General features: G+C 40.1%; 3 protein-coding genes and 1 long non-coding RNA gene across 4 annotated transcripts; 3 read left to right on the top strand and 1 right to left on the bottom strand.

Annotated features, from left to right (window-relative positions):
* The first annotated feature begins 21,497 nt into the window (after positions 1–21,497).
* LOC131232522 (autophagy-related protein 13a) lies at positions 21,498–31,785 on the top strand. The gene is made up of 4 exons (XM_058228814.1): positions 21,498–21,708; positions 21,853–23,355; positions 23,454–23,635; positions 31,265–31,785. Exons 2-4 carry the CDS (start codon positions 22,021–22,023, stop codon positions 31,554–31,556), a joined length of 1,809 nt encoding a protein of 602 aa, XP_058084797.1. The 5' UTR covers positions 21,498–21,708; positions 21,853–22,020; the 3' UTR covers positions 31,557–31,785.
* On the top strand, positions 28,119–29,021 carry LOC131232523 (uncharacterized). The gene is made up of 2 exons (XR_009164878.1): positions 28,119–28,864; positions 28,905–29,021. It is a non-coding gene; the product is annotated as an uncharacterized LOC131232523 (long non-coding RNA).
* Positions 31,786–45,744: 13,959 nt separating the features above from the next.
* On the top strand, positions 45,745–46,637 carry LOC131233023 (vacuolar iron transporter homolog 2-like). Its single transcript, XM_058229587.1, has one exon. It carries the CDS (start codon positions 45,847–45,849, stop codon positions 46,528–46,530), a length of 684 nt encoding a protein of 227 aa, XP_058085570.1. The 5' UTR covers positions 45,745–45,846; the 3' UTR covers positions 46,531–46,637.
* A 13,642-nt stretch (positions 46,638–60,279) lies between these two features.
* Positions 60,280–69,029, bottom strand: LOC131233530 (actin-101). The gene is made up of 5 exons (XM_058230285.1): positions 68,876–69,029; positions 64,275–64,349; positions 63,787–64,180; positions 62,376–62,989; positions 60,280–60,591 (listed from the first exon to the last, which is right to left on the bottom strand). The coding sequence occupies exons 2-5, from the start codon at positions 64,332–64,334 to the stop codon at positions 60,526–60,528; spliced, it is 1,134 nt and encodes a 377-aa protein (XP_058086268.1). The 5' UTR covers positions 64,335–64,349; positions 68,876–69,029; the 3' UTR covers positions 60,280–60,525.
* Positions 69,030–72,089: the final 3,060 nt, after the last annotated feature.

Genomic DNA, 72,089 nt, shown 5'->3' with positions numbered 1-72,089 from the left:
GTGGTTCTTTCCGCTAAAGACTTAAACTCTTCAATGGCGGCAGCAATCATCGAGGCGACTGAAGCCTCGGATTCAGCATGTTGAGCCGCCTTCGCCTTCTCGACCGCGAGGCTCAACTCTTCCACGGCATCAACTTTGACCTGCTTTAGCTCAGTAATTAGCCGAACATTATCCTCATCAACCGAACTAAGACAAGCTTTGGCCTCTGCAAGTTCAGGCTCGACATCATTACAACGAGCTTGGAGCTTGATTATGTCCCCCTGATACAGCAGTTCTCGCACCTTCTCCTCGAATAGTAGACCCTGAATCTCCTCCCGCTCCTCTCGGAGTGCTCTGACTTCGCCTTGGAGAGCTTCTATCTCCATGTCTTTTCTAGTTATCTCCCTCAACCTCTCTCGAGTGGATAGGAACATTAGCATTGCTTGAATCGAGACGAGAGTGTAAGCTAGGAGCAATTCAAAAGCAAATGAGGAGAGAATCTTCATGTGAGAGTTACCTTGTATAAATGGAGGCAATGTCGTTTATAAAAGACTCGTGTCGCTTGGTGAGGAGGTCGGCGATTTCTTCTTCGGGGGCATGTTTCGCTGCCCAATTGACCAGACCAGTCATATGATAGCTCGGAGGAAATCTCGATCTTCTAGGCTTAGGAAGAGAAGCAGACCCTGCCGCCTCCCCAGTACCACTAGTAGCCGAGACCTGAGCCTCGGCCATTGTGGCGCCTCCATCCCCAGGAGGGGAGAGCATTCCGTCAGCAGCTCGGATGGCCTGCTCGTGCTCGGAAGAAGATGGGATTGCGATACAGGGCTATTGGGAGGTTGGTGGGGGCATTTCAAAGGCTTGAGGGGGGGCGATGATAGGTCGGAGGGTCGAGGTTTGAGCGATCTCAACCCTAGACATGGCTGCAGAGCCGACTCTTGTGACGTCGGCTGAAGCTGTAACAACAGAAATTGGAGCTGCAACAATAGAAATTGGAACTACAGTAGCAAAAGCCTTGGGGAGTTTCCAGCCTCTTCTGAGGAGTTATTTTGAGGGGCGGGGGCTTCCTCTTGTTAGATTCAAAAGCTTTCTTAGATCTAGAAGTTTCGACCATACCTGTACAAACAGCAAGAGATTAGAAAATTTCTAAATTCAAGGGACTGCGGTATGATGAGGAAGTACTGACTTAGAGTAGAGGGGAGCGGCTTAAGTCTGCAGAGTCCTGACTGATGTAGATTGTCCGGAGTGTTCATGTAATGTTAAACATGTTGCTCTTCCGTGTGTAGCCTCACTATGACAATCTGATTCTTGTGAAGAGAAGAAAGTTGGGGAGCTCCCTTTTGGTATTCTACTAAAAAGGGGGTTAAGTTCAGTCAGAAAGGGTCGGGTCGGAAAATCATGAAGGAAATTAATACAACTCGGGGTTCGACTTTCACGCTCATAAATCAGCAAGGCAAGGGAAAGACCCCAAGGGACCGAGATCGAAGAATTTACATGCCAAATATCCAAGAAAATCACATGATCAATGATGAAGAGGCCTGAAAATCGTCCAGAATGCAAGATCACAGGGTTCTCACCATCCGTTTGGCTCGAAACATCATATATGGCCTGAGGACCATAAATTAACCATACATATAAAATTTTAGCTATTGGATCCTTGTGGAAGTGGTCCAATGGATAGATCAGCCCCTAAAATCCTGATTTGGGGCCCGCCTGATATCTGGATATGCTTCAATTTTAGTCTCAACCCTTAAATGAGGTGTTAAAATGAATGAACGGAGTGAATTCTCATAAAGATCATTGCAGACCCCACCCCGAGGGTATGCGTGCGCATAGCACATGTGCACAAGACGTGTACCGGTCCGGCAGCCCGGTCAAAGTCGGGCTGACCCGATCTCTTTCTCTTCCTCGTGCATGAAATGTCCAACGGACACGCCTACCCATCTGGGTTTGAGTAGTGGGGCCCACCCATCATCCAAATATGTAATCTGGACCGTCAATTGAGTCCTTATGGTAGGGAAGACCCTAAACATGGTTGCCTTCTGACACCATGCAAGTGATTGCAAGATCCTAGCCGTTAAACGCAGGATGGACGGTGGAATGAAAGAGCCTGTGGTCCACACCGAAAGCAGTCAAGAACCATCCATTCTCAATGGTTTTTTGATCTGAATCCGGTGAACTGCGTAGATCTCTCAAACGTCAATGTGGGGCCCACCGAACACGTCAGCGTAATGAAATTCGAACCATACGCACATCCAATTTTTCTGGACGTTGCGGGGAGTTGTGGGCCACTGTTTGTAGTCAAATGAGTGATCCAAACTGTTCAGAACCTTCAGAGGGGGTTTTTACCCCAACCATGGAGCCAAAACAGGTTTCTTGGCCGTGTACCGTCCAGAAACTCGATTCAAACGCAGGTCTATTGTGTTCTTGTGACTACCAGCTGCGAAAATAGATTCTACCACCTTCTAGCCCTCTAAACCGCCCCTAGGGCCTATAAAAGAGAGGGATAAGAATGTGGGAGGGATATCTTGGGACATGAGCAGCCGTGGAGGCGTGGAATGGGCCAACAACGAGAGTTTTCCTTCTTCCTTTTCTTTTTCTTTTTTCTTTATTTATTCCTTTCCTTTAATTCTTTCCCTCAGATTTTAGCTGATCATGCCTATGCTCGGCTAAACTTCTTAGCTAAGGCTAAGAGGTGAAGCTTGTAGTAAGATGAGAGCCTTTTCTTTATGCTTTGATTTAAGAAAGATAAACTGATTTTGATTCTAGTTTGATTAAAGGGAATGCCTTTAGTTTTTAATGGTTTGTTGTGACTCAAATTACAATGGATCTGCGATATCTTCTGGTATTTTCCATGCATGTATGGAGGTTATGATCGTAGGGATCCTGTTGTTCACCATCGTCCCATGGGCATGGATGGATGATGGAATCCTTCCCTATGTTCATAACTCTTTCAGATTGGATATGGATTAGTTAAATTCTGTTGTTTACTTTGTCTCCTGGGCATGGTCTTGTGATTGAATTAAGTCTAATTCTCATACCTCTCATCTCTGGAAAACTAGATCAAAGGAAGTTTATAGTTGATTTTTAATGTTATACCTTCCATCTGGATGAAGATAGGACTCTGAGTCCAGTTGTGTTCTTGAGTAAAGCATAGGTCTCCCTGATCTCTACAAGTGGATCCTTTGAAACCCTAGTTTCCCACCTTTAAATATTACAAGTTTTATTTAAATAGTTCACCATTATTCTCCTTAATTTTACCAAGATTTAGATTACATCTTCATTTAGTTATAGTTCGAGTTACTTTCATATTGCGTACTAGGTACAGTCCTTGTGGATTCGACCTCGGTCTTACCGAGATTATTACTACATCGCAACCCTATACCTGGGGTGTGAACAAGTTTTTGGCGCCGTTGCCGGAGACTGACGGTTACGTTTTTCTGAGAATAGCTAGTTTTGGAATTAGTCGAAGATTAGGGTTTTTCTAGTTTTCTAATTTTAGGTCTAGGTTTTTTTGTTTGATTTTTAGAAACTAACCTAACTTTCCTGTTTTGTAGGATCTTGACATAGACTTTCTAAATTGGTAATCTCTTTCTAATTTTCTAATTTTTTTAATCTTCTGTTTTTAAATTGGATTTTATTTTCTATTTTTAGAAACTTTCTAATTCTAGGATTTCTTTTATTTTTAGAAACTAACTTACTTTCTAATTTAAGTTTAGAACTTTCCTAATCTGTTTTAGAAACTTTCTATTGTTAGAAGTTTTTTCCTTTTTAGAAACTAGCTTACTTTCTATTTTTAGGTTGTAAGAGCTTTCTAACTTTAGGATTTCTAGTTTTAGAAACTAATTTCTTTTGTTTTCTTTTGCAGGATCTTAACATAGGAACTTCTAATTTGGTAACTTCCTTCTAACTCTTCTCTTCTTACTTTCCATACTGCTGTAGGATCTTTTCTTTTATTTTTCTTAGGATTTGATTCAAAGTTAGGGTTTCACCATGAAAGAGTGGGTACGTCAATATGCTGAGATGGATAAGAGATATTGGAGAGGGATGTATAATAATTACGATGTAATTCAACCTATATCTCAAGATTTTTCTGAAATCAACATCGAGAACCGACTAGAATATTATGCTCCATCGGTTAATAAGTCCTTACGCGATCATAATTATGGGAATGAAGACTATTATCAACCATTATATTCTCCCACATATGATCAATATGACTATAACCAGTGAAAACATCAAAATTGGGAAGATGAACCAACAACATGTTATAATGATTATTCTCTTGGATACCTTACCTTTGAGATCCAACAAGAAACGATTTAAGAGGATTCATTTTAGCATAACATGGACTGTCTTGCAAAAATTAGAAAAACGTTGGAAACGCTTAATTCGTGCCTTAATAAGATAGAAGAAGCTCATTCATCCTAACCACAACCTAATCCAGAAATACAATGCGAGGAAAGTGATCCTAACTCGCTTTTGAAGAACTCTGAAATTTGGAATGAAGAGTTGGGTTATGTTAATGAGCATATGGTTCAATTTTTCGAAGAGTCGATCTTGATGATGGTCCAAATGAATGATCAAGAGACGTGGGTTTCTTTCAAATATGATGATAGTGACATACTTCACTCATATGACACACATGATTTCAATGATGAGGGAGAGGTTAGTTTATTCGAACCTCAACATAATTTAGGAATAGAACGTGAGGAAAGCGATCCCATCCCAAGTGTGCACTACACGGAATTAGACGATGATGCGTATTGGGAGGACAATCATGAATGTTCAACTAAAATTTCACTAGAATCAATCTCCAGTATGGTCCAGGACAGCGATCAAGAAGTACACGAAGTGATCGATCATAAGGATCTACTCCACTCATCTGATATGCCTGATTTAAATGTGGAGGATGAGCCCCTTACAACCGACAATTCTAAGTCTTGCAAGACATGTTTAGACCACTCTCCTGAATTGAATGATGATATAATTTGGGAGAGGGATGAGTTGCTCGATACGACTCTGGAATTTGAAACCACCCAGTTGAAGTCATTATTTGAACTGTACACGTTTGACGATTCAATGCCTCGATTGAGTAATTTTAATGAACAAAGCGTTCACATCAATGCTTCCCCTAATGATTTTCAATCTGTCTATGCAGGGCAAGAGCAAGAGAGCATGTATCCATCCACTTTCAAAGACGATGGAATCCTTGGGCAGATCATCACGGGCTTCAATTGGACAATAAGTCACTCTCAGCTGAATTTCTCACCTATTTGGATGATTGGTTGACACACTTTGCAGATTCAAATGATCCCATAATAAAAGATATAGTAAATGCCTTGCAAGACAATATCTCGATAGTTGTCATGGACTGAGAAAATTCTTATTCTGAAGCCCCTCCCTCTTCAGATTCTAAATGTTTACCATTAAAGGAGGAGGAGCTGACAATAGAACCGAAGTCTAGAACTTCGGAATGTGTTGAGACTACCACTTCCTAAGAATTTTTCTGAATTTTATCTACCTGTAGTCTCGGATTCACCATGGAGTACTAAAATTGAAACGTTTTTAGTCATTGGTGAATCCTATATAGTTTGGATACCTCAAGCGATTCAACGACAATTTTGTGCTGAGGTCTATAAAATTCTTTGGAAATTCATGCTCCAGGGCATCTAAGCCTATTGCAAAAAGGGCTTTTGGATGATCTTGTTGAGAAACCTACTAAAAATTTTATCCAGATATTAGCCGGAAGAGGAACCTTGCGGCATGACTGAGTAGCTTTTCTCCTGCTTTCAGAAGACTAGGGTAGTTTGCTTTGTGCCATTCTAGGATAGTCGACTTTATGCCGTTAGGTTAGTTTGCTTTCTAAATTGTTTTAAGATAGGTTGCTTTCATTGGTTTCACTCTAGTGCTGACCCGCTTTCACGCTGATATCTCTTTGGAAAGGCCGTTCAATTTCCTCGTCAGGTACTATCTTTCCATCACTTCTCTTTTACTTTCGTTGTCCCATGTGCATTGCATGCTTATTTCCTTTACATTGAGGATAGTGTAGATTTCAGATTGGGGATGAGAGATTAGGTTACCTAATTAGTGTTTTCTTAGTCTTGAGTAAAAATTGTGAATTTCTTTTGAATTTTTTTTTTTGGAAATTCTTGTGAATTCGAAGTGATTTTGAAGGCCATCCTTAATTTTAAAAGTATAAGATGCGTAATGTTGGTAATTTATGACTCTTGGATTCAGTTATCTGTTAGATTTCACAGTTAAGTCAAATTGTTAATCCATGATTAGAAGTTTTAAACATTAATTGAGTCATGATTTCACTTGTCACATCTAGCTTACACATTAAGGTTTCAGTTCGATATTGAATTGTTAACCTGGTAGTCACTAGACATGGAAGGAGTCAACCTGGGGAATTTTTCCATCATGTTTAAAGAAAAAAATAATACCTAGCTTAAAAAAAATAGTTGTCTTTGGAAAGGGTTGAGCGAATAGTCTTCACCATGGGCTTGCTCCCTACAGGTGAGGGCTCGTTTCCCCTCCTTGGCTTTACCTTTAAAGTTTGACATAACGTGAAAGCCATCAATGTAAAAATCAAAAGTTGAAAGAATAAAAGTTGAACTGTAAAGCAAGTTTTGGTTTAGGTTATGGTTGTCCTGAATGCTCTTGTGATTATCAATGTTATCATGAAAATAAAGAATTGAACCTTTAATTATGATGAGTTTATGTTTCACTATACACCCATGGAACTCAATGTTTAGAATTTTTCTAATCAATGGACTAATACTTTGAACTTGACTATGAAGTTTACCATGTGCTTGAGTCTAGGAGAAAGTAATGCCCAACATTCATGAATCTTAAAATTTTATTAACTCGATTGTTGATAAAAAAATCACTCGAGTTTATAGAAATTATCCTGTAATTCTCAACTTATTTTTCGCATACTTTGTTCGAGACTATCAAAATGCTAGTCGGGGATTGTGTTGAGGGTCAAATATTTCATATTAGACCCCAATTATTACCTGATCTTACGAACATGATACTGTTTAACGGCATATTTTAATAATATTTTTGGTTGCAAGGTGAATTTAGGAGCTTGGACTTAAAAGAGTGCTAAAAGCCTCCATTTAACACTCATAAATTATCAAGGTAAGGGATGGACCCCAGGGGACCGAAATCGAAAAATTTACACGCCAAAGATCTGAGAAAATCATATGATCAACGATGAAGAGGCCTGAAAATCGTCCAGAATGTAAGATCACAGGGTTTCCACCATCTGTTCAGCTCGAAACTTCATATATGGCTTGAGGACCATAAATTAATTGTACACGTCAAATTTCAGCCATTGGATCCTTGTAGAAGTGGCCCAACGAATAGATCAGCCCCTAAAATCCTAATTTTAGGCCCTCCTGATATCTGGATATACTTCAATTTTAGTCTCAACCCCTTAAATGAGGTGCTAAAATGGATGAACGGAGCGGATTCTCATAAAGATCACTATGGACCCCACCCCGAGGGTATGCATGTGTATAACACACGTGCACAAGACGTGTACCAAAACACCGAAAGTTAGTCAGCGTACGCTGACTGACTTATTTCTTCAAAAGCTCAAGAATTGCCAACATCGGATGTGGTTCGTCCGAGTTTGAGTAGTGGGGCCCACCCATCATCCAAATGGATGATCCAGACCATCCATTGCATCCCTGGAGTAGCCAAGACCATGGTCATACTTTCCTTTTAGTCCCTTTCACACGTACACACCTGAATCGCCAAAAAATGCAAGATGAACGACAAGTGGATTGGATAGAGTGGACCGCACTAAGAGTTGACCAAAACCACTCCTTTCTGACTGAAATTTCGTCAAGAATCCAATGAACGAGGTGAATTTCTCTAAAAACATCACTTTAGGGCCCACCGAGACGGATTCGCACCTTACACACATCCAGTTTTTTCAGACGTTGCGGGGCGTTGTATGGCCTAGATAATGTTCGAATATTTGATCTGAACCATCTAATAGCTCAGAGGGGGGTTTTTACCCCAACCATGGAGCCAAAACAGGTTTCTTGGCCATGTACCGTCCAGAAACTCGATCCAAAAGCAGGTCTATCACATTCTTGCGACTACCAGCTATGAAAATAGATTCCACCGCCTTCTAACCCTCTAAACTGCCCCTGGGGCCTATAAAAGAGAGGGAGAAGAACGTGGGAGGGACATCTTGGGATGTGAGCAGTCGTGGAGGCGTGGAACGGGCCGGCAATGAGAGTTTTCCTTCTTTTTCTTTTTCTTTTTTCTTTGTTTATTCCTTTCCTTTAATTCTTTCCCTCAAATTTTAGTTGATCATGCCTATGCTCTGCTAAACCTCTTAGCCAAGGCTAAGAGGTGAAGCTTGTAGTAAGATGGGAGCCTTTTCTTTATGCTTTGATTTAAGTAAGATAAACTGATTTTGATTCTAGTTTGATTAAAGGGAATGCCTTTAGTTTTTAATGGTTTGTTGTGACTCAAATTATAATGGATCTGAGATATCTTCTAGTATTTTCCATATATGTATGGAGGTTATGATCGTAGGGATCCTGTTGTTCACCATCGTCCCTTGGGCATGGATAGATGATGGAATCCTTCCCTATGTTCATAACTCTCTCAGATTGGATGTGGATTGGTTAAATTCTGTTGTTTACTTTGTCTCCTGGGCATGGTCTTGTGATGGAATCAAGTCTAATTCTCATACCTCTCATCTCCGGAAAACTGGATCAAAGGAAGTTCATAGTTGATTTTTAATGTTATATCTTCCATCTGGATGAAGATAGGACCCTGAGTCCAGTTGTGTTATTGAATAAAGCATAGGTCGCCCTGATCTCTACAAGTGGATCCTCTGAAACCCTAGTTTCCCACCTTTAAATATTACAAGTTTTATTTAAATAGTTCACCATTATTCTCCTTAATTTTACCAAGATTTAGATTACATCTTCGTTTAGTTCTAGTTCGAGTTACTTTCAAATTACGTACTAGGTACAGTCTCCGTGGATTCGACCTTGGTCTTATCGAGATTATTACTCCATCGCAACCTTATACTTGGGGTGTGAACACTGATTCTTGAGAAGAGTAGAGATTTGGGGAGCACCCTTTGGGTATTCTACAAAAAGGAGTAAAGATTGATCAGAATAAGTCAGGATAAAACGGTATCGCAGAAGAAATAAGCATCACTCGGGATCCGACATGGAGTGGCAAATCGGGTGGGAACTCAGATTCGCAGATTCCTGAGCTCGATCGCGAGGGCTTCCCATTCACCTAAGGCCCAAAACCATTTGTTCTTCGAATCTTTGTTGGAAGAAGGAAGTCGGAGGACGAGGCCTGAACCTTGATGAGCCCGGGCTGCAAAGTAGTACCTGCACGGTTCGTTACGATCGTGCTTGGCTTGATAAAGAGTTAGGAACTCATTGGGCGTCAGCTCCTGGTTCATAGCTTGGTGTCATATCATGTATGACGACATCAAAATTCTCCAAGCATTGGGGATGAGCTGGCCCGGGGCTAAACTTAGGCGTGCAGTCAAGGCACGGATAAAGGGATACAACGGAAGCTGAAGCCCGCATTGTAGAGTGCAAATGTAGATGACGATGTCACCCTCAGCAGGGTCCCCAGGGGCGTCATGGGGAGCAGGTGCGCGTATCTGGACGGAGTTGGGGATTTGGAATTCCTCTCGAACCCAGTCCATTTGGGACTCAATGAGCACTGAGCCCCTAATTCCTCTCGCCCACTTGAAGGTCCAGCGGCAGCCCTCCCCATCGGATCTTTGGGTATTCTTTTTGTGCCCTCTGGACAAGCACGAGACTTAGATTTTCTACCCCTTTTGAGCAGAGGATAGAGAGGTACCGCTTCTAAGGGGCCCTCAGAAGCCTCCTGCCTGGAATCCGAGCTCACTCACCCGGAGTCGCCCTCATATGTGTATCCTTCTCGGATCTCGTCCAAGCCGTTTGACATTGCTTAGGATTGGAAATGAAATGAAGAAAATCGAAAGAAGGCCGGGAGGAGGAGAAACTCACCGGAAATCGCCTACTCATGTGAACTTCTGCAGCAAGTGCCTTTGCAGAAAATGTAAAGTTTGCCCTAGGGAAGGGTATGAGGACTTATATAGCCTGAAGATGTCATTGGTAATCATGACGAACTAACACGTCCGCAACTGAACCGTCACGAGCCGACCTTGCAAGACACGTGGCGACAAACTATCAGCCGAGGAATGTCGAGCCGCGCGCTATGGGCATGAGTAACTGTAGCGACGCCGTTCCATCCTCGTAGGCCACACGGCAGCTCCGCAGTTATTCCGACATTTCGAATCGACAATCGTCACCACGTGTTTGTCCCATATAGGCTCACAGCTGAAGAGTCTCACGATACGCCTTCTCGACAATAGGGAGCCATAATTGCAACCGTACACCTTAAATGAACCGACTTGTCATAGCCCAAGGGGTTGTGTATGCGAATGGTTTTCCCCATGTGTTAACTCTCTGAGTCTGTATCCGCACTCGGAGAGTTGGGGCTTTTGTTATGGGAAAATCCGGAGTATGTTTTGACTTGGGGATGACCTCCCAAGTAGCGAGACTTGGAGCGACCTTTGAGTAGCGAGACTTGGAGTGGCCTCCGAGTAGTGAGCTCTGAGCGGTTTCCGAGTATCGAGGCCTGAGAGAAATGTCCAAGAAATGAAGTCTGATGAGGTTATACTTTGCTCGGCGTTAATTCCAAGGTGTGACGTCGTCGGCGGCCCTCGGGTTTAGCTGGAAGGGTAGAGGCGACTAATATCACTTCCCAATATCACACGATCTGTGGGATAACTACATAACTGCCAACATTTACACGTTCATCAGACGTGGTTAGTAGTTAAGATTGTGCCGAGAAATGTGGACACGTCTATCCTGGTTAAAAGGTATAAATAGTCCTCTAATGCAGAGGGATAGGTATGCAATATCTGATACCCTAACCCCCAGCTACAATACTTAGACTTAGATTCCTAGCCTGACTTTGACATCGAAGGGTCCACTGCTCTAGTCAAGGTCTCATTTGTTCATCTCCTGTGCAACCTTACAGGGCTCGGTGGGAGTGCTCGGAGCTCGGACAGGGTGGACCAGATTTTTGCATCAACAGAGTGCATACTCTATAAAACAACTTTCAAGCGTGTTTTGCCCAGCCCCATCATTCATAGTGGCACGTGGCCCCACAAATCCCACATGGCGGGGTCACCAAATAATCTACGTCTAATTCAAATTCCAGGTGGACCACATCACTAGAAACAACAGGGGACAATGATGCCAACTGCTGAAACCTTCCTCATGCTCACCATGGTATTTATTTGCCATTCAAAACCATTGACAAGGTCACGCCAATTTGGAGGGAGGGAAAATACAAATATCAGTTTGATCTGAAACTCTTTGTGGCCCCCGAGAAGTTTACAACAGTGGGCGTTCAATCACCACGGTTTCCTGCGGCATGGTCCGCTTGAGCTTTGGATATTTTATTTTTTGGCTCATGCCTTCAAATGAACTAGTGAGATGGATGGACATGGTACGGATAAAACATATACATGGCAATGGGACCGGTAGAGCTTGGGTCACATCATGGCAGGAGTTGCTGGCAATCTACTTCCTACATCCCTGTTAAGGCTATCAATGGATGCCTGGACCGTGAGAACCCGGATCCAACCATGTCATAATGGTCCGTGGTCTATTCCACACCCAGTCCTGGAAAACAGTCCGAGTCCATTACAGGACAATCGACCTTTCAAAACACGTGTATCTCGTTGGATTTCAACCACCCCACGGTTCATTTATTAGATGGGAGTAAACAGAGACAAGTGGCCTCTGGATTCGTTTGGATGCATAGGGTGAAATTGCTTTTTCGGCTTTCTTAAAGAGACGTGCCAATAAACAAAAGTGTTATTATACACACCACGTTTAATGCAGCCGTGCTGTAATGTTAGTAATGATGTGGACCAATCAAGAAAACAGGAATTTCCTATTCGTGGTGAAACCGGATTGCGTACTGAGTTACTCAGTACGCTCTCATCGTGCTGAGTAAACTCTGTTGGGCCCACACTGTATGTATGTGGTTTATCCACACCGTTCATCCCTTTTTCAGCTCATTTTAGGAGTTGAGCCCAAAATCGAAGCTTATCCAAAGTTCAAGTGGACCATACCACAGGAAACCATGGAAATAATGATTTCCACCGTTGAAACCTTGCTAGGCCCCACAGTGATGTTTATTTGTCATCCAACCTTCTCATAAGATCACACAAACAGGGATGAATGGAAAATACAAATATAAGCTTGATCTAAAACTTCTATGACCCCCATGATACTTTTAATGGTAGACATTCAATTCACACTGTTTCCTGTGGTGCAGTACATTTTAACTTTTTATATGCTTCATTTTATTTGCGACAAGTATAACAAAAGTTAGCACCACGTCATTTTGTGGACTTCTTTGAGTACTTGAAAAAAGAGTTTTCCCTTGGAAAAGGTAAGGCTCGTTTGGATTTACATATACTATTGTGTTGCATTATGTCCATCTATTGTTGAAGCTATAGTTCGTATCCATCCATTTTATCATTGACAAACAAACTATTTGGTTTATAGTAGATTTGGATATGTTTACAGCAGGGATTTCTAAGTCGATGTTTAGAAAATGATGAGACTCGACTGTTGTAGATCGCCTATAACCGTAACATGACAAACCCGACTGTGTAGTGAATGTTCACACACACTCATTTTCATTCGTATCCATACAAAATCATTCCTGAGATGTGATTAAAAAGAAACACGATTAATATTTGGGTTAATATTTATGAGAAGGAATTAGATGCGTGTGAGGGTGGGTAGATGAGTTTCTCGCTATCACCTAGATATTCTTGACCGCCAACCCCCATTTCGCAACGGCCAATTCAGGTTCTTTCATTTTCTTTTATAACTATTCTCGAAATGGTTCTGACACTCAATATAGATCATTACTCCCACTCTGGATGACATGCACAGGTCATGTCCCAAGTGTCATGAGGTGAATCCATCTCTCGGATAAATTGCAGATACGCAATGTATTCATTAAAATACACCCGCAAAGAAAATCCTTTTTTGGTGTAGATCGTAGAATCCCCTCTTTGTAGGGTGTAGCAGAAAGCTGATATCTACTCCCCTACGGTATACATCCAGTGAGCAATTAGGATCCTAGAGTATTCAGGCGTAAAGAGAAGGAACACGGAAGGGATAATATCCGCCCCTGAGGGATGAATACTCTCTACATGAATCCAGCAATCACGTTTTATATCCAAACTATAAACGAAATTATATACGCTACTTGGCTTCACTGAGTATGTCTGAACAAGTTCTTCAGGCGTAAGGAAGATGATAATCTGCAAGCTACACATAGAGACTAATGATATGTCATCTTCCTCTTAGCCGAGGACGAAGATGTGACCACGCCGGTGACTGACTCGAATTTGATGGTATGAGGATGATCTTCTTTTTCCCAATTTGTGAGGACGAAAAGATAAGTTGAACGAGGGAGTAACTGTGGAAGACTTTTTTTTTTTTTTTTTCCTTTCCTGCGGTGCAGTGCAATGAAAGCATTGCAGTGCTCAATGCATTGTATACTGACATCTGAGATGCGTGTAATTATTAAAGTGGTTCCGCGACGTACTCGAGGAAAACGTGGACAGCGGATTTGAATTCCAATTCAAACGCGCCCAAATGTATTATTTATTATAAAATACAATCATATACGATCTGGGCTATTAGTCCAAACACACCCTTAGCATACTGAGTTAGTATGCAATCCGCCTCCATTCGTGGTAAGCAGAGGACTCGGATTCTATATTTTAATGAATGTGCATCCAAAATTCATGTATTTGTGTTGCATGGTATTCTTCTTTAATGTAGGGCTCGACTGATGTTATTGTCCATCAACTTAATTAATTTCATTTAACTAGTGATGAATACAAATCAAATGTACTCTCACACTTAAGCTGGTACTACACCTATTATGCACTAAAAAAGAAAAAGGCTTAGAAAAGTGAGAGCCTCACTCTGGGTGGGAGGCGTCCACAAATACATGTACTTCCATCTTCTCTTGCAACCTACATGTGCAGAGTGCTCATGCGGGGCCCCCGTGTGCAAAGCGCTCAACATGTGCTATCATCCAACTTTAGCTGCTCCATATATATGTGTTAATGTGCCAATGTGCTAGCCCACACGAGTGTTGCCATCCACCTTCGGGTGTCCATGTGTCAAATGTGACAATGTATTCCTTATGCACATGTGCCACCGTACACCTTTAAGCACCTTGCATGCGCCATAAATGTCACAATTCATCTTCAAGTGCCCCACACATGCCGCGTATGCCACGTGTCCTAATGTCCATCTTCAAGCATGGCACGTACTAGTCACTATTGATTTTTCTAAAAAAAAATTGCCTGGTTAAACAAATAGATAAGTAAATTTGGATATAGATCTTAAATTTTAAAAAATGTCACATTTAAAAATAACAGTGAAAACAATAATTCTTTTCCATAATAGTTTGGAAAGAGGGCTTTTACCTTAAAATTATTTAGAGTTTGCGATATTCCAAAATGGCCTTTTACTTATCATATTTACCAAAACTTTCTTGAACTGTACATATAGTTCAGCTAAAGTCTAATACATCCCTATATCGATATACATATGACCAAAACCTCACCCATTAAGGGAATCAGTGCTATAAAAATGGGGACGCTATATAGGTCCCAACTTAATGTGTTTCCTAAATGCAATTCAATTGAGAGTTGCTAAACCCAATTTAGGTGCAGGTTTCAAAAATAGTCCCATCCTTGATTCGGGTGGACCATATGATTGAAAATAATGTATATGGCAATGCCTATCCTCCAAATTGTTTCCCTTGATGTGGCCCACCTTAATCATAGATTGCCCTGACTTTTGGCCACCGGGTCTAAATGTTTTTTTTTCTTTTGCACCTAATGGTTTGACTGGATTTCATATAATCATCATGGTGGTCTCCATAAAAAATCAACGGTGGATGTCTCTTTCACAATTGTTTCCTTTGGTGTGGCCCATTTGAACCACTAGTTAATTTGAATTTATGACTATGGGGCTAAAGTAGGATTACACATATAATAGTATGAGTGGATTTCACATACAGATCACAGTGGCCCCATAAAAATCTACAGTGTCCCTCTGGACAAGATTTCCTAAAGCAAATTCAACACCTGCCAAGGGATACCATGTGGCATGATGGGTATGATCTCAGGGGCCATTGTGATGTGTGTGTTTTAACCAGTCGTCCCTCCATTTTGCCAGCTCATTTTAGCACATGAGCCCAAAAATAATACAGATGCAAGAATCGAGTTGATCACACCACATAAAAATGGTGGGGATTGAACACTGGCTGTTGAAACCATCATAGGCCCATCATGATGCTGTATTTGCCATCTAACATGTTCATAATATCCCAAAGGACAAAGGCAAAACACAAATATAAGCTTGTTCCAAACCTTTTGTGGCCTCTAAGAAGTTTTCAAAGGTGGACGTTCAATCTCCATTGTTTTTTTGGTGTGGTCTGCGAGAGATTTAGATATGCATTAAGTTAGCAAAGCAAATGGATAATGTAGATAAAACACATATATCATGGTGGGCCTCATAGAGCTTGGGCCGCATTGTGACATAGGGATATCCTATGGCGGGGGTGTTGCAGGTAATTTGCTTATGAGATTTTCGTTCTACGCTTATTTATTTATTTATTATTATTATGAGATGCACATTGGGCCCATATTTGATGTATATGCAAAATCCACTTAGACCATTAAATGTGTAATCTCATCTTAGGCTTGTATCAAATGAGGCTGACCCATGATTTAGATGAGCTACACCAGGGGAAATGGTTGGGAGAGAGACACCCAATGTTGATTTTTTATTGAGCCCATTGTGATGATCACGTGAAATCCTCTCGAAACATTAGATGCCACAAAAACATTTAGTCATAGGGCCTAAAAATCAAGACAATAAGTAATTCAAGTAGGATACAACAAGGGAAATAGTTTGTGATTTTACGTAGTGGGATAAAGCCTACCACGACGCGTGTAGAAGCTTGGTGGAGCTATAAAATTATGGTTATGTCCTAAATGAGGGGTTATTATGACTAATTAAAATTCTATATATAAAAATGCAATTACCTACTTAAACTAAGAAGATAATTAACACTAAGGCTTCTAAGTCAAAGTGAGCCCAATCACATAAACTACAAATAATATATTAATCAATCAACTAATCTATAAGAGATAGAGCTTGTGTGTGCTTGCAAGTTTAATTGCCTAACATCAAATATAATTCAAGCATCCATATAGTTTAACAAAACAATTACATAGGCATAAATTAGAATTATGCTCAAATACAATCACAAACACAAGCATATATAGTGGTTTGGTTTCCCTACTCTATTACCGACGGACACGCTCTCCTCGAGTGTACGGGCATTCACCACTGAAAGTTTTAAATCAGGTTCACCTCTAACCTTAACAAACATGTATAAAGACCTAAACACACGTATCCCCCCGTGTTTGAAGAACATATTTTCACCCGCGTTGGTAGCTTCCGCAAGATACTTAAGTTGGTTTTTCATCGGCTAACTAACAACCATTAGCGGTCATAATCCAATGACTTATATGCACTCTCGTCAAAGGCTCCCACAGAGACTAACATCTATGCACTCATGTCCAATGGACCACGTACACACCCATGTCGGTGAATTTGGCCCTACACAGGAGCCTAGGTCACACATGAAAACATATCGAGTTTGGGCCACAAATTCATACACTCAACCCTACATAAGTAATGAGTGTATGTAGACTTTAACAAATGATGACTTATCGAATTAAACCCCTTTTGTAGCGCTTTACTTGGGTTGCTTGATCGATGCTTTCCTGTGCTTCAATCAACTCACCTTGTGATCCCTCAATCGATGACGCCGGTGCTTTAGCTCATACGATTATTTGCCTTGCATATGATATGTCAATGAGGTGACCAAGGTAAGGGTGGTGGTGCAATCTCTTCAAACTAATGGATATTTATATTTCCCAGGGGATTCACCTATATGGGTTTCCTAGAGGACTTAAACAAGGATATATTAATAAGTTTAATGTATAATCTCTAGAGAATGATAAAGATTAAAAGTATATTCATCATTAGAGTAAAATTTCGAGGAAGATGACTTAATCTCATATTATTAGAGTCATGGGATGAGGGATATGAGTGAGAAATCACTTAAGCTATAAATGCACTAAAACTCCATCAATTTGCCCAAGAACCGAATGTCTTTTTTATAATAAACCATGTTCTAGCAGTTATAAAATGACTAGTTAACAGCTCGATTAATAGAATTGAGAGGCCATTCGATGGGATCGAAAGTCTTTCGATAAGCTTAAGCACATTATCAATCCCATCGAGAAAATCTAAAAATATTTTGTTCAGTTATTGGATTATTTATTCGATCGGATCGAGTGGTCCTTAGATGCCATCAAGACCCATTGACAGTCTGTCGATGGGATTGAGTACTACTCGAACATTGGTGTCTTGGGCAGGTATGATTACAGTAACTTTGCACCTCTTTTAGTCTTACTTATTATGTTCCAATTTAGCTCATAAGGCTAATGAATGATTAATCAAGGTTTACCTATTAATGTTAAGATTATCTAGATGTTAAGGTTGTTTTGGATCTAAGGGTTAGGATCACCAATGCACCTTATCTACCTGTTTTTCACTCATTGATGCTTTATGTCCACTTGTGTCTTCAGTCTTCAGCTTTCAAGAGCTCAACTGACTACATGACATATGGACTTATGTAATTGACAAAGAAGATACATAAATTAGTGCACTAATAATTTGGAGGGTAGGTTTTATCTTATCACTGTTTTCAATTGTATGGCCAAGCTGAATCACATATGGGAATGAGTTTTGAGCTCTATGCCCAAAAATGAGTCACGCACCATTTGATTGGATTTGAAAAAAAAGACCCACCCATAGCTGGCATGATTTGGTCACAACTGGACTCCACTTGAGAGGAAGATATAGATGAAAATGGAGGGGTAAAAACATCATTTTACGCTAACTTGTAAAGTATGAAACATGATTTGGCAATTTTAAAATTTAATAATATTTTATGATAAAATTAATATTTTAACATTAATTTCCTCCTAAAAATCCATTAAAAATAAGGTTTTCACATAAATACTATATCTTCGTACTTTCCATGAATTTAAATAGGCCTGAAGTGCACTCCTCTCTCTCACCATATGTGTGGTTATCCCTACAATGAGGACCACCGATTAAGGGTGCAACATATTTATACAGTTTATTTTAAGATCTTTATTTGTAGTTTATCATATGCAAGTGTACAAATTTACTTACACCAACAGGTCAACCACCATACTCTGCTAAAGCATTAAAGATCTCTTAGTGTAAAGGAAAAGGAAGCACCTAACAAGCACTTGACCATTATGCTTTTTTGCCGAATTATTTTAACCTAAAACCCATCTCATACCATTTACCAATACATAGTTCTAACCACATGAAAAATTAAGTGAATGGAAAGAATGTTGCACTTGATCGCTCAAGGTTGTATATATACTCTGCATCAGGAGGAAGAACCCTGCTAGGGCTCTCAATGGGCCAGGCTGGGGTTGGCTTTGACTCGGATTTTGAATCGTTCGACCTGACTTATTCAATATTTTAATTTTACCACCTGAGCCTGGCAGCACTAAACCTGACCGTCCTTCTCTCACATTTCCTCCATGAATAGCAAGCAGGTGTTAACTCTTTCATTGTTTTAGTAACATATGCTGAGTGCTGACCTTTTAACCATGGGCCATGCACGGTAGGGTCCACTAGGTTTAAGATCCTTAGCCATGGTGGCTGGTTCTTTCTTCTCATCCCACTTCTACCTGACCTTTGTATGAACAGAAGGATTTATCTCACATGGTCTAACATCATAAGGCCTTCTGAAGATCATGAACGGATTGGAGTGGACCCATGCTGAAAGATGGCCCAAATGGGTGGACCTACAAGATCCGACAGTCTACATAATCTTAAGACCTTCACAAAGTCATAGTGAACATTTAAGGCCTGTTAGGATATTAAGTTACTTATGCCGCAAGTAACATGTCTTAGTTTCTATTTATTAAGAAGATACATGTTTCCGTAGGCAACTAATTCATCTACTTCTCCTGTCTTAAGTCTCTCCAATGCCTCTTTTCAACTACTTATGAAAAAAAGAAAGGGTAAAAAATATAACTAAAGTAATTAAATACTTTTAAGTAAAAAAAGTTACTCATAACTAATCATAAACCAAACTTGCCTATTTTTTTTCGTGGTATATATCCAATCCAGTTCCTTAATGATCTAACTAATTACCGTGGGAGCAAAGCAAAAAAGTCTTATCCCTTCTTTAATTCTATAATTAAGATGGCCATGAGCCAGATGTACAACGGATATATAAAACTCTATTCCTCCTTACTCTTAATAAAAAAAAAAAAGAGAAAAAAAAGGTATATTCGTATTATTGGATATAGGGAAAAGTTTCCATGCTGTCGAGCTCATGGGAACTTCCTGTGAGGTTGAGTTGTGTGGGCCCACCGTGATGCGTGTCGAACATCTACCCAATCATTCAGATGCACCATTCCATGGTGTGCCTAGGTATTAAAAATCAAGTCAATTCGTGACTTGTGTGGGCCACACCACATACAAAATTTGAGAGGGGTTACCCTCCATTAAAACATTCATAATCATTTGTTGGGCCACCGAGATGTGGTTCACAAATCCAGCCCATCCATTATGTGTGTCCCACTTGGATGAGGGATCAGACGAAGTTTCAGACGCATCTAAATTTCAGGTGGGCCCCATAAAGTGATTTTATATGTTTTAGGCATGTCTTCACATGATTTTAGATGGTATGGCCCACCTGAGTTTTGTATATGGCTGTTTTTTGGCATATACCATAATTTAAAGGGGACCCATCAAATGCACGGTGTTGATGTTCGGCATACAACATAGTAGGGCCCACACAGCTCGACTTCATGGGAAGTTCCCATGAGCTCCACAGCATAGAACCTTTTCCCTTTGATATATTATTCTCGTCTAGACCAAGTTAAAATTGAATTTAAATATTAAATTTAATTTTGATTTTCTTAATTTAAAAATAATGTGGAAGATGAAATGGAAGGAAATTCGTGTAAGACTCACCTACTTTGTTGTCGTCCACAAGTTACACCTCGCTCATATCCATCACACGTGGTTAACCAAAGCGGCGGGTAAGCTAGAAATCCGACTTGCATTCGCCCCATCCCTCAAACAGGCCATGCCGGTGCTACCAGACCCCCTCACCGAACCGTTGTGCTTTGTAGATTAAATGCATCCGAGCCCAGCCAAACGTGATCTTCAGGTGGGACACACGTCTACAAAATCACCATCCGTTAGGTTCTCTAAACTTATTGTTTACTTATTCTGTACAAAAAATGGCACACACCGTCATCATGTGAGTCTTTTTCTTTCATCTATATGGTTGGGATCGCTCGATGAAATATATATGGACGTATTGCTATTTTTTAGCCGTTGGATCTTTACAATGATCCTGACCGTTGATGGGTGATCCCCCAGAAAAACCTCATGACTGAAGGATCTCATCAACGGCCCACCAAACATCTGTTAAAGGAGACGGTTCATATTTGAAAGAAAAGTGGAGAAATATCAGATTATTGAAATATCCCATCAGTAGATAATTATTCCGGGTATTCCCATCGACGGCGGGGCCCATCATTTAAAAGGCTTGGATCACTGCAACATGCCACCGGATCCAACGGCTACTGTCCCGGCTTTAAAATCCCAATAAGTCGGGATGGCTGATTCCGTAAGTCCAGAGGTATTAGCAATTACCACACGTTGGGGATCTGTGGGCCCACTACGAAGTGCGAGTGTCATCCAACACGTCCATTTAGATGAAGACCCATTGTTAGTCTGGGATCAGAAAATTTAGCATGATCGATAAACCAGACGTGCCACACCAAAGGGCACAACAGTGGGCATTGGGGAGGAGGACATCCACCGTAGGAACTTCCAGATGGAATATAGGACCCACCATGTGCTGTTTACGTATCATCTAACTCATTAATCAGATGGGACTAACCAGGATGAAGGTAAAAAACAAAAATAAACCCATTAAAAAAATTATGTACGCCACAACAAGTGGATATATAGGTTTTGGCCGTGATAGTACGTTTAATTATTTTGTGTCCTAAATGAGTAATATATATATAAATTTATAATTATTTACGGTTAAAATAACAATTAAAAATCGATTCACGGTTTGGATAATAAGTAAATATCAGTGATAGGCCTAAATCAGCTAAAACGTACGGTAATTACCATACATTCGCACGCATCTGATCATTCCGCAGCAAACCTCCCTCAGCAACAGTTGCTTAGAAAGGGAGCGAGACGAGAGAGAAAGCAAGAGCTGCATTTTTCCCTTTTTCGCCGCTCAAATGGGCCGAAAATCCCACCTCGATTCCACTCATTCCAATCCATCAACTCATATAAAATAATAATAATATTATTTATTTTTATAATATAATATCTAAATATCATCATCTCTAACATCATATAATGATCTCTCTACGTCTCTTCGACTCCTCCTCTCTCTCGTTCTCTCCATTTCAATGTAAGTCTTCTTCTCCATCGTAATCTCATAATCTCATTCTTTTTAGGTATTTTGATCCTGACCGTTGATTCATAAACCCTCTGTAAATTCTACATCCAATCCTCGCCATGACTAGATCTACGGCTTTTGTAATCTCTCTTCCAGGGTTAGAATCTTTACAGATAAAGATCCAATCGTCGAAGACAACCTCTGGCAGCGATTGGTTTCACGACGAGTGCAGTCGCGGCCTTGCCGTTGACGGCGATAAATCATCGACTAGATAGGAATAGGAATAGGAGTTGGGAATACCAGGCTTGAATTTTGTTTAGAAGCATGGCTCTGAATTCCGAATCGGGACGATCTGAGCAGATCATCTCTCAATTCTTCTTGAAGAGCCTACACATTATTTTAGATTCACGGATTCCTTCCCTTCATTGTCGTCCACATGATCACAATAGTGACCTGCTGTCGGTCTCCCGTGCGAAGAAGAGCGACCGATGGTTTAATTTGGCGCTCGGAGACCGGCCTGCTGTGTTGGAGAATCTGAACTTTTGGCATCGGAGTCTCTTGGATCCGATGATCATTGATGTTATTCTCATCCACCAGGGCCCGCCGGATACGGCCGCGGCTGCGGGTGATCCGTATAATTCACCACGGGCGATGGTGGAGACGGTGATAGAGAGGTGGGTCGTCCAATACGAGTCCTCGAGGACGAGTTCTCAAGTTGGTGAGGGGCCCACGTCGTACAAGAAAACGTACAAGAAATCGATCATACTGTTACGTTCTTTATATTCAATTTTAAGGCTATTGCCAGCATTTCGGGTTTTTAGACAGCTGACGACGTCTACCCAGTCCTATAGTTTCAATCTCAGTTACAAGGTTTCTTCATTTAGTGAACTGTTCTCACGGGAGGAGGAGGGGGAGATGAAAAGTCACAAATTCGCCCCTGTCGATACCCAGTCTGGTCGGCTTTGTGTAGATGTGATGTACCGTCCGGCTTTGTCGGATTTCAACCTTGAGGCGTTGATGGCGTTTCCACCACAGATAATCACAGACTACGTAGGAAGCCCCGCTGCTGACCCTTTGAGGACATTTCCATCATCCTCGGATAGTGCTATCCGTTCAACGACGTTTCCATTGAGAGGGTTCCGCTCACCTTCTTCGACTCCACTTCAACGTCCGCATAGCTGGACTAGTGGCATTCATAGAGCCTCTCCGACAACAACCCATCCTTTCAGTGTATCACCTCCAACTACTTATCCCATTGCTCCCATATATTCAGATTACCGCAATTCACCTCCTGATATATATGGCCAGAAGACTGCAAACTATAGGCCATCATCAGCTCATAGAAAGGGCACGAGTTTCGACGAATGCCGGCTTTCACCTCCATTCTCACCATCCCTGTCCCCGTCCCCGCCGACATATTTTTCAAGCACTAACCCTCTGCATGCCCGATTGCGTTCTGAAAGTTCCCCTGTAAGTATCCCGCTTCCTGCAACGGGCAGAAGTCCCAGATATCTGAATCCTAATTCGTCCGACCCAAATCGACATTTTCTACCCCCTCCGTCCCCACGAAGTGTAAGGGCTGATCATTCATCCCAGGACTCTCCATCCGAAAGCAGATCTTTCAGGAGAGAGTTCTACTCTGGAATTGTCGGCCAGAAGGTACGCTTGATCTGTGGACCTGTTATTGTAGGTTTTATATGATATGAGGTTCGGTGTTCAGTCCTTTTACTTACTGATGCCGGGGACTTTATTTTTAGGTGTTTAAGGATGCTAGAGATGATTCGGGGCGCTTCTCGGGAGTGGTGTCTTCCAGCGGTTCTCCCCGGATTGGATTTTCAAGGAGTTCAAGCAGACTGTCTTTCCAGGATGACTTGGATGATTGTGATTTCTCATGTCCTTTTGCTGTTGATGACGTCGATTCATCGGATTCTCAAGCAAGGTAGTTATTTCTTACCCGTATTATTTCATGGTTGTGATAACATGTTTTGATGTAGTTAAAATCATTTACCGTCAGTCTGTCACTATATATAGCTATCTCCGGCTTTATGCGTAGTTTGGATGTGACTGAAAATAACATCTAGTGCTATTAGTGGGCCATCGAATGGTGCATTAAAAAATGCACATTTGGGGAAGTTCCATGTCAAACTTGCTGGAAAAGGTTGCACACCTGCATTTCATTAAATTCTCCATTCGTGTGCCAGCAGATACGGAAGCTTCCAGATGAAGCCTTATAGATACTATGAATGATAGAAAATGACCCAAGCATGTTGGTTGGCTTTGTATGACACCCAAATCTTGACGCCCTCCAGTAAGTACCGCATCTGCATTCACTCCCAATGTTGGTGACGGCTCAGGATCTGCCTCCAGAATTTTCAGGCATTGAGATCATCTCCTCATTTTGGTGCTTCATATTTACCTTGTGCAGGAATGCTCAATATGTTAGTCGTCCTTATCTTACAAAGTTGACAACCTACAGAACTGATGCCGTTTATTTCATTTATGCTTTTAGTGAGTTTGTTTTGTTTTGCAGAGATCATATTGTTTGCAATGCACAGGATCTCCTGTGAATTCTTCCCCTAGTGGTTGGTTCCTTTCTTGTGTCTTCATCAGGTCATTTGTTCCTCTACTTGGCTTACTTCATTCTCATTACAGTTAGGGTAGGTTTCACCAGACAAATAATGTTTCTGACTGGTTGGTCATGCTTCTTTCGAATCCTGTATAATGTCCTGAAAGGTACTGTAGCATCTCCATCTCAACAGTGTGATAAAAAATCACACCCAACACACTAAACATTTTTTGCCAGACTTATGTGCATGCACTAAGGTCATGTTTAGCAAGGTCTTTTTACTTGCCAACATAAGCATAAGCATATTCTTTCCCATGTTTATACATACCCTTGTTTACCATATTCATGTGGTCTATATACAGTTAGCTACTTCATGCTTTACTACTGATTTCGGGCCAGCAATCTAAAGAAGAGGGATTGGCAGAAGACTGGAAAGAAGATATGTTTAGCAGTTTGTACTAGATCTTGGATGGGTTTCTTAACGAAGAGGAGTGGTTTAGTGACTAGGGTGGAAAAGGGTTGTCTGTTGGATTATGGGAAGTACTGCTGGCAAAGCGGTAGACTGGAGTGGTTTCATACCAAGGAGAGATACCAATATGGACATGGATTTAGAGAGTAGAGATACGAGTCTGCATTTTTTTAAATTTTGGCATGTATAAACAGATATGGGTATCGCATCCAATAGTACCATGAGAAAAATAGCTAGGAGTTGAAGAAATAACTTTTCTTTGAAGCGGAAAATTCTATTGAAAAGAAGAAAAAAAATTAATGGAGTAGAGAAGACAACTGAGAGGCTGTTTGAGAAACCCCTTCTCTAGCAAGGGAGTCCGCCAACTAGTTCACCTCTCTACGAACATGCATAAAAGATGCATCAAGGAAAGATGCTGATGGTTTAATCTTAGAAATGATGGAAGACAGTCTCCAAGGCTTCAATGACAATCTGGAACCACACACAATCTTGTTCATAGAATCTCCTGCAACCATTAACAGCCTGAAAAATAACTCATTGAATAGTTCCAATCTCATGTTAATAGCTCGAATTTCCATATTTTAGGAGTTAGCTTCCCCTGTCAGATGTAGTATAGAAGCTTGATATATCCCTTCTCATCTCTGAGAACTCTCCGATGCCTGAAGTTCCCAAATTGTGGATCAGTTGCCCTCAACATTCATGTTCGAAATGATCATGCAAAAATGTGGCCCACACTGCCATAGGGGAACCCTTGATGCAATTAAGGTCAATTGCTGCTTTCCAATCAACACTGAGATCTGACATTGAAACCCCAAACAACTACTTAGTTGATAAACCCATATCATCAACATGAGTTTGACTTTCATGATTATTATTATTTGAAAATTTGACTGTCATTTCTATCCTCAAAATTCTTTTACACCATTCTTTCCAGTGTCCCCAAATTGATGCAAAAGGAAGCAATCTGCAAAACTTGTCCCCTTTAACCACAAGGACCAAACTCTGCACAGCTTATCCTCTATAACCAAAAAGGATCTGCAGGCCAACCACTGATTAAAACAGAATGAATTCGGTTGGGCCCAAGTAAATTCAAATAGTTTTGAGAAAAATGTTCTAACTTCCCTTGCAAACTTTTAATGGACAAAAAGGTGGCCCACTGATTCCTTGTCTTCCCAACACAGGATAGAGATATTCAGAGAGAAGTTCTATCCAAATGCGGTCCAAAGTGAATATCTTGTTGGCAACCACTGGCCGATTAAAGGTTTTGACCCTCGGAGGGAGCTGAATCCCTCAAAACTTTTTTGTGCATGGAGGTAGCAAACCATTTTACAGAAGCATGGCCTTGAAGGAAAAATTTAACTGAGACAACATGGCCTTTGAGGAAAAAATTAACTGAGAAAATGCTGTTCATGGAGCAAGTCAGTGTTCTTTTTTCTTCCTTTTTGGGGGTCAAATGATCCTCATTTTACCCTCTCAATTACTCCTTAATTAAAGGGATTTCATTATTACAATAGTTCCTTGGAAAAGATGAGTTCCACCAGCGACATTGCCTATAATGCTATTTTTGATAAGAACTTCCTTGAATCATAGAGCCTAGGAAATGGACAGGCCAGCAGGGTGTTACTGAATTGCACTCCTTTTGAAAGTGAATCCTTCCAACTTTGAATCCAATACCTTTTTATAGGTTTCCCCTGCCTCATTTTTTAGTGTCTCCAAGCTGGCTAATTTGTTTCCAAATAGCCAATTTGGTCTCCAAACTTGAGGTACCCCGGAAACACCTCCTTCTTCCATAGTAGTTTGCAATAATATTTCTTGACAAACAATTCAGTTTGCTTCCAAAGGTGCACTGCCATTTGGAAAGCGAGGTCCTTTTTTTGATTGCACTCTTCCTACCCCAAGCCCAACTGCCTTTGGAGACTTCTGAATATGCCCCCTCGTAATGAGGTAGAATTTTTGCCACTGCTTCAGACTTGTACTCTAGCTCCTGCTCCCGCTCTTGCTTCGCCATCCCCTGCTTCCTGGCTACTTATACTTGCTAACATCTTAAAGTAAACACTTCCTACCTTCACATCTGAATCTATTGTTGTTCTGCTTCACACCTCATGCAACTAAAAGAAAATCTCATTGGAGTTTTTCCAACCCTTGGCCACCACCGTGGGAAATTCAAAAGGAATAGTTAATAGGGGGGGATTTAAAAGAGTAGCCTTAAATTTAATAAAGGTGATGCAACTACTGAAGAATAAATGATTTCTCTTCTAAGTTCTAAGTAGCGATATTCTTTCTTTGAAATGTTCTACCACCAGGTCCCACAGATTTTGACTTTGGTTGGCTCCACGTGGGAGGATCAAACATTCCGGCAGAAGACTTTACTGTTTTGCTTCCATAAGAAGTGCTAGCGGCAACACCCTCATATACTCGCATCAACATTAAACATGACACTTTTTGCTTAATTTCACTCTTAACCCGGAAAAAAAAAAAAATGGCGTTGAATTTTGGAGAACGCCCTTTAGGACCTGTTTCGATTCGTTGAAATTGAAAAGTGGAAATCTCTTTTTCTATCGGAATAAAATTTCCACCCTTTATTTTTTCTGTATTTTAAGACTTCCTTGGAAAATCAATTTCCATTTCCCGGAAATCAGCCCTTTTCATTTTCCATTTTAAAAGCTAAAAATGCAATTTCATCACTTGAGAGGAAATTCATTTTCCTTATTCTCCTTTCCCATCTCAACCTTACTTTGTCTCTTTAATGCGGGGGCATTTTCACCCCGGGCTCGAGTGGGGTGGCTTGTGAGATACAGGGGCACACTCGGGGTGGGCGGCTTGTGTGAGGCAGGTGGCTCGTGAGATGCGGGCCCCACCCGTGTGACTCGGGTGGCTCGTGTGAGGCGGTACCCATGTGTTTTGGGGCCCACGAGGAGGGTTCGACCGAGGGCCTAACCCATGAGACGTGGGGCTTGGGTAATGAGATAAAGGGATCAATTCTCCATACTTTAACAGTTCGAGCTTTTAGAGCAAGTGGTTAATTGTCCTACATCAAATTGGTATCAGAGCAGGAGGTCTCGTCTTCGAGACTCCTCACCGGGGGTAATTAATGCGGGGGCATTTTCACACCGGGCTCAAGTGGGGTGGCCTGTGAGATGCAGGGGCACACTCGGGGTGGGCGGCCTGTGTGAGGCAGGTGGCCTGTGAGATGCGGACCCCACCCGTGTGACTCGGGTGGCTCATGTGAGGTGGTACCCATGTGATTTGGGGCCCACGAGGAGGGTTCGACCGAGGGCCTAACCCATGAGACGTGGGGCTTGGGCAATGAGATAAAGGGATCAATTCTCCATACTTTAACAGTTCGAGCTTTTAGAGTAAGTGGTTAATTGTCCTACATCACTCTTTCACCATTTAGATGATCTTAACCATGCGGGCCCATACTTAGTCAATGCTGATCATCAATATTTCAACATGGAGCCTACTGTGAGATGATCTTAACTAGGTGGGGCCAATCGTGAGTCAACCTAAACACTTGTATTTCCACATGGGCCCATAGTTAGCGATCTTAACCATATGTGGCCCATGCCCATGTTTATTTCCCATTTTGGGCCCATCATTGGATGATCTTAGCCATATGTAACCCATAGTTAGTCGATCATAACCATGTGTATTTCCATGTTTGGCCCATCATTAGATGATCCTAACAATGTGGGGCACATCGTTAGTCGATCCTAACCTTGTGTATTTCCACATGGGCCCATCGTTAGTTGACCTAGGCATGTGTATTTCTGCATGGGCCCATTGTTATACCATCTTAACCATGTGGGGCCAATGCAAGTCTATTTGAACTACGTCTATTTCCATGTAGGGCCATCATTTGATCCCAACCATGCACATTTCCATGGTGGCCCATCATTGGATGATCTTTGCTATGTGGTGGTCCACCATTAGTCAATCCTAACAAGTAAGCACATGTGTGATGGTAAAAGATGGGTCATTGATCGAGATATTTATTGATGTGTATACCAACTACCAAGAATTTTCTGTGGAAATATAAGGCGGCTTCCAAACAAAAAAAGGAAAAAAATGAAAGGAAAATTAGACCAATTTCCTTGAGAAAATTGGTGAGAAAACAAACACTTAAAAGTAATGTTTGATTTCCACTAATTTTCTGGGAAATGCTATTTCCAGGGAAATCAGTTTTCCTCTTTCTGCAATGAACCCAAACAGGTTCTTAAGAGAAAAGATCTCACTTTGAGACACTTGCCCGCCCACCTACGCCCCCATAAGAAAAGAGAGAGAGAGAGAGAGAGAGAGAGAGAGAGAGAGAGAGAGAGGAACAAGAAAGAGAGAGAAAAGGAAAAAAAAAGGTGTCATTGGGAAATTTCCGATGATTGATTACAATATCTGGATCCCCCACTTCAAAACAATTGATAAACCTTCATCCTTCACCTCGTATAAGAGTAAGCCGAACATCTTGACAACAACATAAAAGAGGAATGGAGAGAATTTTTCCTTGTCGAAGACCCATTTGGCTCGAGAAGAAGCCTTTTTCGCAGATCTGTTAATGACAAACAAAAAATGAGCTGTTGAAATATATTCTTTCATCTTACTTTATCCATATCTCCTCGAGTCATTCCTTAAAGCATATAGACAGAGCGCCTATTGTTGCAGTAAGTGTGAAAAGTGGCAATTAATTCAGGTGCAGGAGTTGGGAAGCATTAATTTCAGAATCTTATCAAATTTAAACAGCTAGAAAGCCGGACTGTGCATGATTCGAGGTGGGAGCACCATTTGGATAGTAGGTTTGGCAATCAAGGGTGCCCATTCCACATGATCAATAGCTTTTTGGCGTCTGTACTGATAACTCCCCACTTCTGTATGTGGTGGGGCCCACACAAGTCATGGATTGACTTGATTTTTGAGACCTAGGCCCACGATGGAATGGTGCATCCGACTGATGGGGTAGATGTTCGAAACACATCACGGTGGGGCCCACACAACTCGACCTCATGGGACGGTCTTGTGAGGTCGAGTGCATAGTACCTTTTCGTACTATGCGCTCGACCTCATGATAAGCTCTCGTGAGGTCGAGCTGTGTGGGCTCCACCGTGATGCGTGTCGACCATCAACACCTTCAGGCCCTAACATCGACAATGCTATGGAAGAATTGAGTGTTCTTGTCGCCTTTCCTTTAACCATATTTCTCTCGATCTCTACCTCCACTTCATTTCTTCTTACTTTAGAAAATTAGAATATTCAGCCAACAAGGAAGCATGTCTTTGGCATTCTTAGTCGGTTAACTCACCCCCCTCTTCCCTAGTGTCCAGCTCATGAAGATCATTCAAAATACATTCTGCTGCAAACTAGAAAAAAAAAAAAAAACTCTTAAAAAACCAGTGATGGAGAGGTCATTGTTTTTTTTAGGAGCCTATTTGGCTTAAGCAGGTAGACATTTTTTGTTAATTTTCAGACAAGTTTGTCATTAAACTTCAAAGATGTTGATTTTTTAAGGTTTTATTTCCCTCTGTGAGTTTTTTTTTTTTTTTTGGGAAGGATAAGAGTGTTTTCTTACTAAACTTTCTTTTTTTAATTCGCATATCATTGCCATACGACATCTACAAAGATGTATATAAAAACTTGATTATTCAAAATTAAGAAAAGAAAACAAAATACCACATTTATATGGACCTAAATCTGTCTTCCTTTTATTCTCTCATGCTTATCTCTTTTTACCTACACCACATATGACGCGAAGAGCTTTTAGACTTTTTCGCTCCCACAATTAGTTTCGTACGATGGAAGGCTTTCAATATTCAAAGGGCATGGAATGAATTCAGGGGTATTTTAGGAATGGAATAATGTGTCTGTTGTGTGGTGTATGGTTCATATTTCACCTGCAAAAGCCTGCAATGGCTTATATTTCACCCACATCTTTGAAATTCTTTGATGCAAGTAGTCCACTGGAATCCTCTCTGCATGTAGCCTGCATGAAATGTAGTGGAAGGGACCAGGAAACAAGGAAACAAAGGCTCTATGGCGCCCACTGTGATGGCTCTGTGAAATCCATTCATACATCTGTTGCGCTGGCCAATTTTAGGACATCAGCCCCAAAAAGAGGCAGATCTAAATGTCGCGTTGGGCCTCAACATATGAAAATGTGGAGATGGATCGCTCTTAGTTGAAACCATGAGTCGCATTCTCTTTTTCTCTCTCTACGTGTAGCCTACGCCTTTGCAAAAGCGTTTTCCTCTTCCGATTTCTTCCCCCCATCTCCTGTCTCATTTTCTCTACACGTGCACGCACCACGTCCCCTAGTCTCACTAAGACCAAGTTATTAGTATATTTTATTAAAGATCCTCCAAGATATTAATATATCCAATTGAGGATCTTCTAAGACAAATCTCTAAAATTGATCTCTATCTTTTAGAAATCTCTAAGCACAACTCACATGTGAGGCCTACCAGATATCATACTAAAACATGTCAGGGTTTTAGCCATAGATCTCTTTTTTGTAATTTTAGATGCATCCTACCTTTCATGTCATACAGGATCTCTTATGGGAAGGAAGCTCCAGAAACTACTACAACTTTCCCATCGGCCCGACAATCCCAAGATGCTGCCGTTGGCATTCTCGTCCACATGCTGAGGACTGCGCCCCCTCTGCGCCAAGACAGCTACTCATCTCAATTGTCCAAGTCCGAATTTGATGGGGAAGTTAGTGCCTCAGCATCCTTTATGTCTCGGAAAGCCTCTGATGCGTTGGAGGAGCTCCGCAGCTACAGAGAAATGAAAGACCTGTTGCTTTCACAGAGCGGAACTCAATTGCAGGATCATCACTAAAGCAAAAATCAAAGTAGGCTTTTCGGGTAAGCCCTTTTCAACTGAATATCAGCTTCAAGGGATTCAACATCATTAACTTCATACACAACACACCAATAGCATGGACGGAATAGAGATGTAGATTCACATAGAGTAAATGTATATGTATGCCATAACTGAAGGCTTGCTGCTATCATTCAAACATCCATCACCATAGACTATATATATATATAAGTTGGTTTTTCACTGATTTGAATATGTTTGCTTCCCATCTGCGGGAGATTACCTGGCCAGGTACTCTGTTTGCGTCTGTGTGCATACATGCTTGTGTGCTTGATGATCTGGTCTCTCAGGTCTCGCATGTAAGAAAATGCAAGAGGTTCATCAATGCCACAAGTATGTAAAGTGCAATCCCCGTCTAGATGCCCTGCATGTGCCAGTCTGGCGTAAGAGAGGAAGATCCAAGCCGTCAATCAGATGTGATGAATTTTTGAACACCATAACCGGCGATTGTTGCAGAGCCGTAATTTATAACCATGCATATACTGGGAGGTTTGCTAGCCCCCCATGCACTCCTCTCCACACACCTCCCTGCAAGAATAACATCCCCTGAGTGTGTGGGACATCAGACTAGTGCATAGGGTGATCTTAAGACACTACTGAGGTAGAGTAACCAGTGCCTAGCATTGCAGGGTGACCCCAACACCAGGTTCTGTGGGGCCCACTGTGATGTATGTGTTTTATCCACATTGTCCATCCATTTTTCCAGCTCAGTTTAGGGCATGAGCCCAAAATTTAAGCATATCCAAAACTCAAGTGGACCACACCACAAGAAACAGTGGGGATTGAGCACCTACTGTTGTAAACTTCTTGGGGGTCACAGAAGTTTTGGATCAAGCTGATATTTGTGTTTTCCCTTCGTCCAGGTCTGTGTGACCTTATGAATAGGTTGGATGACAAATAAACATCACTGTGGGCCCTAGGAAGGTTTCAACAATGGATGTCACCATCCCCAATGTTTCTGGTTGTGTGATCCGCATGAGCTTTGGATATGCTTCAATTTTGGGTTCATGCCCTAAAATGAATTTGCAAAACGGAGGGGATAAAACACATACATCATGGTGGGCCCCACAGTCCTGACACTGTGTAGCTAAGTGGTGTTGGCGTCGCCACACAATCTGCGTCCAGAAGGTACGGTTTTAGGTATTTTCTGTCATTGACTTTGTAATAGTGTGAGTATTTTAGGCTGGTTGTGAACTTTTCTCAAATAGTCTATGTGGAAAATCAAAGCTGTGCAAAGGGTGGGCCACACCATTAGCACTTGGGTGGGCCAAAATAGTACACTGAATCATACCATGATGTGTTCATACTATATTTTTGATGCAGTGTCCCACTCATTGTGTGGGTCAGCCTATCATATCAGGTGATCATCTTGATGTGGCTTGCATTTTTGCAAATACTGGATATACTACACCTGGCACAGTGCGAAACAAGTGGCTGTATTGAAAGTTTGTGAACAGCTTCTGTATGTTGTGAATCCCTCCATTGTGTTTATCCTACATGCATGGCAGCTATTTGATTTGTGAAATTACTTCACAGTAGTCCATTACGATGCAGTTAGCCGGTTATCACTTATGATTGTCGAGGGTGAGCCGTGCAATTGAGTTGGAAGTGCCAGAACTACTGGCCCCACATGGTTTGTGGTTTGCCCCTTCTGCCCCATCACACGATGATCTGGGCCACTTTTATAGAAGGTCCCACCATAGACAGCCCACGTTGGGGAAAAAAGAAAAAAACTTATCAGAGATACTCGCTCTCCATGTAAAACTGACTTAGAAACAACGGTCCATCTTTCAACAAATCCATGGATGATGAGGATCTCTGAGAGGAGGGATCTTTGCCATGTACGCCACCCACTGTGGGACCTACAAGAGGAGTGGATCATCATGTGGTGGAGCTCGGTGGCCGTCTTTAGTTAATTGTCTCACGTGATTCATTGGCCGAGCGATTACATGTAGGGGGTGACTATGGGCTGACCGGGCTACGTGGTCCCTGAAAGGCCAGGGCTTGGGCCATTGGATGGCTGGACTAGGGCTTGAAATCTAGGCTCAGTCCGTCCCATTTTCCAGGTGTGTATAGGACATGGTTTTGTAATATAGACTATAGAATCCATATATTAGCACAAATATAATAATATGAAGAATTTGATACTCTGGTAGTGTGATGGATGATACACAGGCACTTATAAACGGTTTGAATTGTGGAACCCACTTTAGATGGTGATTCACTTATTTATGTTCTTGAATATGGCAAATAATTGAATGGGCCATACACTTCTTGATGAATAATCATATTTTACACGTGTTATAAGAAAAAACTCTAATTATTTAGAAGAGCACGATGGTTCATAAACACAAATTCATCATTTGTACACAAATTGTACCCAGCCCTAGCTTGATCTGGCTTTCTAGGGTGAGGTCTAGGTTCAGGCATCTTTAGCCTATTAAGACTTAGGCTAGGCTAGGGTCAGGGCTTTCGACTTTAGGGCTGGGCCAGGGTCCATTATCCCTGTATCTCGGTACTGTAGTTCTAAAACTTGGTGGCTTGACTTTGAAACCAGCTTAGTCAACTTTGGGAGGAGTCGGCTCGGTATGATTCAAGCTGAGTATTCTGCTGGGTTGATTCATTTTTTAAACAAAGAGAATTTTAACTATAGAATATTCAGTTGACTCGTACTGAGTCATCAAGCTGACCTGACTGGATACCGAGTCAAGTAAATTTAAAAGAGTTTTGAAAGTATACTCCGTTTCGGATGTGCCGTTTTTGGTTCAGATAAGTGGAGTGCATGGTTCAATATTATAATTTTGTTTCAGATAAGTGGAGTGCATGGTTCGATATTATAAATAAAGTGACTTTCAGATATGATTTCCAATTTTCCTGTTTTAAGAATTTTCAGATAGGATTGAGCTAATCTTAGACGTCTAATAAATGGGCCTTTACTCACTTAAATGGAACCACTGTAGAATTTTGTCTTTTAAGGGCCTGTCTGGCACAAGTAAATAAAATGAGGCTTTTTTGCTTGGGTTTATCATGCGTTTGACGCTTCACACGCTGTACTAGTAAAATAGCAAAATAGTAATAGCTGCTTGTACGATTCTGTATGTGAGGTCCACCTTAATGTATGGCCACATCCAATCCATCCATCCATGAGGTGGGCCTGTCAACTTCACCTTGTATCCCCAAAATCAGGCCAATCCCAAACTAAGGGTAATCACACCACAGGGGACGACGTTCACCATTAAAAGCTTCCAGATTGTGTGGGGCCCACCATGTTTAGCGATGCCATCTTGTTTGCTCAGAATAAAGTACCACTAGGATGAAGGTACAACTCCCAAAAATTAGGCCATTCCAAAACTAAAGTGGGCCACATGGCCCACACCATATGATTTTAGAGGTTATAGGAATTATTTACATGATGTGGCCCACCTGAATTTTGAGTTCCAAGGAGAAAATGCGGTGGCGAATGTGATGGATGGATTGGATATCACGCATATATCAGGATGGATGACATGCCCGGGCGCGTCTCACGTCCCACGTGGGGAGAAAAGGAAAAATAAAAAATAAAATTGAAGGGATAGACCGGAATATCTTCTACGTTTTAACACCCACCGTGTAAAACATGTGAGCTGTATAATTTAAAATCCACTCCGTCCATCAGGTGATAATCATTATTTGAACCGTATGTACAAAACATAAACCTCAATAGAAACTTATATGGGCACCATCAATGGTACCAACGTAAAATTGCTCCCAAAACTGCTAATTTTACCTGACCTGGCCTGCCTGAGTTTTCTGTCAGGCTTATTTTTGTATCTTCTCATCATCTTGGTGAGTTACAACTGATTAACGGGTTTGATGAAATATACACACCATGGAGGCATCACAAACGAAACTATGGTCGATGGTGTGGTCCATCCAAGCTGTGGATCTAGCTGATTTTGGACCCGATTGCCTCCTAACATTGCTCCACGGTGTTCTGTGGACATTAGCATGATGTATGTGTTTTATCCGCGTAGTACATCCATTTTCCAGCTCATTTTAGGGCCTTTTCTAAGGCTAAAGGAACCTCTCTCTCTCTCTCTCTCTCTCTCTCTCTCTCTCTCCTCTTAGTGAAAGGATGGGTGTAGGTGGTGGTGTATGAGGTGAGTAGTGGTGTATGAGGGCTCTCCTCGTGATGAGTTGTTGTGGGAAATGAAGGGGCAGCGGTATTTATATGTGGACGGAGTGGCATAGTGGTAGTTTGGAGGGCTTTAAAAGGCAAAAGGTGAGGTGGAAGGCTATGATCGGTGGTGAGGAGGGGAGTGTCAAGTGTCCTTCTCCTATTGGTGCATAGTGTTCGCATATACCATCGTTATCGTAAACACCATGCAACATCAAATTCATCGTCATAACTTGTATCATGCTGCATGTGCGTTTTTAATATGCATGATATGTGAGCATTGGTGGGCCATTTGTTAAGTATTTATAGGAAGTGTGGGGCCTTAGTGTGTTGCTGTGGACACTTAAATGTTTGGGCCAAGCACAGTTGTGTAGAAAACTTTATGCAGAAAATCGAAATGCATATTTGTGCAGAAAATTGAAATGCTCACGTTTGGCCTTGCACAAAAATTATGTGCGTGCAACAATTGGGTCCCACCTTATAAGTTTTGAAGTCCATATATAGGATTACCAAGGGCACCTAAAGGCAGGCTAAAAGGTGGCCCCCTGTGATCGTGGGACGTACTTAAAATTGGGCCAAAACTATATCCATACTGTATCTCCTGCACAGTTTCTCCGTACCCATGTTTGGGCCATCACAGTAAATTGTACATAGTCAACCAGTGAGATCCGCCTTGTGAGTTTTAAAGTCCATACATAGAGCTATCAGGGCTATTTCTTTTCACCAGATGTTGGCTCCACATGATCATGAATATGACTTAAAGATGGCCATAAACCAACCTTGCACGAAAAGTTTGTTTGACATAAAATCCATGTGGGACGACATCGGTGGGGTCCACCACCTTTCCAAGGCATTTAATGCAGCATCTAAACCCTGAAAATGAACTCCCAGGTGATGGTGTCCCGAAAACCTTAGGAGGGCCATCCAATATGGGCCTTGCCCCTCATCCACCTGCCACGTTTTGTAAATGGGTGTTATCTAACTTATGAAATGTGTAGTGGACAGATCTTTTTACCCAATTATTATCTTAAGATATAGGTGGCTTTGGGTCCATCTAAACGAGGCATCCTTAAAGCCCGAGTGAACTCAATACTAAGAGAAATCGTTGAGGAGTACTGAGAAGCCTACCATGGTAACCTTCATTGAGCTTGTTGGGCAGGCCCATTGCTTAGTGGTTAATGTGTGTTGCATACTACCCCTAGTCAAGTTGACTGCACTTAGAGAGACCTATTTTATAATGCATAAACTAAATAATTGGGCATTTCCTTGGTTTGCTTGTGTATTTGGCGAGTGGGCCCAATATGATGTATGATGTGAAGATGTTAATATGTTGCCTTTATGTTTGAGATCGTGCATTGTTTTTAATTGATGGTGGAATGTGTGAGGCCTACTTAGTTGTAGAATTGGATCCACATCATTGAAAGCCTTCTGTATGGAAGTTTATCCGTTAGACTTAGCCTAATAGTTCACCAAGTGGGTCTCATGCTTGACCTATAGGATCGCGTGCCTTTCACATAGTCAAAGGTCAATGTAGTGGTCATACCTTGGTGCAATACACCTATTGATAGTTGACATGATAATACTTATATGGTAACATGATGATGATGGTGGTGGTGGTGGGTTATTGGTTGAAATGATAAATATGATCTAATTGATGATGATTATGATAGGGTTAATATCGATTATGGTGATGATTTAATGCATAGTGAATTGATGACATATGCATTGTTGATGGATGAGTAGTTGTTTGTGGTAGTTATGGTATTGCTTATGTTAATCATGAAGTGGAAGTGATACTCATGCTAATGATGATAATAGTGTGTGTGTGTGTGTGTGTGTGTTTGATATTGGTTACATAGGAGATGATATTGATATCCAAGTGACAATAGTGCACACTTTGATGTTCATGACGATCACATGTATGTGATAACCATGTTTTACATGTTGCACGGGCGAAAATAACACATACGAAGATGATACACGTAAGGATAACCATATGCATGATGATGAACAACCATCTGACACCTAACACGTAAGACATGTGTGATGATGGTGTTGAATAATAGCTATGATAATGATAATGGATGCAAATTCCAGCATGCTATGTATTACATGCACATGCATGTTGAAAAACACATAAGCTTGTGATGATATATATTACTGATGATGAATTAGATGTGATTGAGGACTATAAAATGATGATGCATGTGAATACTTAAAAATTATGAACCTTAACATTATGTTGGTTATTTTTAAGCTGGGCCTAGTGACTTGGACTTGTGAAAGCCTACTTGCTAATGGAACTTGAAATGCAAACTATTACAAATAACTATTGGATGAGAGGCTAAGTGAGCCCACTTCCATGGTTAAGGGAAGGATGTTTTGATTATTGTTAGTTTGCTGGTTTACTTGGCCAATTGTCACTATTGTTAAGTAAAGCCCATGAGAGTATGAGATGTATGGCGAGTGTGTGATGTCATATGATATGATGTATGGTGAAGGCATGATAGCATATAATACATGATAGAAGTATGATGTAATGTGATATGTGGTGAAGAATAATGGTGTGCGATGTGTAGCTCACACGTAATGATTATGGCATGTGTTATGTAGCCGATACGTAGTGGATATGACATGAAATGCGTAGCTTATACGCAACATGACTCTTATAAGACCAAATTATAAATTGATGATTGAATCTTAAATGAGCCCAAGTTAAAGCCCATTTCTTGTGGGTATTAGGGCCATGATCTGTATTAAGACCAAATTAAAGGTCTAGATGGACATTCTCATGACCAATGGGCTATGACCTGAGGGTTTACTATTAAGTGTCTATATGCCATAGATTGGCAAGTTGATCTATCCTACCTTTGTTTATGTTAGCACCAGCTTGGTTTGGTATATACAGTTGATTCATGAGCATCCATTATGTGCATGCATAAGCACATCATGAAATTTGAGCTCTTGTGCTGTTCCATATGCTTGGACAAGATTTAGAGGAGTAAGGAGATTATGGATATCGCTTTGATTTGGGACATCGTGTTGATCCATATAATTGGATGAGATCAAAAGATTAATATGTTTAGGCCCTCGTGTTGGTTTGTATGGTAGTATGTGGGCCATCGTGTTGGTCCTTGCGCTTGGATGAAAGTCTAGAGGAGTTGGGGTATGTATATATCTTTGCGATTCTGCATTCGGTTATGTGAGCTTTCATGGTGATGTATTTCATGAGTGAGAGTTTTGTATGGCGGCCACGTACTGGCTAGTTGAACGAGATAGTTGTGTTGAGGCCCCATGATGGCTGAGTGATTCATATTTTTGAGAAGGTTTGAGAAGGGTTTGCTATGGCTACCCTAGGCTTAGATCCCGAGATTGGAGACACTTATCTTCTAATGAACCCGCTAAGATTAGCCAATTGAGTCATCTTCCGTCGTGTGTCAAGTGGGGGTGAGCACAGTAGGATAGGTGCAGGAATCCTTTTCAGTGCTGGGACCGGAAAGGGAAGAGGTGTGATGAGCCTACATACTATCGTGTGCTGGGTCGAGGTGGGTGGTATTTCGACTGCTAAGGCTGGATAGGGCAAAAAAAATCTGGGTCCCCCATTGTTAAGCCGATGGCTAGATGGGTAGGGGTTGACATGTCCAATACTTTACTTTTTGGAAATACATCCCACACTTAGGTGAATATGTTGGATTACACATGTGTGGTTTGTTTGTGATTTTTGAGTAGATGTATCATGTAGTGTAGATGTGTACTAGTAGAGAGGAGGAATGTTCAACATTTGACTCACGCATTCACTCATCTACTGTCCCCTTAGGTTGGTGGTGTGCAACTAAATCATCATGTGTATCTTCGCAATGGCCACGATTTTAATTAGGTACGGGACTAATCTGAGATTAGGAGTTTACCACATTGAGTCTAGCTATCCAAATAAGGTATGAGACTGGTTTGGATAGAAGTCATTTGTGATGGACCCCATGGCTTACGATACCATGTACTATCATCCCTACTACACCACACGCCAGCTTTGTCATTTATTTTCCATTGTATGCCTTATAGGTGAGTATAGAATTTAATTATCTTGTATATTAGGATTGACTACTCTCATGATTCATGGTAACTCATTTGGATATTATGCTTAACATTGAAGACATGTTCATAATAACTTGTTTAGCTACAACAACATGCTTAATTGATAGCATGCTCACCTATGATAACATGCTTAGTTGATAACATATATTTGGTTGTTTTGGATGTCTTTACGGGAGCACCTTGACAAGCCGTATTTTACTACCGGCATGCCGTAGACTCACGAGCCGTGGTTTCTTATACGGATAATTTACATTTTTTCAGGCATGTTGGAGCTATTGGAGCTTGCTACTATTTCTTTCAATGTTTTTGAGATGATTATGATTTTGTATATATAATATGGAATAATGTATGTGGTTATTTTGGGTGACCATCCTTGAAAGGATAGGTTCGTCTCTTGAATGTATGAATTGATACCATGTATATATGATGTGTAACCACCTAATAAGATTAATTATTTCCAAAAAATAAAAATAAAAATCCTACTCCATGAGTTGGATTGGTGTTCGGAAAGTTCACTAACTGTTTTCCAAGTCTGATAAGTGGTAAGGAAGCTGCTGAAACCCGAGTTCATGACTTGGAAAGTAGTAATGCCCAAGTTTTGAATGACAGAAGTATGGTGAAGGCATCATGTGAATTCAGATGATCAGGTGCTTAAATTGAGAAAGACACTACCTCTCTCATTCCTCCAACAACTCTCACCTCGAATTTAGAGCCTAGACAGCTGGTGGGTGGCACATCCTGTGTCACTTGCCATGTGGCTTGACTCGGGAATTTAATGGGTGCCTTAGTGAGACTTGTGGAGGCTCTGGCTCTTCAGGTTTTTGGCCGGAAATGGGTTTTAAAGGGTTTGGACTTGGATTTAAGTCTTGATTCGAGCTGAATTTGATTTAAAATTTTCTTGCATTGGACTTGAATTCGTCTTGGATTTGGTTTGTTTTTTGGAATTTCACCTTGGCTCAGACTTGAAATTTATCTTGAGATTAGGTTAGACTTGAGCCTTATGTTAGGATTAGAGGTTGGATTAGGCTTGGGGGTCAGGGAATGTGAGAGAGCCATAACGCTGCTCGTCCTGGGTGGGGTCTACACGTCCACACTCCCTAGTGGCCCACCTTTCTCTCTAGGCATGCCTCCACACTCGCAAGTGGGCTAGCTCACCATCCAAGTAATTTCACAACGAATCTCCGTCATTGAATTACTCGGCATAGGCCCAATGACTGTTTGTCGCCGTGCTCAGAACCTATGAAGGGCTCGTCTCTATTGCCTCAATAATGATCGGTATTGGAACAGTCAACAAGACCACCAAAGCCATGCTAATGCCCAACCTGGCCGACCTAGTCGCCGGTGCATGTAACATGGCTATCAGAGAGTTCATATCAATCAATGCCCAATACGACATTAAAGTCGATCGCCCAGAGAGAGAGAGAGAGAAAGAGAGAGAGAGAGAGAGAGAGGAGCAGACGTCAAGTAACCAATATGCAATGGCCCGCTGTGGGCTGTAGTGGCCTCTTATCTCTTTTTGGACTTAAAAAAAAGGCGGGTGGGTTTGGTCGCACCAAAATATCATGCCAAACACACTCATCATGTATGTTGAGTAAGGTTGATTGGAATACATGGTTGGGATTGAAACTAGTGTTAACATGTAAGAGTAATTTAGCTTTGAAAGAGCTTTCTTTAGACATTTTTTTGTTTGCTATTTTGGTGCAACCAAACAAGCCCTCATCATGTATGTTTGGGAAGGTTGATTGATCATCAAAATTTCATGATATTTCGTGTAACCAAACACACCCTCATAATGTATGTTTGTGAAGGTTGTTTGATCATGAAACTTCATGATTTTCGGTGCAACCAAAAGACACATCATGTATGTTGGGGAAGGTTGGTTAGAAGATATGGTAATTTTTAGGATTGAAACTTTGTATTTAGTCTAATTTAACTTTGAAAGAGCTTGTATTAAGTTTCTCTCATGCATGTAAGTGTGGATAAAAACATATGTGTGTCAATAGGCAAGGTTCGGGCCTGCAAAATCAGAATTTTGAATCGAGTAGGCTTGATAGGCTAGCCCAAAACAGTTCAAAATTCATTCATTGGTAGTTCTAATAATAATTTTTTTTAAAAAAAGTATTAAGAAAATATCAAAGTCATCGTTACTTATTTACCATTATTTACCATTATTTACAATTAATCAAACAAACCCAATGACCATTTACAAAACTAAAGTAGAAAATTCCACACATCAAAATGACCTCAAGACTCCCAACTAATATAGGGACCAATCTCCTTTTGCCCCCTGATCTTAGAGTTATCATGATGGGTCTGGTTGGGTTAATCAAGCCCAATAAACTTAAAATTAAAGAGTTAGGTCAGGTTGGACTTGATGTTGTGGGAGGGGTTCAGTCAGGAATTGATGGTCCAGCCGGGTAGTAAATGGGTCACGGTTGGGCTGAGCTCGACCTGATCTCAACCCATTTCCATCTCCTAATTATGGTTGTGTGATCATGGCCTTTATTTAGTGTTGGTTTTTAGCTCTTTTTTTTTTTAAAAAAAAAATTATAATTTTTTTTAAATTTGTTTTTTCTTTCTTTGAATCTTTTGTGGGACAAGAAAGTGGTGAAAGCAGGTTGCTAGGCAATTAAAAAGCTTTGCTTAATCAATCTTGATGTTTTTGTTATATCCACTCCATCCATCAGTTGCACCAGCTTATTATACAACTTGGGCGGATAAAAACCCAAGTGGGCCACAGCTCTGAAAACAGTAATAAGGTAATTCCCACCAGCATAAAGTCAAAATACAAATATCAATCTGATCCAAACTTTCGGTGGGCCATAAAGTTTCAATGGTGGGAGTTCAGTCCCAACTGTTTCTGTGGTGTGGGCCAGTTGAGTATTATATCTGGTTATTTTTTGCTCTCACTGTAACATGAGCTAGATCGATTGGTGGGCCCCACAAGGCTTTGTGTTGCAGGAAACTCTCATCAGGTGTGATTTTAGGCTCAATTCCTAATAATCGGACGGAGAGGATTTCAGATAGACATCACCACTAAAGCACGCTCCCTACAATACATTGGCTCATGATGAAAACGGGGTGAAGGATATTTCCGGTGATTTTCAAATCACATTAGATATCTCAAAATCTTATAAATCCTGATTTTTCTCTACTCTAATTAACAACAGGAGATATCCTTGACAACAGACGGATTCGTCAACACCAGTTTTGTTACCGCATAAAACATCCAAGCTTTGTGGAGTCCACCATGTTGTATGTGTATAATCCCCTCACTTGTGAAAATCTCACATGAATTACACCACAATGGCAACCATATAAAATTGCATCCAGAACCGCTGAGTTCTTATGGTGTGGTCCAGCTGATCTTTTTATCAGGGTGTTTTTTGTATCTTCTCTTTATCCCGAAGAGTTAGACCTGATTAAGGGTTTTGATGATCAATACATGATATGGTGGCTCCATACACAAATCTATGGTGGGAATCCCCTTCCCACTGTTTTATGTGGTGCGGCCAATCTGAGGTGCAGATCTAGCTATTTTTAACCTCTAGGCCTAACATGGACGATGAACGGAGTGGATTTTACATTTACAACATGGTGGCCCCATGGACTCAGGTGTTCTACGAATGCGACCGTAGGGCCCACCTCAATGCATTCATTTTATATCCACGCTGTCCATGTGTTTTTACACTTTATTTTAAACTGTAATAAGAAAAAGGAAGAGCATAAAAAGTTTCAGGTGGACCACACCACAGGAAAACTATTTGATGAACGCCTACCTTTAAAAACTTCCTAAGGCCCATATTAATGTTTTTTGACATCCAACCTGTTGATAAGATCAAACTGACATGGATGAAAGTAAAAAAAATAAACATCAGCTTAATATAAAACTTTTTCGCGCATGAAAAAAGTTAAATGGTCAATAACCACTGTTTCCAGTGGTGTGGTCCATCTAAAATTTGTATCTGCTTCATTTTTTGGACGAAACCCTAAAATAAGCTGAAAAAACATATGTACGACGTGGATATACAATGCATACATCAATATGGTCCCGACGGTCAGGATCGCAGAAAAGTCTCGCTCGTGTTTTAAGCAGTAAGTAAAACTGTTACTGAGGATTCCGCTCCCTAATAACCGGTCGCGGAAAGAGATATGCTTGGATACATCGCCACGTATTAACCTTTGAATCAGTCGCGGATTAGGTAAGTTCGGGGCAACAGCTTACTGGGCCCCACCGTCAGGTAATCACTGATTACGGTGGGCCCAATGAATTATTACCCGGACCCCACTTCAAATCTGGGTCATTTTGAAATAATCCAAACCGTTTATACCATAATTTTCAATTTACACGGTGGAAAGACAATACATATATAAAAGCTTTTAATTGAATTATTTCAACCCTTGATAATTTGGCTCTTTGCTTTTAAAATGAACGGTCACCACAACTTTATCAAAGTGATGAGGTATTGAAAACCATGTAGCCTACTAATGAGAATTGAAAAACTGTGTATACTTTTCAAAATACATTTCCAACGTATAATACAACTCGTCCGGGTCATACTCCTTCCGACTCCGTGGGATCTGGGAAATTTGATACTCTGGAAATGTAGGATGCTTGATACACAAGCACTTAGAGATTGCACACATGGCACACAACAACTCAATCTAAACCGTCTGAATTGTTAAACCTACTGTTTATAAGTGACAGTTCTAAAATTATTTTATTTGTAAAATCGTAACCTCTAATGATGAGACACATGTTTGTCTAAATGGGACCATTATATATTTTTCATTTTAACGGTCCAGTAAATGTCACCAAACGAATAGTTACATAACCAAATAATCAAAAAAAAAATAATAATAAATAAATAAATAAAGAGTTTAAGATACATCTAATATTGGGTAAATAATTTACAAGTTTAAGTTAAATTAATCCTATGCTAAGTAAGAAAGTTCTAAGTGTGTGTTTATCATCCATCACTCCCCGCCAGAGTATCAATGTTTTCCCTCTTTATATACGGATCAGAGGAGTATGCCTTCTACACTAAGAGTGGGTTGCGTACTGAGTAAGCTGTGGAGCCCACCATCATGTATGCTTCTTATCCACGCCGTCCATCAGTTTTTTAGCTCATTTTAGATCAAGAATCCAAAATTGAAGCATAATCAAAGCTCAAGTGGACTAGACAGGAAAAATGGTATCCACCGTTGAAACCTTCCTAGGGTCCACAGTGACGGACATTTGCCATCCAACCTGTTCATTAGTTCACAAGGACATGGATAAAGTGAAAAAACAAATATCAGCTTGATCCAAAACTTCCGTGCCCTCATGAAGATTTCAACAGTATTATCTCTACTGTTTCCAGTGGTGTGGTCCACCTGAGATTTAAATATATTTCGATTGTTGATTCATACCCTAAAATGATCTCCTAAAATGGATGGACGGCATGGATAAGACACATACTCACCTGAAGGCCTCAAAGACACTCCCATTTGCTCTCTCTCGAACATTGGGAAGTAATTATTTGATACTCTGCTAACATGGTTCACTTGACACACAAGCACCTAAAAATTACATACGAGCCATACAAAAACCCAAAAAGAAACTGTTTAAACTGTGGATCTACTTCCTGTACAATGACAGATCCAAAATCAACTTATCTATGAAATCATAACCTCTGATTACTAGTCACATATTTGTTGAAATAGGACCATTCAATTTTAACGGTCCAATAGATTTAAACAACCAAATAGATAGAAATTTTGCATGCAATGTATTATGTATGCATTTCCTAAATGCGGCGTATTGTCCTTCAAACTCTAGCAGAGTATTAAAAGTTTTTCTCCTTATATATAGTTACAAAGGGGCGTGTGCTCTCCACACTCTCTCCTTCTCTCTCTCTACACGTGTGCCGTCCACACTCTCTAGCGGCCTACCTTTCTCTCCAGGCGTGTGCCATCCCCACTCCCAAAGCCCATCATTTCTTCCTCACCCCACACACCATGTCTTCTCTAAATCTCTGTCCTCAACCTCCTACTAAATCTTCCAAACACCCACAAGACACCTCCATTCAACTTACAATCCCATCCTCATATCCACCAACCAACCAACTCCATAACGAATCCCCACCGTTGGATTACTTATCACGGGCCCAGTGGCTACGTGCAGCCGTGCTTGGAGCCAGTGACGGGCTTGTCTCGGTTGCCTCGATAATGATCGGAATCGGAGCAGTCAACAAAACCACCAAAGCCATGCTAGTATCTGGTCTGGCTGGCTTAGTCGCCGGTGCATGCAGCATGGCTATTGGAGAATTCATATCAGTCTACGCCCAATACGATATTGAAATCGCCCAGATGAAGAGAGAGAAGATAGAAAGCAGAGGTGAACCGACCCATCTGCCGAGCCCGATTCGAGCTGCAGTAGCCTCATTTGTAGCATTTGCAATGGGGGCTATCTTGCCGTTGTTGGCAGGCGGGTTCATACGCACATGGTCGGTGAGGATCGCAGTCGTGTGCGTCGTGACTAGCTTGGGTTTGGGCGGGTTCGGCGCTGTGGGGGCTGTGCTCGGCGGTGCACACGTGTGGAGATCTATGGTTAGGATTTTAGTAGGTGGATGGATGGCTATGCTATTCACGTATGGTGTGATTAAGGTCTTTGGGATTGTATTTGGGATGCAACTATCTTAAGTCAATTTGATCTTTTGGAACGTATGGCCATTGATGGTCTCGTTTCATAACAGTTGTAAGGGATCAAATGAAAACATAAAAACAATTTCACTAATTCATGATATTTTGGTGCAGCCAAACATAGTCTCGTAATTTATGTTTGGAATGGTTTTTTGAAAGATTTTGAAACTGTGTTAGTACTCTGATTTAGCTTTGAAATAGCTTGTATTAGGTTTCTCTCGTGGTGTAAATATACATTTGAAGTGCTTTTCATCTTGCATGGTTTGAGTCATTGTTTTAGTGATCCGGACCGTTGCTCCTTTGGTTCCCATCATGGATGGACCATGCCTTTAAAGTCTCATCTATTGGATAATCTTATCATTTTAATTGGTCATTATCAAATGAATGGCTACAAAGGAAAATACATTTGACTGGAAAAAAAGGTATAAGATTGGTGGCTACCATCTCTCAATTTGGAAGAATTTTAGGACATTGTCCATATATGGTGGGCCGCAATAGACGAATGGTCTACATCACTATAATATAGGTATTAATGCATGGGCATTTTTACACTAGCCTCAAGTGGGGTTGCCTGTGGGATGCAGTGGCACATTCGAGGTGAGTGGCCATATGAGGCGGGTGCCTCGTGTGAGGCGGGCTCCACCAGTGTAAGCGGGTGGCTCGCGTGAAGCGGGGCCTATAAGGGAGGTTTGGCCGAGCTCCTAACTCATGGGATGTGGGGCCTGGGCTATGAGATGAAGGAATTGATTCGTCATGCTCTATCAGTTCGAGCTTTTAGAGCAAATGGCTAATTATCCTACATCAAAGTGGCATCAGAGCGGAAGGTCTGCATCGAAGGCACTTGGGAAGTATTTGGTACTTTGAAAGAGTATGACTAGGCAGTAACTTAAAAATTGTATACATGGCATACACTAACTCAAATTAAGAAGACTAAATTAATAGTGGAACTCATTGATGCTATGTCACACTCCCAAATTGGTTGAACGATCCTAACCTCCCATTTGTGGACGTTGTTTGTTAAAATATGACCAATTTTTATTTTTATTTTTCATTTAAAACCGTACAATAAATGTCCACCGATTCAATAGTAAGATAATAATGTAGGGGCATTTTCACACCGGGCTTAAGTGGGGTTGCCTGTGGGATGTGGGGGCACACTCGGGGTGGGTGGGGTCCACGGGGGAGGTCTCGTGTTCGAGACTCCTCACCGGGGGTGATTAATGTGCATTTCACACCGGGCTTGAGTGGGGTAGCCTGTGGGATGCGGGGACACACTCGGGGTGGGTGGCTCATGTGATTTGGGGCCCACGAGGGGGGTTCGGCCGAGGTCCTAACCCATAAGATGTGGGGCTTGAGCTATGGGATAAAAGGATTAATTCGTCATACTCTAATAGTTCGAGCTTTTAGAGCAAGTAGTTAATTGTCCTGCATCAAATTAGTGTTAGAGCGGGAGGTCTCGTGTTTGAGACTCCTTACCAGGGATAATTAATGCATTCACTCGGGATGGACGGGGCCCACGGGGGAGGTCTCGTGTTCGAGACTCTTCACTGGGAGTGATTAATGTGCATTTTACATCGGGCTCGAGTGGAGTAGCCGGTGAGATGTGGGGAATGTGTTTTTGAGATTAAAGTCAAGTGGGAAGAATATATGAGAATATTAAGTTGAAACCTTTATTCGAGAACCATCTCTTGATGCATATGGATTTGTTACAGGAGGTGTGCTCCCACCTTTCTGGACAAAAAAAAAAAAAAGGTTTTTGGATTCGTAGTTCTAAAACTGGCCGAGTTGACTCACTCTGCTGGGTTTCTTAGCTGAGTTACCGTTTGAGTTAAGTTGCTTTGCTTTCAAATTTTTTTTTTTCTTTTTCTTCTTCATTAAAGTGGTGGAATTGAGTAGTATGGAGGACATGTGGTATGTATAACATCCAAATAGTCCAAAAGGGTACCCCCACCATAATTAGAGTACTAAAAAGGGCTATCCAATCATCAGATGGGCCATGTGAATTTGGAATCCTTAGGTAGGGTAAATTATTTTTATAACATGGTCCTCTTTTTTATTGGATTGGTTTGATTTATTTTTTTTTGTTCATCTCATCACTGTGCTATGCTTCAGTCGTGAGGGTTGGGTATCTTACACCAATGTAGGAGTGCAAATTTAGCCTGCTCTCCCATGGCATGGCACGGCTTTGCACAGCTGTTAGGCCTGGCCTAGCACGACATGACAAGATAAAATAGCGGGCCGTGCCGAGCTTCAATATCCTAACCTGCGGTGCAGTCGGTTGCATGTCCCTCAAACAGCTAGTTTAGGGACAAAAAATGGTCATTTGACATTTAGAAATATTACTATAAAAGGGGATTACCTAATTCTTCAAAGTTATCAATCTCTCTCCCTTTCTCTCTCTCCTCTCACAAGCTCTCTAAATGCTCAAGCTCTCAAAGCTTTTAGGTTCTCAAGTGATCAAGTCTACGGGTCTCAATTTCATGAAGGTCCCAAACTTTCCAAATTAAAAGCTAAAAAAATCTCATGTTTTCAAGTTCTCAAGATCTCTATTTCTCTAATACATAAACTTATCAAAGTTTTGTAATTTTCTTATTTAATTTTATTTCTTTTATCTTTTAATTATAATATTATATAATTAATTCTTATTCTTTATCACCATTCTGATTATAATTAAGATAACTTTTCTATATATTTTATTTAATATATATTAGATATGGACGCCAGATTATTTAATATTGAAGAATTAAAGTTTATTAACCAAACAATCCCTAATTACGGATCCACAGATTCCCTACACCTCTCCAACCCCAATTTAAATTAAGAAGTTGGAGAGGAAGAAGAAGCTGTATAATCATTAACTGATTCGAAAAGGACATGTACTTCAGAAGTTTGGAAATTTATGAAAGTAACTAATTTTAAAAATAATAAGGATCAAATGGTGTCCAAGGCTGCTTGTGTTTTATATAAAAGTCAGTATAGTTATAATTCTGCCGATGGTATTAATAACTTAAAAACATCATTTGGATAAATGTTTGCTAAAACATGAAAAAAAATATTATAGACAAACCCAAATTAGTAAAGCCTCCGAATATAGCAACTTGTCTATATTTAGTTTTAGCCAAACCAATGCTCGGCTAAAACTCGTCAAATTTATAATTAAAACTGAACAACTATTTACTTTTGCATAAAATAAGGATTTTGAATAAATGGTTCAAAATTTGTTTACCCTTAGTTTTCAAAAATTTTAAGAAATACTGCTTTGAAACTATTTAGAAAAGAAAGAATACTTTAATTAAAGCTTTTATAAATATGCTTGAAAAAATAAGTTTAACTTTAGATTTATGGACTTCTAATCAATATTTAGGTTATATATGTGTAACCGCTCATTAGATATATTCGGATTGGAGATTATAGAAAAGAATAATTACATTTTTTTTACTTGAGTCCCCTTACTCAAGACTCAAAATACGTTCGGTTATACTCGATAGCTTTAGAGAATATAGAATTCAGAATAAATTTTTTTCTATAAGTTTGGATAATCCTTCATCTAATAATTTAGCAGTTGGTTTTCTAAAAAACTGTATCACCCTTATTAGTAGAAATTTTTTTCCATGTATGATATGTTTGTTATATCATAAATTTAGTTGTGCAAGATGTCTTAACGTTTATTAAACCTTACGTAGAATGTATTGGGCAATCAATAATTTTATTAGGCATTTAATTATCGCCATTTCTTATGGTATGGTCTACTTGAGCTTTAGATATGCCTCAACTTTGGGCTCATACCCTAAAATGAGTTGAAGAAACTAATGGACTGTATCGATAAAGCACATAGATCATAATGGGCCCATAGAGTCTCAAATCATGGTACATGGTGGTGATTGCCTCATTGTGTTAGTGTACTGATTTATGCACCCTATTTATCAATCACATGACTAGAAGTTAAATACCGAAGACACAAGAGAAGGTGAAGCATCAATGAGCAAAGAACAGATAAACATGAAGTCTTTGTGACCCTAATCCTTGACCCAAAACAACGTAAACCTCTAAATGATCTTAAACCCAATAAATAAACCCTTTATTGATCATCCCTTAACCCATAAGAACCTAAATTAATCATCCTCATATTGGTTGTATAAGTCCCATATTTTAAAGAAAATTGCACAAATTTAGCAACCTTCAGTCTGATAAAAAATAGCTAAAACAAGACAGCGTACTGGGGCATAAGTCCGGGTAATTCGGCTGCAACCTAGTGTCATCTTCGGTCTCACTAAAAATCTCTTTTGGTGCGACCAAAGACCATCATTAGTACGACTGAAAGTGCCCAAATTTGTCCAGTGGCTTCCCTGTCTAATTCGGTTCGACCAAACTTCAAAATCGGTGCAATCGAACATAACTCGATGCGATCAAATCTCCACTCGGTGCGACCGAAGACTAATCATTAAAGATCTATTGGAGTCTTTTTCTTATTAATCTAACAATCAGATATTTGTGGAGATGATGGATTTTAACATTTTAGAGACCCTAGTGCATCACAAGCTCTATCAAACTTCTTAGCTCTATCCCAATGAAATTCATGCTCTCGTCTTAGTGTTCTTCACTCTAATGAGCATTCCAAGTTCCTCTAAAAAAGATCATGATCCCAAGCTCTCTTCAGAGTTTGGACACCATTTTTTTAGGCAAATTCAAGTATCTATCAATCTCTAGAGTGTCCATCAAGTAAAATCACATAGGCTTTACATCTTCTCATTAGTTGTAGGAGATTCTATCCAACCTCTCATCATTTCAGTTATCGCATCGAAGAATCATATGCAATGTGTTTGATCTTGGAGCTGAAGCCTTGGTAAAGCATCAACATCATGATCGGGGGAGCAAAGGGGAGTTGATTGAAGCATAGTGAGGATCGATTAAGCAACCTGAGAAGGCGCTGTAAAATAGGCTCAATCTGATCAGTAAGTTGTCATGTGTAAGAGTCCATTTATACTTATTCCTTGTCTAGGATTGAGTGTAAGAGTTTGAATTACCAAACTTAACTAGGTTCTTGTGTAGGACATTGGCTCTTGTATAGGGCATATGTCAAAGTCCTTGTGTAGGCTGTTATATAAGGGGTGTATACGTATTAGTCTCCGAGTGAGCCTTCGGCGAGAGCAAATGTAGGTCCCTTAGGACCGAGGTTGTTGGTTAGCCAATTAAAAACCAACTAAAGTACCTCGCGGGAGCCTTCGATGGGAGTATACGTCGGTATATTCTTATGTAGGACCGAGGTTCATAGCGAGCCTATAGAAAATCACGTAAAGTCTCTTGCGGGAGATGATCCTTGTATAGGATTATAAATGTTAGAGGTGGATCTGATTTAAAACTTCTGATAGTAAAATCTGGTACACTCATGAGTTGAGTGCATCCGTCGGGAGTGGATTAGGGAAACTAAACCATTATACATGTTTGTGCTTGGGATTGTATTTAGGCAGTTGTTTAATTACGCTTATGTGATTGAATGTTTAATTATATGTATGCATGATTAAATAAATGTTATGAGTTGATAGGTAGTACATTTCACCCACATATATATACTATCATATTTATAAACTAGTTATTTAATTTTCATATCTTTTGTAGTCGATGTGATTGGACTCTCTATTGGCTTGGAAGTCTTAGAGTTAATCACTTAGTTTAATTTACATATCGATTTAAGTAGCTAATTATGTTTTAATCAGCTAAAATTTTGATTGGTCCTAATCACCTACCATCCATGACATAACCATCATTCTTTAGCCCCTGTCAAGTTTATCCCATTCCATACAATTTCATAATGCACAATCCTTATTTACGTAAAAGTCTTTAACTTTGAGATGGTTATACAATTTGGGTGGGCTACTATTATGCATTTATAAAATCCAATCCAACCAATAGGTGACTGACCCATTTTTAGACATGAAGATGAAAAACCAGCATCATCCGTGGCGTAGGTGGACCACACAATAGGAAACAGTGTATAGGCGACATTATCCTCCAAACTATTTTCATTGTGTGGCCCACTTGAATATGGCTGATATTTAGGCTTGACCATAACATGAGATGAAACACTCGTTGGTCAGGAAGGCTTTCACATGAACACTGCGGTGAAACCCACCTGAACTGAACCTTAGCTACTTACGGTCTGATGCGCTAGCATTGCGCTATAAATAGGTAGCGAGACTCGCTGTTGAAGTGATGTCACCCAGTTATGTTGGTCCCACCACGATGAATGTGTTGTATCCACACTTTCCATCCATTTGGAGATACCATTTTAGGGCATGATCCAAAGAATGAGGCAAAGCTTTAGTGCAGAAAACAGTGGAGAGACTCACACCCACCGTTGAAACCTTCCTAAGATCCACCATAATGTTTATTTGAGATCCAAACTGTTCATAAGTTAACACATACATTAAAGAAGGGAAAACACAAATATCAGATTGATCGAAAACTTTTGTGGCCCTTATAAGTTTTTAATGGTGAGCCTTACTCTCTCCACTGTTTTCTGTGGTGGGGTCCACTAGAGATTTGGATCCAAATCATTCTTTGGCTCTTGCCATTAAATGGTCTCTCCAAATGGATGGACGGAGTGGATACAAAAAATACATCATGGTGGGACCCACCGAACTTGGTGACGTCACTTCAGTAGAAAGTCTTGCTACTCAACCGTCGGTAGCTAATCCGCGTCCGTTTAATACCTAGTCGTGTCTTTGAGTCAACCCAGCCGAGTTGGGGATGGTGTCATGGTGGGGAGGAAACGGATTGGCTACTCCCCCTGCCACCAGCCCCGTGGCTGATGGTCGGTGCTCTGTGAGCCCCAGCATGATGAGTGTGTTTCATCCATTCCGTTCATCCATTTTAAAAGATCATTTTAGAGTTTTATACGAAAAATGAGAGGGATATAAAGATCAGGTGGACCAAACCACGGGAAAACAATAGTGATTGGATATCCACCATTAAAATCCTCCTAAGACCTACTGTACTGTTTATTTGACATCCAATCTGTTGATTAGGTCATACTTACCCAGATGAAGGGAGAAAACAAAGATCAGCTTAATCCAAAACTTTTATGGCCCCCAAAAGGTTTTTAATGGTCGGCGCTCATTCAACACTATTTCCTATAATGTGGTCCACTTGAGATTGGTATATATCTCATTTTTGATCTCATACCATAAAATGATCTGAAAAAATAGATGGACGGCATGGATGAAACACTTACATCATGATGGGGACCACATAGCACCGACCATCAGCCATTGGCTGGTGGCAGGGGGAGTAGCCAATCCGTTTCCTGGTGGGGACTATATATATATATATATATATATGAATTGCGATTAAGGAATCAATTAGAAAAGGTATTTTAGTGGCCACCATGAGATGCTTTGGATTTGATGGTGTTGGGAATTTGAAAAATGCTAACATGGATTGTGCCATTACAGATTTATATGCTGTTCCATCATGGTACACTTGGCAAACATGTGTCACTATACGGTGGTCCACAGCTTAGATAGCTGATACGCGGCTTCGTTGGATCGGATGCTGCTTGTCAGTGGATCCCTCACTGTGAGGTCCACCATCATGTATTTGTCTTATATTCATGCCATTTATCCCTTTCCTTTATATTATTTTAGGGCCTGAGCCCAAAATTGTCGAGGATCCAAATTTCAGCGGGCAACAATGCAAAAAAGCTGTGATTGAAAAACTTATTAAGGGCCATGGAATGTTTATTTGACATCTAAACTGTTGATAAGGCCACGGAGATATGAATGAAAGAACCACACAAATATCAGCTTGATCCAAAACTTTTGTGCCTGTAATAAGTTTTTAATGCTCAATCACCACTGTTTCTTATAGTGTGGTACACCTGAGACTTGGATCTGCTGCTTTTCTAGGTTTATGTGCTAAAATGATAGGGAGAAACCGATAGACGGTGTGGATATAAGACACATGTATCATGGTAGGCTTCACAGTCAAGGATCCACCGACTGTGGGGTCCACTGTGATGTAATCACCTTATATCCACTCCGTCCACCCGTTTCACCCAAAAATGCAGCGGATCCAAATCTCAGGTGGGCCACACCACAGGAAACAGTGGCGGATTGACCATTAAAAAACTTCTTGTGGGCCACAAAAGTTTTGGATGAAGCTGATATTTGTGTAGTACCTTCATCCAGGTCTCTGTGACCTTATCAATAGGTTGGATGGAAAATAAACATTCTGATGGCCCCAACGAAAATTTTAATGATGGTCGTTCAATCACCACTGTTTCCCATGGTGTGGTCCACCTGTGATTTGGATCTGCTGAATTTTTAGACTCACGCCCTAAAATGATACGGGAAAACAGATGAACAGAATAGATATAGGAAAAATACATTAGGGTGGGCCCCACAGTCATCCACTTGTTTCAAGTTTTCCCACTAGTGTGGATATCTGCTCGCCCTCGGATATGGCCTGTCCACGTAGTGTCCCATCAGATCAACGATCCTGATCACCACGCATGTTTGCCACGTGTATTGTGAGGAAGGAGCTCCAGAGAACCTCATGATGTAACCTTCCGAATAGCATTTCCTGGGAATTTTAGAATTTTAGCTTGAAAACTAAGGCAAGTTTCCTCATTTAGTGGAGGCGCAACATGCAAAAATCAGCTGAGTCAAATCATTGGGTGGGCCATCCCCGTACGGAAACAATGAACGGATAGAAATGCTCCCAAAAGGTCCTATTCGACCGAGACGCCTGAAGGCCCTGCACCACTTCACAAGTCCATGGCTCTTATTTAGTGCTAAGTCAGCTTCATGGCAGGACCCACCTTGTGCAAGAATCCAATGCCACATCTGGCACGTGTGAACGTGGATGTAGCCGACTTACGAGAAAGGTGAATACAAATCCTCAGTTGTGTTTGGCAGCTTGCATTTGCATTTGAAATGCATGGAATCTAAAAATAAAATTATATTAAAATTCTATAATATATTTATAGGAATTTGAATTGATCATCAAATCAGCTTTACTATTTTAAATTAGCATGTATTTGTATATTCGACAAAATAATTATAATATGCTCATTCAAATGTATATTTTGACAAAAAATTACAAACCTTATTCTGTTCAGAAGTTACTTGAAATAGCAAAACTTTTTTAGAATCTATAAAAATAAGAAAACATGGGGAAAATGAAAATTTTTAAAAATAATATTTATTTTTTCTTAAAATTACAATTTTGAGTCAGAAGTATGTGTTTTCTTGAGAAACGGTCGCCCTTGGCTTGCTGCGTAGGTCATGCATTTCGTGATGATAACTGGATAAAAAGTTGATTTACAGTCCATATTGCGAACAACAATTTATCCTTATTCAAAATGAATTTCTTTGAATCGGACAGGCTTGAGGCCTACTTACGTCATGCATTGAATAAGTTAAGCCCAATTTTAGTTAACTAATTTCACTTTTGTTTGAGCTTTTTTTTTTTTTTGGTCCAGTAGTACTAAGAATGTGTCAGCAGCCCACTCTACATCACACAAACATAATGATCACAAATGAGTAGCCTCCCAAACATTTTTCAATCTTGACAATTTACAAGGCTAATGTTCAGATCATTCAGACAATTCTATTGATGTGATTTTAGTGATCTAAATGATTATTAAATTATTTTGGGGCATAATCAACGTGCATGGGTACAATTGATTAGTAGCTTAATTAGCCATACTTTTGTTACACATACTATTTTCCTACTTTTAGAAAGGAGCCAAAAAAGGCATTTCACTCATATTACATAGAAATACAAGTAGGGCTAGATTTCAAAACCAACGAAGCTGTATATTTCATTTAACTCCGATATCAGTTACTACTGATTCCACACGAATGCACTCAAATACACGCAAACTGGTGTTGCCAAACCACCCCTGGCTCGGTGGATGACTGGTGCCTACTTAGGTTTTAATGGGTTGTTTGGAATTTGGAGGCATGGAACTTTTCAATTTCCATGAAAGTTTTGGAATCCGAATGCACTCAAACACATGCAAACTAGAGCAGCCAAACCACCCCTAATTGGATGACTGGTTCCTAATTTGGTTTTAACAGGTTTGGAATTTGGATGCACGGAACTCTTCGATTTCCATGGAACTTAGGGTTTCCATATTTGAATGGAGAGAAGATTCCATGGAACTCAAAAATCCAACTCTTATCCACCTGCATGTAAAGGTCATTAACATGCTTTACCATACATGGAGCTTACTCACCTACGTGTAAATGTTACTCAACCATCTGTGTGAGGGGTTTATTGGCATTCAACCCATGCATCCTGTGAGTTCTACTATAATGATGAGATGCTCCGAAAATCAGGTTTATATAATCATTAGGTAGGCCGAACCTTAGAAAGCAATGGACATTGACCCACTTCTTCTAAATTTATGTGACTGTAGATGAGACTTATATTTGACTCTAAAGTTTTAGTGTACAAGAATATCATACTTATTCGTGCACATGCATGGCATGTAGCTTATACAACAGTCCAAGTTGGACCATCCCATACATATGTATGTGCCACTATCAATCTTCAGGCATTAAAAAAATGTGACATATGTTAATGTTTGAAAATTATTTTAATTGATTATTGTCTAATTCTTAACCAAGCGAATTAAAGGGGTTATTGGAATGGATTCGTTGATTTGACCTATTAATTCCTTATTAGCATTTGACTGCCTCGTAACAAGAAATTGGTTCGATCAAGATATTGGAAAGACAAGTATGGTAGGGAAGAAGGTAATGAGACTAGAAGGTTACAAAATATGAAGAAGATGGAGTTAAAAAGTATTTTATTCATTGCATATCATTCCTTTTTCTTTTCTTTAAAAAAAAAAAAAAAAAAATCTCTGGGTGCGTTTGGTTGCAACAAATATCATGAGGGGCTGGCACGTACGAGATATTTGGGGCAGGCAAAACCTGAGGGCTGCCTTTCGGACGACCAGGCTCAAGAACAGGCAGGCCCAGTCATCTTTAGACTAGCTTTTAAACCATCTATCATTTACAAATGGCGGACTGTCTGGTGAGTGAACAGTAGTTAGAGACACCATATACATGGATCACACGCCCCACACATGTAGGGGTTTGGATCACATGTCTAAAAGCAGGGGAGCATACATCTGAGAGAGGGTTTGGGCGTAGTAAAAACATCATGTCGCTTGCAGAAATCCTCTATCAGGTATATTGAACTGACCATTTACCTAAAGAAAAAGGACCTGTTACCTTACAACTTGTGGCCATTAGATTGCGCTTGGATCTAATAAAACCCTTAATAGAACCCTTTAAGCACAAGTGTTTCGGTGGAGTAAAAAGAAAGGAAAAAAACTATAGTCACTCATTATAGTAATTGTTTGAATAGCAACTAAAAGCCTTGTACTCGTCTCACAAAAATTACTTGGCTTCATATGCTAAGAATTCAAATTATATGAAGGGATGTGTTGTCTTGTAGCTTCTTGCCGTTGGAAAAGCATGAGAAAGTAAATAATGTTTTTTGAGAAACCTTACTTTCAAAAAGTGTGAAAAAAGAAATATTAGTTTTTCTATTTTGCTTTTCAACAATATTTTCATAGAAATTTAGAATCTATTTTCAAATTTATTATTTGGTAAAAACACTGTTGAAAATTTAGAATCCTTTTTTTTTTCCCACTAGAATGTACTAAATTAATTAACATACATGACACATGTGGGATGCTTAGAGATGAATAGTGGCACATGTGGCATATGTGGGCACTTGAAGCTATATTATGGCACTCATGATACATGTGCGATGCTTGAAGTTTGTGCATGTGACCCTATGGCTCATTGGTAGACTCACAAGAGTTTCAACATGAGGTCATGGGTTCAAGCACCAATTGTCGTGTGAGGGCGTGCAAAAAAAAACTTTAAAAAAAGGTATGTGAAGTCATATGGTGGCACATGTGACACAAGACATGCATTGACACACTTCAATGAGGGCTCTTTAGCCATTGAGATATTTATTTTCCTTTTATTACGTGAAAATGTGTTTCTTAAGAGTGAAGGTGGAAAATTAAATTTATTTATTTTTCAACAAAGAGAAAAATAGGTAATGATGTTTCTAACAATTTCTCACAAAGAAAGTCTAAACCAACAATAAATTTCATGAGAAACTCCTTTTTCCGCCAAACAGGCCCTTAAGGAACATGTTTTCTAAAAGGAGAAAAGAAAGGAAAAAGTAATAATTACCCATCAATGGCTTCCCTGAGAACTATTGAAACATGAATTGTAATTTTAGAATATTGTTTGAATAGCAAGTGAAAGTCTGATAAGATTACCTAGTTTCTCACGCTAAGAATTCAAATTGTACAAAGAATCCATCATTTTCTTTGCAACTTAAAGCTTTGTGAGACCCATCTTGATGTTTATATTATATCCTCTCTGTTCATCCATTTTGTAAGGTCAACTAACAGATGATCCCAAACATAAGGGATATCTATATCACAAGTGAGCCACACGAACACCTACCGTTGAAACCTTAGTGGGGTCACAAGAGTCGTGAACAAGGGTTACATTTGTAAATTCCTTTCATCCCAGTGGGAATCACCTTACGAAGGGGGTTGGATGTTATCTACACATCATGGTGGGCCTGAGAATGTTTCAACGGTGGGTGTCTCCTTCCCGTCTGTTTCCTGTGGTATGGCCCACTCGAGTTTTGATTTTCGCTCGTATTTGTAACATATGGACGGAGCATATAACACAAACAACATGATGGCCACCGCAGAGCTTGGGGTTACAGTGGAGCAATGTGACAGACAAGTCACGACCTACATTCGTGTGCTTGCACCAACAACCAAGTGCAAGGTCATGATCCGCTTCCATGAACTCCTTTCTCACCAAACGGGGATACATTTGAAGTTCTCGACAGATTCCGAAAGGAGATTATACATATTGAAGGCAATACTGGCCGCTGGGAATCTAGGAATTGGACAGGTATAGGCGCTCCTTCCAGATAGACACTTTGGAAGGGAATATCAAGGATACACGTGTCCAATTCTTTGGGTTCATTGGGATGAACTGAAAACACAAATATTTGCCTGATCCCAAACATTTGTAGACCCACGAAGTTATATCAATCGGTGGATGTTCCCCTTCAGTTTCTTGTCATGCAGTCCACTCGTTTGGATCTGCCTCCTTTGTACTCCTCTATAGTGAGCTCGCGTAGCTGATGAACCGAGTGGATTTCTTACAAACATTATGGTGGGCCTCACAGGAACTTCCTGTTGCACATCCAATGGGCATCGCAGGATACAGGCAGGTTCAACCAGCGGCTAGTACATAAATGTGTATGCAGACAAAAACGATTTTTTGTAGTTTACTTGGTAGGTGGTGCTTGTTCACTGATAATGATTAGTCACCCATTTGAAGTAATGACCATAAATAGAGAGACCTGTTCCATCTACATGAAAAGATGCTTGAACTCTGTATATCCCTAATTCCACCAACAAGTGCCTGACTTAAAAGGTTTGTTTAAACACTCCGTATCCCTGTTTTCCACCAAAAAGTGTGTTATTTTCTGCCCTTGGTGCACATGCAGCATGCACAGACCCGGAAGATCTTGGAGCATACTTCTTGAGTATGATTAAAAAAGGAAAGTTGCAAACTGATATATATATATATATATATATATATATATATATATATATATATATAAAGAGAAGGGCAAGAGAGCACGGACATTATCATCTAAAGCTCCATTAACTTACAGAGATGTAAAATAGATAGGCCTTGGAAATTGCAATCCAAATTCCAGACTACATTTACGTACACAACATACCCTAGTATTTTAAATATTTATAGAAGGGTGAAAGATAGCCAACTTATAATAACAAATAACAATAAAAAATTCAACCGGAGATGAACCACCAAACCAGAACCGTTCCTCAACCAGGCAATATGAGACCAAATATACGCACAAGCAAAATGGAAAAAAGAAAAAAGAAAACAACCCGCAAATCTAGAAGCACTTCCTGTGGACAATGGATGGACCGGATTCGTCATACTCCCCCTTGGATATCCACATCTGCAAAGGCACCAGAAACAAATCCAGTCATCCACGAGGAAAAAAAATTGAACATATACTGCCAATTCTTCAAAAGCTACCCGAAACATGATGGACAAGAGAATGCACACAAGACAAAATAGACATGCTGCAGGCATCTGATACATTATCAAATTGAATTGCAATAACCTTATTGGAGTCATGCTGGAATATGCTACAAATCACACCATTAAAGAAATGAAACTGCAAAACTGACTATTGTAAATCAACTTAATCGTGCATACAAGCAGCCTAAACTGATCTTTCGAATTGAAAGCGCCCCACACCAACTTTCAAACAGTGAGAGGGGGCATCATGTTTTGCCTACAGCAGAGAGAATTAAGAATTGCATACTGACAGTGGAATTATAGCTTACTAGAGAACTATCAGGATTCATCTGAAAAATATCACTGCAGGGTGTGTCAAAGGACAGAGACCCATGCTGGGTCCAGCAAGAGCCTGGGTCAAACCCAAGTAGAAGTTTGTCAAGGCCGACCCCATTGTGTAAGTATGCTGAACAACGTGTAACCTCAACCCAATCCCAGCTTGGTACCAATCACAACTGAAATTTTAACCCAGCCCAAGCATATAGGACAGGCCAGGCCTGAAGACAGGATGGCCCAAACAGTTGACCGACTCGGTAGTGATCCCTCCAATAGCCACATTGGTACTGGAAAAGTTGTGGGCCCCACCATGATGTATGTGTTTTATCCACGCTGTCCATCCATTTTGCCCAATCATTTTAGGGCATAAGCCCAAAAATTAGGCAGATCCAAATCTTAGTTGGACCACACCACAGGAAAGTAAATAGTGGTGATCAAGTGCCCACCATTAAAAACTTCTTAGGGCCCTCTGTAATGTCTATTTGCCATCCAACCTGTTGATTAGGTCACACAGACCTGGGTGAAGGGAAGGCTCATACGCTAAAATGAGCTGACAAAATTGATGGACTGCATGGATAAATCACATACATCATGGTGGGACCTGCAGAACCTTTCCAGCACTGATGTGGGTAAACGGGAGGGGTCACTACTGAATCTGAGTCCACAGTTCACACTGCAACACATCTGACACCAAGACAGGCTGAACCAACAGTTCACACTACAACATCTCTGATACCAAGACCTACCATGGACTCCACCATGAAAGGTCCATAGCTCAAAAATGTGCTGACCATATAACACGAACATTCCGACTGAAGATCTTTTGACTGCAGAATATGGACCATTGGAATTTTTCTTAACAATCCATTAGCAGGTCAACAGCCAGATTGTTAGATTGGTATCCAGTGCTCTAATTGGAATGCTTTTTGGGATAGTTCGGACAGTCCATATAGAAGTTGACATGGCCCCATCATATGGCATAGAACCACCAAGTTTCAACCTCAATACCCTACCCTACCCCACCCTACCCTACCCTACCCTACCCAAGTTAACCGATGGATATGAGATCTGCAAGAACTGATCACCTACAACTAGTTGCAGGCTACAACCCTTCTTTTTATATGCATTCAGAGTTGCAGTTTCCCAACTTTGCCCTTGAATGTGGATTTGTACACTGCAAATCATTTTAATATGCCATCGGAATTTTGGTTTTCAATTTGCCTCATGAATCATGACAGTTTCAAGGGAAATGTGTGCAAGATAGCAAGATAGGGTTGCAAGTCAACTCAACAAGCAGTCATAGGTATTCAGCTTCTCTATTATACCATCTGGTATAAGCATCAACAAAGCAAAAGGGTTATTATAAGAGAGAGCATCAATTACCTGCTGGAAGGTGCTCAGAGAGGCTAAGATAGACCCTCCAATCCAGACACTATACTTCCTCTCTGGTGGGGCCACCACCTTGATCTTCATGCTGCTTGGGGCAAGGGCAGTGATCTCCTTGCTCATACGATCAGCAATGCCAGGGAACATGGTAGACCCACCACTAAGAACGATGTTGCCATACAAGTCCTTCCTGATATCGACATCACACTTCATGATCGAGTTGTACGTGGTCTCATGGATACCAGCAGCTTCCATCCCAATGAGAGATGGCTGGAAGAGCACTTCTGGGCAACGGAACCGCTCCGCGCCAATGGTGATCACCTGACCGTCAGGAAGCTCATAGCTCTTCTCAATCGATGAGCTACTCTTTGCTGTCTCAAGCTCTTGTTCATAGTCAAGGGCCACATAGGCAAGCTTCTCTTTCATATCACGAACAATTTCCCGCTCGGCAGTCGTGGTGAACGAGTACCCTCTCTCTGTGAGGATCTTCATCAGGGCATCCGTCAGATCCCGTCCAGCGAGATCAAGCCGGAGGATAGCATGGGGGAGCGCATAACCTTCATAAATTGGGACAGTGTGGCTGACTCCATCACCGGAATCAAGCACAATACCTGAGGGGGGAAAGAACAGACCAAGTAACATTCAGAGCAGCGTAATTGCCAGTTCAATAAGCAAAGAGCAATCAAGAATATGTAGAATTACAATATTAGATGCCTCTACTTAACATAAACTTCCATGAATGCTTAAATACATTAGCGTGCTCGTATACCACACGCATAAAATAAATATTTACTTGTCACTTGACTCAAGGGATCCATGAGATTTTATACTTAATTTATACATAAATAAATTTAAAAAAAGAATACAAGTGTTATATGTGTGTGTGTGTGTGTAGAGAGAGAGAGAGAGAGAGAGAGAGAGAGAGAGAGAGAGAGGGTCTCAAGTCCAACTGGTTAGACTATAAGTTATGGTACACCCAGCCAATAACTTCCAACCTTTTATGTATGTGTGACATTCTACCCATCCAATACTTTGGCCTTATCATAAGGATCGCCTTGTGGAAAAAGAAGAAGAAGAAGATATCTACTCATTGAGTGCACCACACTTCTTTTTTTGCTATTTATTAATTGCAAGAAATTGTTTCATATGGTGTCGCCCATCTGATAAGTAGATAAGAATGATTTTTTGCATTAGGTGATCCTCATGGTGGGACCAACCTATTGGAACCTGTCACTTGATTAAAGCAGTGTATGAGCTTTTATATGTATTTACACATCAAAGGAACCCCAGATAGAAGACCCAAGACAATGGAGATGATATTTTTATTTTTTGAGAAATAAGGTCATGATGATGAGTATAAAATTTATGATGATGATGGACATTTAAAAAATAAATTCATTTTACAGACCTGTGGTACGGCCACTGGCATAGAGGGAGAGGACAGCCTGAATGGCAACATACATGGCAGGGACATTGAAGGTTTCGAACATGATCTGTGTCATTTTCTCCCTGTTGGCCTTGGGATTGAGAGGCGCCTCGGTAAGGAGGACAGGATGTTCTTCGGGGGCGACACGGAGCTCGTTGTAGAAGGTATGATGCCAGATCTTCTCCATGTCATCCCAGTTACTCACAATCCCATGCTCAATGGGATATTTCAAAGTGAGAATACCTCTTTTGGACTGGGCCTCATCACCAACATAAGCATCTTTCTGTCCCATCCCAACCATAACACCCGTGTGACGAGGCCGACCGACGATGCTTGGGAACACAGCCCTCGGAGCATCATCTCCAGCAAATCCAGCCTGTTGAAAGAAAGTGGATGATATACAGATTAAAATGAGACATTTATGTGGTTCAAAGTGAAATTGGCATGGCAATGGAAACAAACAAACTGACCTTAACCATTCCAGTTCCATTGTCACATACAAGGGGCTGAATGTCCTCAGTATCAGCCATCTTTTATAATGATCTGTTCCACCAACCATGCGTCAAAACAGTTATAAGTAAGCATGCTCAATGGGACTCTAGCAAAATCAGACACGTAATTGATGTACAGAACACCCGCACAGGGTTTGGGCAAATGGCAAGTGTCATGGGTGTGCTCCCCACGAATGTGAGTTTGATTCCCCTCCCTAGGATTACCACATGGTTTGTGGGTGATTGTGTGCATCCACAGGGAATAGTCTTGCTTCAAAGTGGGGCGGAGACACCATGATGTCATAAAAATAAATAAATAAATAATTTGATGTACAGAAATCTGAAAGCGAGACAAGTGCCTTTATACTGGTTTGAGTGAAGAATACAGATGTATGATAAAGTTGAGATGCATTTTCCTTCTTCTTTTTTTATTCTTTTTTTTTTTTAAAGCCTCTTCAGAAAATAATGGAATTTGGGCATTACGATGTACAAGACCCAATTTAACGGGATTCCTGTAATACTGTCAAACCAAACCGGTCTCATAGTACTAAATAAATGTGTTCATAGCCCAAATAGGAGTGAAGATAACGGATCTATCACTGAGAATTTTTTTTTAAAAAAAAGAAAAGAAAAGAAAAAGAAACTGACAGAAATTCAGGACAAGTGCCTTTATACTGGTTTGAGTGAAGAATACAGATGTATGATAAAGTTGAGATGCATTTTCCTCTTTTTCTTTTTTTTTTAAAAAGCCTTTTCAGAAAATAATGGAATTTGGGCATTACGATGTACAAGACCCAATTTAATGGGATTCCTGTAATACTGTCAAACCAAACCAGTCCCATAGTACTAAATAAATGTGTTCACAGCCCAAATAGGAGTGAAGATAACTGATCTATCACTGAGAATTTTTAAAAAAAAAAAAAGAAAAGAAAAGAAAAAGAAACTGACAGAAATTCAGGACAAGATACAGTCTTCAAATTAGCAATCAAAATTGCATGGCAAATTAAAGAAAATCAACAAAAGATTACAGCACTACAAAGTTTTGCCCACTATTCATCAACTGCACAATTAAGAATACGAACTGAACACTGGGGTTTTGATTTTAAGTTTTAAGATGTGAAAATTAAGGATGCCCATAAGTCACACCCAAATATAAATTATGTGGAAAACCATAAAATTCACACAATTTTCTATACGTACACCTTCTAAAACACTTTTCTTTTTTCACTTTATCTAATGCCGATCTTCCAGCTCATTACCAGGTTCAAAACATTTAGAGCCATCCTAAATTCCTATCGACTTTGCAATCATGGGAGAAAAGATATGTCAGATATGGGATGTCATCATTGTCATTATCGTCTTAGCATTCTCTAGCAAATTGGGTAAGATTTAAATGGCAAAATGGGAAAAAGTTTTACAGTCAGCTGCCTACAGGACATCAACCTTCCACTTTTAATTGGGCCTTGGAACTGGGATGAAGAGCCTCACATAAACAAATGCTTAAAATCATAATATTACTTAAATCAAAATTAAAGATTTTCCTTCTACCAAAATTAAGAAGGATTTCCCCCGAATCCAAAGTGTTAAATGTTTAAATTACAATTCACGATTCCTTGTAGTTTAAACAATGCTTTCTTCTGCCAGTTCCTGCTTCTGGAAGATGCAGTGTTACAAGAATTTCTTGAGCACCAAACCGCATTTGATATTGCATTAACTTGCTGTTCATCTTTGGAATAAACAAACAGATCCAGTATAATGAATAGCAAGGTGCATTAACTTGTTATGTTTAATTGTTTTAGAACAACATTTATTACCACATTTTTATGTCATCTATGAGCAGTAACAATGCTACAAAGAGTGAGGGATAAACACACACAGGGTAGGATGATTTTTTAACCCCAATGGAGAAAAAATTCAGATGCTAAAAATGACAAATGTGGTCATTATAAGGGTAAAAACAATAAATGATCAAAGAAACTGAGAACATTGGTTTCATGGGAAAGAGACCACTAGGATCACTAAAACGCAGTGCAAGGCAATGTTGTCAAATGGCATAAGCAATCCCATTCAACCCAAGGGAGCTGTGCACTTATGCAATGGCACAAACCCCCAAAACAAATTTTTTTTTTCAAAAAAAAATTAAAATTTTCAAGGAATTTTTTTTAAAAAAATGAGCAGTTAGGAAAAGTTATGTCAAAATACTGGATGTATAGGGATTTATTATTATTATTATTATTATAGTTTATTAGACCATTAGACTATAACAAGTCAAACTAAAATGTGAAAAAACAAAATATAAATTTTATTAATGTCATTTTAAGAGAGAATGGGAATGTGAGAGAGGGTGAGAGTTAAGAGACTGGAGACTGACCCAATCGAATAGGGTATAAATATTCTATATGGAAGTCAAAAAATTAGGGTTACACAAGAGAAGCTTTTCTAGATTCTTTGGGTGCTAGAAAGTTTTAGGGCTGTAATAACTTTTTGAGAAAGTTTTAATTTCAAATATTTATAGGCAAAAGTGAGAGAAAATGAAGGGAAAAAAAAATCCCAACAGTCAGAAATCTGATCAATGGGAGGCCCATACTATGTAAGCGATGGCATAACTGCATCACTATGGCTTATGCGGTTGGATACTTCTCTGTGCAACCTCATAAGCCCCAGTGATGCAATAAACACACATGCCGTAAATCATATGCTATCACGGCATATGCAGTCCACCGGTCAAATGGCATGTGTGATGGCATAATCGCACATGCGATTGCATATGAGAACATTGGTTCAAGGTATGCCAGAGTAAAAAGAATTCAGCAAGCACACACAGTATTTCGGCTTCAAAATATCATGCAATTCCAACTAAATGCTGAACGTCCTTTTTCTCGATTTGATAGCAAACAAAATGATGATTGATTGATGAAGGGGTCAGAAAAATGTAGATTAACCCTCTTTCCCTTTCCCCCTAAATCAAAAATCTCTCACTTTGGAGGCAACCAGCCAAAAAATGAAAAACTGCAATTCTATAATTGCAACAAAAATAAATAAATAAATAAAAATTTTAAAAAAATAAAAATAAAAAAGGCTTTCAAACATAAGAACACACAAGACAGAACAATCCATGGCATGAATGTAATCAGCAGAACTAAACACAAGGTCCGCATAGGAACTGTTGGTAAAAACATCAAAACTGTGTATAATTGAGAACACAGTGTCAACAAAAAATTTAGAACATGCCCTTACAGACATTTGGCTTGGGTGATGAGAAAATATTAGAGATTTTGGGATTGCTAGTCCTATTGGAATTTCCAAAAGATCATGAAATACTTGTCACAATACAAAAGAGCCATTTCATTCCAATGCAACAGAAATGATCCCTATCTCACAATTTTTTTTATTTTTTATTTTTGGGAAATTCTACTTAAATTAATAACTTGAAAATCACAAATCACTCGTGAATTTTTGCCAACATAGTCTAAACAAACTCCCACCAACTTGCAGCTTCAATAGACGGAAGCTCACATTCCATGAACAATCAACATAAGCAGCTCGCATGTTACAGGCCCATGCGGGAGTGAAAATCGAACAGAAAAAAAAATGCAAATAAGCATGAACATAAAGCAAAAAAATATCCATAGTACCAAAGCAACCATAACCAATCATGTCTACAAACAACCATCTTCTTCAACTCCACCAGATAACCAGAAACATATGAAAAGTTAACAGTAAAAAACTTCCACTTTATATGCCAACACGAGAACATGCAAGGATAGGCAACAAACTTAGACATGCAATTACAAATAAAACAGCTCTTACTTTCCAAAAGCAAGAAACCTATATCTACATGCCAATCCGTCAAAAGACCAGAGCAACATGCATCATCAGTATAAACAACTCCGTGCAATGGGATTCTCAGATTCACAACAAAGACCAGAGCAATATGCCTAATCAGTATAAAGAACTTCATGCAAGGGTATTATCAGATTCACAACGTAATCCCCATACAAATCCGAATCAATAATAAGATATTAGACGAGCATTGAGCAGAACAGAATGAGTAAATCATGACTATGAACAGCTTTTGCAGACATAGAACCGATTGCTATAAAATTCAATCCACGAACAATCAAACAACAAATTCAAGCTTCGATCTAAACAGATAAATGAAAAATGAATCATAGATCTCAACAACTACCATCAGAATAATCATATCTCAAAAAAAAATTTAAATTAAAAAAATAATAATTTAAAAGAATGTAAAAAGATAAAACAGAGAGGAGATCAGATTCGAAAATCACTAGATTTGAAACGATCTTGGCAGAAATACGAACTTTTCACAAGATCGGAAACCCTAGATCTGAGGAAAAACGGATCCCGCCGAAAAGAACGGTGCAGTTCAAACCAAATCCGATATACGACCGATTTAGATAACACGTATACCGAAAAATCTACAAGAAAAGGCTAGATCGCGTCGAGGATCGGAGAAGGAGAGATCGACGGCCAAAAAATCTATGGAAAGCGCAAGATCTCCAAAAGTGTAGTCATAGAGAAGATTCATAGACTGAGAAGAGAAGGAAAAAACCACCTTTAAGCGATCGACGAGTAGATTTGCAGAGCCCTTCTTTCTCCTTCTCTTGCGAGAGAGAAAGATAGAGATAGAGAGAGAAGGGTCGGAGAGACTGAGGACAGTTGAGTAGAGTGGGCTTACATAAGACCGAGACCAAGTGGAAATGAAATGCAAATGAAATGTAAATTTAAGTGAAATGAAATGCGGCTTGGGTGGAAATCATTTCTTTTCTCGCTTCCAAGGGAAGAGAAAAGAGGTGTAGTGGGGGTGGGACAGGCAAGGCTGGTTCCCTGACAGAATAAAAAGGAAATAGACGGCAGCTTTGACGGTGACCAGACGGACGTTGGTAAGCTTTTCGTACCTTTATCACTTTCATGGAGTTACGAGAATGCCCTTGCTCAGAGAACAGAACGGGATCGGACGCAGATTGCCGACGGCCCCCTAAGTTCCAGGGTAAGAAGGTCGGTATGCATACGGTAATGCTGGCCAGAAACTCACTGAATTCATCCATTTTGTCAGCTCATATTTGGACATGCAAGAAAAGACAATGAAAATTGAACACTAACAGTGGAATCAAGCAATTTTATTTTATTTTTTTTGACATTTTTAGTGTTGAAATTGGATGTCTTTAATCAATGTTCAAATAGAGGTCATTGATTGATAGACTATTTAAGTCGATTAATCAAAATTCTTCTAATTTTTTAATTTACTTGTTGAACACTTTTGAGCATGTTCGGTTAAGGTTCAATCAATCTAAGGTTGCTCACTCTATGTCACTTGAAAGATGGTTAGATTAATGGCGCAGATGGTTTTATGTAATTGCAGAATTTATTTCTTATTCCATGTCTAATAGTATACATGTGGATGTTAAACATGGTAAACACAACGAAGAAGATTAAGAGGCTTGTTGTTGAGAGAGGCTAGGGTTTTGAGAAGTGTTTTCACACACACACACACATACATATATAAGTTAATTCTATCTCTTGTACTTTCATTTTTATAATGGATTGTTTGTCGCTTTGTGCCGTAGTTTTTTCCCGCAAGAGTTTTTTCATGTAGAATCGTGTGTTTTCCATATTACTTTGTTAACGTTTGTTTCTCGCTTGTGTGATTCTACATAGGGTTTACTTTCGTGGCTCCCAACAAGTAGTATCAAAGCTATAAGTTGGATTCGAGTTTGAATCTGAGATATGGTGATGAAAGGATCGAACGTGAAGTATGCGATAGAGAAGTTCACCAAGAAAAGTAACTTTGAAGTATAGAAGGTGAAGATGAGAGACATTCTACTTCAGCAAGGATTGTAATATGCATTCTTTGGTATATTGAAGCGTCCTACGACTATAAGCGATGAAGAGTATGAAGAATTGTATCAGATGATGATTATCTCGATTCAATCACGCTTGTCCGACGATGTCCACTCTAATGTCCTTGATCAGACGATCACCACAGAGATTTGGATGAAGTTATAAACTTTATACATAATAAAATCTTTAAGTAATCATCTATATATGAAGAAACAATTCTATAATACGAAGATGTCAAAAGGGTCAAATCTAAATGAATACATTAACACTCTCAATCTTTGCAAGTTAATGAGTATGGAGGTAAAGATTGGTGAGGAAGATAAAGTCCTAATCATGTTGATGTCTCTCTCGGAATCTTATGAGTATCTGGTGGATACTCTGTGTAATGGTAGGAAAACTTTAGATGTCGACACCGTTATCTCAGCCTTTTTATCGAAGCCGTTAAGAAAGAAAAGCAGTGGTGAATGATCTTCTACTGATGCATTGTTTGTTCGAGGTAAACAGTCTGAGTAAGAGAATGGAAAGCCTCGATCTAGGTTCAAGTCAAAGGGCAAATGGAAAATGAAGTACTGAAATTGTGGAAAGTTATGATATATGAATAAGGATTGTTGGAAACCAAAAGCTCAAAAGAAAGATAAATCAGATGATTTGCTAAGGGAGGCTAACATAATATAATCTAATGAGGAAGCAGGTGATTGTGATGTACCGACCGCATCCAAATTTGGGTATCTAAATAATTAATATATTTAAGATTTGGAGGCATTGTATCACATGTGCCCATCAAGATGTTTGATGAAATGGAACACATCTTGACATATGTGATTCACGTTCCTGATCTTGAGAAGAGGCACTTGGATGCAAGTTCATCGGGTTTGATCATGTTTTAAAGGTTTCAAAGATGACACTTATTGTTATGAGAACATAACGGAGTGGTAACCTTTATAAGTTGATCAGGAATACCATTTCTGGTGGAGTTGCAACATCAATAGTAGTCTACATTGACATGTTTGTGGCATGCATGGCTAAGCCACATGAGCGAGCATGATATGAATGTGCTTAAGGAATGAGGTATTACTTTTGAGAAGATCCACATGAGTGTAAATTCAACGGATATACTTACGAATGTAGTTTCTACAAAGAAGTTCAAATTTTGTTATACTTTTTTAAGATTGATAAAGGTTTAATAAAGAAGAAGTGTTCATGAAAGGCGATGATGGTGTAGCTATGATGGAGACGATTAAAGATGGGGGATGAAGTTTGGAGTAATGGAGCATCGAGATTGTTAAAATTGGGTGCCTTTAATCTATGTTGAAATAGGGGTTATCGATTGATTGATTACCCATGCTGATTGATCGAAATTCTCTGAATTTTCTACTTTGCTTGTTGGACACTTTTGAGCATGTTCGATTCATTGAACATGGAGGCTTCATCGATCGAGGGTTGCTTGAATGATCGGCGGCACACGTGATTCTGTGTAATTGCACGATTTGTTTCCTATTCCATGTGTAATACTATATGTGTGTTAAACGTGATATGAGTAATGAAGAAGATCGATAGGCTTATTTTAGAGAGAAGCTTGGGTTTTGAGAAGGGTTTTTGCATATGTAAGTTGATTTATCTCTTGTACTTTTATTTTCATAATGGATCATTTGTGGTTTTGTGCAGTGGTTTTTTACCTGTAAGGGGTTTTTCACATGAAATTTTGTGTTCTCCGTGTTGCTTTATTTGTATTTGTTTCTCGCTTGTGTGATTCTACTTGGGGTTTGCTTCTATGGTTCCCAACATTTAGTTCATCCTAATCCAAAATGACCTCATAAATGGCTTAGATGACATATGAACATCACAATAGACCTAGAATGGTTTCAACAATAGCCATTTTTCTCCCTTTTCCTATCATGGGACCAACTTTTTCATACAAGTATATGGATT

The sequence above is a fragment of the Magnolia sinica genome, chromosome 18 (genome assembly GCF_029962835.1).
Source record: "Magnolia sinica isolate HGM2019 chromosome 18, MsV1, whole genome shotgun sequence".
NCBI classification, from domain to species: Eukaryota; Viridiplantae; Streptophyta; class Magnoliopsida; order Magnoliales; family Magnoliaceae; genus Magnolia; species Magnolia sinica.
This window is presented reverse-complemented; position numbering and strand designations above follow the sequence as displayed.

What these genes read in the sequence shown, in the direction of transcription:
- LOC131232522 (XM_058228814.1), top strand. Translation starts at nt 22,021, where the DNA reads ATGGCTCTGAATTCCGAATCGGGACGATCTGAGCAGATCATCTCTCAA. An exon ending in CTGGAATTGTCGGCCAGAAG is followed by an intron (nt 23,356 to 23,453) that starts GTACGCTTGATC and finishes CTTTATTTTTAG; the next exon opens with GTGTTTAAGGATGCTAGAGA. An exon ending in TCATCGGATTCTCAAGCAAG is followed by an intron (nt 23,636 to 31,264) that starts GTAGTTATTTCT and finishes CATGTCATACAG; the next exon opens with GATCTCTTATGGGAAGGAAG.
- LOC131233023 (XM_058229587.1), top strand. Translation starts at nt 45,847, where the DNA reads ATGTCTTCTCTAAATCTCTGTCCTCAACCTCCTACTAAATCTTCCAAA.
- LOC131233530 (XM_058230285.1), bottom strand. Translation starts at nt 64,334, where the DNA reads ATGGCTGATACTGAGGACATTCAGCCCCTTGTATGTGACAATGGAACT. An exon ending in ATGGAACTGGAATGGTTAAG is followed by an intron (nt 64,181 to 64,274) that starts GTCAGTTTGTTT and finishes TTCTTTCAACAG; the next exon opens with GCTGGATTTGCTGGAGATGA. An exon ending in CTCTGAGCACCTTCCAGCAG is followed by an intron (nt 60,592 to 62,375) that starts GTAATTGATGCT and finishes GTGCCTTTGCAG; the next exon opens with ATGTGGATATCCAAGGGGGA.